This window comes from Mixophyes fleayi, chromosome 6 (assembly GCF_038048845.1).
Source record: "Mixophyes fleayi isolate aMixFle1 chromosome 6, aMixFle1.hap1, whole genome shotgun sequence".
Lineage (NCBI taxonomy): Eukaryota > Metazoa > Chordata > Amphibia > Anura > Limnodynastidae > Mixophyes > Mixophyes fleayi.
This window is the reverse complement of record NC_134407.1, coordinates 203,561,979-203,616,185: the sequence shown is the minus strand read 5'-3', so window position 1 is coordinate 203,616,185 and position 54,207 is coordinate 203,561,979. Positions and strand designations below refer to the sequence as shown.

Genomic DNA, 54,207 nt, shown 5'->3' with positions numbered 1-54,207 from the left:
AAATGTTCCAAATAGGCTGCTGAGCTGATTCTCTCTCCTCTTGGGTTAAAATTTGCCAGCCAGCCCGAACTTGTCGGCCGCTGTATATATGACCTTAGCTGCTGAGCATCATTTTCCAGATCTATCAATTGTAGTGCAGTATAACTGAGGACACGGTGACTCATTTTCTAGTCAGATCCTTTTCTGGCCATCATGCGGTCAATCACAAATCAACATTAGCTTGACATGCACCTCCCACCGCGATGTTACATTTCTAATTCAATTGCACATATATATATCTATAATATAAATGTCTAGTGGCGTGTATTAGTCTGTCTGTGTGTGTATGGAAAAAATAAAACCGAGCTGCAGCGCCACCTGCTGGGCGGAGTTATACACTGACCTACTAAATTCTTAGTGTGTGTGGGGAAAAAAATTCAGAAAGGGCTGAAATTTGGTATACTAAGATGTTTATAATTTGTTAATTTAACTTGTTAATTGTTAAAAGTGTTTATAAAGATTTAAAAAAAATATATATATATATTTCTTGAAGGAGAAGTGACAGTTGGGAGTGGTTGCCGGGGGTGACAGTGGGGAGTGGTTGGTGGTTGCCGGGGGTGACAGTGGGGAGTGGTTGGTGGTTGAGGCCTGGGCTAGGCCCAAATGCATAACAAGAACTTTTTTAACACCTTAAGTAGCTTGATTTGACTAGAATGCATGAGTATCATGCGCGGGTTAACTTGTATATATATATATTTATAAAACAGCTACATATATATCACATTTGTTATGGGTAAGAGTGCTTGTATTTTGTTATTTGGTTGTTTTTTAGATTTTTCCTGCTAGAATTTTGGACAAATGCCAGTGCTACTATTTATAGGAGAAACTGTTCCTGTAGCTTTGGGGACAAAAATTAGATGATCGTTGCAACATAATTTTTAATAGACAGTCATCTAGAGCAGTATCGGACTGCATGATATTTTCAGAATCCACACATGTGGCCCTTGGTCCCACAGGGGGCCACAGGCTATCTTTGCAGAGAAGCTTCAGGTGACTTCATGTTATCAGTACTAACCTGCTACTAACTGCACTTGCTCTATGACATCACTATTCAATCACAGACTTTAACAATACAGTTTAGAATTTTTTTCACAAATTGACATTGGTAGAAATCAGTAGAATGATGTTTCTAGCAAGTTTGGGCCTCATATAGAGTTTGATGCATTTTGCACCCCACATGTCTGCATAAAAACGATGAGGCTAACATGGCAGGCTTCTGTATGTAGAGTCGCGCGTGGCTTAAGATGCATCAAACTCAAAACATAAGTAATTCTTCGTCAGGCATACAAAGGTACACTTACGTTCACGACAACGCAGAGATGCAGTTTCACATTGATAACTGCAACTTAACCTAATAAAGCTTCACTGTTAAAAAAGTACTTATCAGCTGGAGGAGTCAATATGCAAACAGCCAATCAGAAGCAGCTAGATAGTGCCACATGAGGTCTCCGGTACCGCAAAAGATGTGGGGTTTCCCTGTTATGGTGAAATGCATCTTTTGTGATATTTTTACTAATTTCTGGATGTTGTCTCCGAACGAGGACAGTCTGCCGTTATGAACTTGATTCTGCAATGCAAAAAAGGTTTTGTTTTGCAGGATGTGATACTCTAATAGCGAGAATATGCATGTAGAAAACTGTGCTTGATGTAATGGCTGATCTTATTGGACACCAAATGTTTGCATGTCCTAAATGATCCCTAATAGACTACAACGTTTGAACCTAACCTCATTCCGATATGGGGATTACTCTTGTTTCATTGAGCTAGTGGGTTTTTGTAAAATATGTGTGATTCTCAAATGCATAGCATAATGTCCCTTTAACTTTAACTACAAGATAAAGCAATTTTTGTTAACCCTTAGGGGTATATTTACTAAACTGCGGGTTGGAAAAAGTGGAGGTGTTGCCTATAGCAACCAATCGGATTCTAGCTTTCATTTATTTAGTACTTTCTACAAAATGACAGCTAGACTCTGGTTGCTATAGGCAACATCCCCACTTTTTCAAACCCGCAGCTTAGTAAATCTAGCCCTTAGTCTAAAGTGTGACTGGGTCCCCTCTCGGAGGTGGTGGTACAACCCAGTGACAGAGTTCTGCAATTAAGATTGTACAAGCTATCTAAAGATAAGGGGTGCCAGTGTTAGCAAGGGGCACAACCCTGCCACTATAGTTAATGCAAAATGTCCCGACTGACTCTCACCGACGGATAAGTGGGTCAGTCTGGATTGGTTAAAGGGGCTGTTCTTGTGACTATGCGTGTCCATACACTGCTGTGTTCCTGTGCCCAACAGATAAATACACTTTAATCCACCCCTAGCTGTCCTGCGCTCTGCTAGCTGCTCAGCAGTCCTAATCAAGCAGCCAGGAAGGATTCTGTAAGAGGCACCGCACAGTGACATATTTCCCAAGAAGGAGCCTGGTGGTTGACGGATTGAAACCCCTCTGCAGAATTACATGGTGCCTGATGCCTTACTCTCAAAAGCTGGTGGCCACATTGAATTATCAGATCTGTTATAGGTTGTAATATTGTTTATCTTACATTAAACATGCCCACTAATATATTATTACAGATTGGGGCCTCATAGGCAAACCGAGGGGGAGGGGGGTTCTTAGTGCCTGGAAATCCCCCTCCAAGCCTGGGGCACTGTATAATTGAGGTGGCAGGACACTGCCCCCGCTTCACACCGCTCTGCTTGAAAAGGCACTTAACAGTAGTGCACGCAGTATTGCCCATGTATATTAAAGGGATCTAAAGAGTTGGAGAGCAGCCAAGCACTGTCTAATATTATAGCCATGCCCCCATGCATGCTGGTCATGCCCACTGGCAGCGTGGTGTGGAAACCCCCCTCTACAAATCCTGCGTTTGCCCCTGGCCCTATTTGCCTAATGTGCAGTTCACGTTCACTGTCAGTGGTCAAGTGACCCAAGTAATTGTAGTCAGTGACAACTAGTTGCTTTGAACCAGCAAACCCCCCAAAAAAGATTGGTGGTATGGTAAGCCCTTCCTAAACATAAACCATTTGATTTGAATAAGTAAATAATACAAAATATTATTCCAGTCAGTCGGACCCTCCTGCGTTTCACATCTAGTTCCTCCTGATAGTTTTCTTTTTTTAATGAGTCCATTTGTCTGGTACCATTCCCGTTGTCTATAGCCATTTATCAAAGGTCCATTCACGTTCACATATAGCCAGGGTGGACAGTGCCAAATTATCTGTCCATCTAGTTTGGAAATGCTTTGACCACCACAGGATGTCCATTGTTCCAAATTAGAAGAGCTTTTAATTTGCACTAATTAAATATCTTCTCAGTGACCGATTAGATGAAAATAAAAGGAAATAAACAGTTTTTACCACACACAGGCTGAATGGAATGCCAGTGAGTCTAATTAAAAATGAAAATGGAAATTGTATTTCCGCAGATTTTGATATATATTTAGCTGCTATTTACCTTAGACAAGCAGCAGGGAAGAGTTTGGAGTGTTTTTTTGGGGGGAAGAGGGGAGTTCTATTGTGGGTGAGTTTGTCTGTTCATGCTTTGTGCAGGCAACTGACATTTTGTAGGAAAATCGCCTCACAAAAGGGTCGTCTGTTACCATTAGGCTGTCCCCTAGGGTGCCCATAGTTAGGGGGTACCTAAAGCACTGATTGAGTGACATTATGTCACATTGGTGCATAGAAAAGCCTGCCTACACATTATTTAACTTGCTTTAATAACGGAAGCAGGAATCCTGTAGCATCCACGCGGCATCCCCATCCCACTATAAGGTGGGATGGGGATGCCGCGTGGGGCAGACTAGATGGCCTACTCCACTGATCTCAGATGTACCGCCGCCGGTACAAGACTTCTTGACGTTGGTCATGTGACGGAACTTGGCAGCTTAGGGCAAAGAATAAGATCAAGTTCAGTCGTATTCACTGTTTTATGACCCTCTTACTCGATAAGAGCTGGGGTGACTTCAGTGAAGCTCAGGGGGTCATAAAACTGAAAATAAGGGCTGGGGCTAATTGGGCATAAAGCAGTGAAATGGGCTTACTGGTAATAAAACAGGAAGGAGCTAGGGGACACAGGTGAAGGCTCGGACGGGTACAGTTGGCCCTAAAGCTGCATGTTGCCCACCAATGCATTAAATCAAACATATGTCCAAAAACATACTGGTAGGTTAAATTACTTTTGACAAAAATGGACCCTCGTGTGTGTGTGTGTGTGTGTGTGTTACAGAATTTAGATTGTAAGCTCGAGTGGGGCAGGGACTGATGTGAGTTATTACATATCGTCTGTACAGCGATACGTAATATTATTGGCGTTATACAAATAAATCATAATAATACCTGGACAACATAGGCCTTATGTGTTAACTTTGTTATAGTGTTACATTGAATTAAATAAAGGATCAGTCATGGAAAGATTATAAGATATATTACATGGTATATCTCATACTTGCCAACTCTCCCGAAATGTCCGGGAGACTCCCGCATTTTGCGAGAGTCTCCCGGACTCCCGGGCGAGTGTGGCAATCTCCCGAATTCTGCCCACTTCACTAGAAAGTGCCCAACTTCCTAGTGAAGTGGGCAGAATTAGATCCCAAACACCGCGATTCCCGGTGAATCGCTGCGTTTGGCCCCGCCCCCGCTGTCAAATGACGCAATTTGCGTCATGACGTCACAGGGGGCGGGGTCGAAATGACACGATTTCGGCCTCCACGCCCCCCTCCACTGGCTGGCTCCCGGAAGGGAGCTGAAGAAAGTAGATAAGTATGGTATATCTGGGGTACACAACAATTAGGGGCAGATTCAATTAGCCGTGAGGTGCCGTAGGACATTGCCTTGATGTCTGACTGCACATTGCTGGCCAATACGATACAGAAATCTCTGCTTATTTTCCCTCGTATCTTTGGGACACAAGGGAAAAGGAGCAGACATTTTAGTAAAAACTCTAACGCAATGTGTCTCCGCGGACTGTTCCTCAGACATATGGCGGCACCTATAATAATGTACAGGGATACTTTGCTGCTGACTGTCTGCAGACAAGTTTAGAACAATCATTTTGGGGGTTGTGTAATGCAAACAAATGCAGCAAATGTAATATTTTAAACAGAAAAATAAAATGCAGTAATATAGACTAGGAAAACATGATCATGGACCAGATGCAGAAGTCGGCAGCCTGGATTTCCCTTCTTGGAGGAGACAGATTCCTCTATTACATCTGATAAATTGATCTGAAGAGATAATTAATGCTCTATTGATAATATAAGCCACAGTGTTTAGTTTCTCTTGTCCTGGTGGTCCTGAGAGGGTTTTTAATTTTGTGTTACTTTGCTGAACATCACAGGAGCTTTTTTTAACATGCAATTCATTCCAATGGGTAAATACCTAGCTTACTGCATTCATAGACCAATGGCTGCAGATCATAAACCTGTTTTTTTATTATTAAAATAAATAGATCTGAAAACAACCTACAGGTGTATTAATAAAACCTAATTTTAGGCAAGAATTTTTAGAAACTATAAAATAAGATGTTACAGTAATTTTGTATTTAATGGGGCCTACAGTTCTGACTGAATCCAGCAGTCGAGTTTACTGTGAGAAACTTCTGCCATCTACTGGCAGAATAGCATAATGCAGTGTATCATAAATATAAAAAAAACTTGTTTGACCTGTAAATTTTTCACGCCTGTTAGGTTGTGATGACAGAATAATTTATTTGAAAATTGTCTGCTTTCAAAGGAATCTGAGACTTCTCCCAATAATCCGGAAGTGTCCTGAACATAGGCAACTATGGACCCAGATCGCAAATTTTTCATCAAAGGAGCAGTTTATTTGATTATTTGCTTAATTGTGAGCACAAATTTGTAGTCAATTTAATAGAGTGGACTAGAGTGGCCTACAATATGTGGGGCGTACTACAAAGAATTTAAAATAGATTTTTAGAGCATAGAGAACCATGATTAAAAAATAATACTAGGAAAGGAATGGAATGAGCATTATAACACTTTAAACCTACATTACACAGAGCTGATAGGTTTCAAATAATGTGCCTGAATAAGGCATGTGTGATTTTTTGCTTAAGAATATCAAGAAGGTCTCAGCAAAACTATAGAGTTTAAGAATTTAGTTTAAAACATTGAGTTGTAAATATAATAGAGGAAAATAGGGATATCCAGCCACACAGTACCTTACTTATTCCATTTAAGCTATACAGATACTGCTAAGGCAGCTCTATTTTAAACAATGTAGGATCTAAAATTTGAATACACAATTCTGAATAAAGTGCCGACTCAACAGAGAAATGTGGTGCACGGTTTATTTAATTAATATATGCCCAGTACAGTGGGTCAACAGGATAAATATCCACTGCTTTACCTCTGACTGCACTTGATGTAAACCGGCTCCACACATAATTTGTGACTATATGATTTAAACCGGCTCCCCACATAATTTGTGACTATATGATTTAAAACGGCTCCCCACATAATTTGTGACTATATGATTTAAAACAGCTCCCCACATAATTTGTGGCTATCATCATCATCATCATTTATTTATATAGCGCCACTAATTCCGCAGCGCTGTACAGAGGACTCATTCACATCAGTCCCTGCCCCATTGGAGCTTACAGTCTAAATTCCCTAATATAGACACACACTCAGACATAGACATACAAACAGAGAAGGAGACAGACAGAGAGTGAGAGACTAGGGTCAATTTTGATGACAGCCAATTAACCTACCAGTATGTTTTTGGAGTGTGGGAGGAAACCCATGCAAACACTGGGAGAACATACAAACTCCACACAGATAAGGCCATGGTCGGGAATCGAGCTCATGACCTCAGTGCTGTGGGGCAGAAGTGCTAACCACTAGGCCACTGTGCTGCCCGATGATTTAAATCGGCTCCCCACATAATTTGTGACTATGATTTAATTAGACTGCCCACATAATTTGTGACTATGATTTAAACCGGCTCCCCACATAATTTGTGACTATGATTTAAACCAGCTCCCCACATAATTTGTGACTATGATTTAAACCGGCTCCCCACATAATTTGTGACTATGATTTAAACCGGCTCTCCACATAATTTGTGACTATGATTTAAACCGGCTCCCCACATAGTTTGTGACTATGATTTAAACCGGCTCCCCACATAGTTTGTGACTATGATTTAAACCGGCTCTCCACATAATTTGTGACTATGATTTAAACTGTCTCCCCACATAATTTTTGACTATGATTTAATTCGGCTCCCCGCATAATTTGTGACTATGATTTAAACCGGCTCCCCACATAATTTGTGACTATGATTTAAACCGGCTCCCCACATAATTTGTGACTATGATTTAAACCAGCTCCCCACATAATTTGTGACTATGATTTAATTCGGCTCCCCACATAATTTGTGACTATGATTTAAACCGGCTCCCCACATAATTTGTGACTATGATTTAAACCAGCTCCCCACATAATTTGTGACTATGATTTAAATCGACTCCCCGCATAATTTGTGACTATATGATTTAAACCGACTCCCCACATAATTTATGACTATATGATTTAAATCGGCTCCCCACGTAATTTGTGACTATGATTTAAACCGGTTCCCCACATAATTTGTGACTATGATTTAAACCGGCTCTCCACATAATTTGTGACTATGATTTAAACCAGCTCCCCACATAATTTGTGACTATGATTTAAATCGACTCCCCGCATAATTTGTGACTATATGATTTAAACCGACTCCCCACATAATTTATGACTATATGATTTAAATCGGCTCCCCACGCAATTTGTGACTATGATTTAAACCGGTTCCCCACATAATTTGTGACTATGATTTAAACCGGCTCTCCACATAATTTGTGACTATGATTTAAACCGGCTCCCCCACATAATTTGTGACTATATGATTTAAGCCAGCTCCCTACATGTTTTGTAGTTACTCTTTAGATCAGTGATGGGCAACAGGCGGCCCCAGGACCACATGCGGCTCTCTGAGCCTTCACCTGCGGCCCCCAGCTCCTTCCTGCTTAATTGTCTAATTTGTTTGTTGGAGCCTGTAACACTTGTTTAAATGCCAACTTATATGTTATTACAGATAGGTGTTTTTGTTTCATTGTAGTGTTGTAACTTAGAGGTTAGAGGGCCGCCCATGCAGGCTATCACTGAGATACATCATCAAGACGTCTATGTAATCATCTTATAAAAGTACCTGCCATAAATACTCAGCACTATTGGATGGATTCTCATCTCAGATAAAAAGAAAAGAAAGATGGCATAGAAGCTGCCTCTGCTCCCCCTTCAATGGCTCATGTAATTCCTACAATGAGGGCTGATGACAATGTGAGTCCTCTGAACACCAGTATTCTAGCGCTAAACTTTTTTGTGCTGCGTTTGCAGACAGCTGCAGAAACGCCTGTGGGGAGGCCTAAATGTTGAAATGAATAATGGGTGGTCCAAAAACAGCTGTGGATTGGTCTTTGAAGTGATGTTCTCACTTGCACAAATAAAGAAGCTTTGTGGGTCCACATTTTTGGGGGTTTGCAAGTGAGCCTTTCAGTCATTGTACTACAGTATTTAGCGAAACTGTAAACAAATAGGAACTGCGTCAGTGCATAAAAATGCTACAGCGCAGAAAACAAGAGTCGTCTTGTGCTTTGCTGGAATATGATGAAACCAGATATCAAAAGAGGACAAACGCGTAAGGAATCACGAATACCAAGATAAGAGATATCTTAATTCTTGCTGTGGCGTTTACATTTCGAATTACATGTTGTTACATCTGTGCCCTATTCAGTGTGGATTTTATAGCAATTTTCTTGCCGACAGCCAGTTTATATATTGATTGTACTATACAGATTACCGTGAGTCATTACGGAATGTACGAGCGGTGGCTCAGTGGTTAGCACTTCTGCCTCACAGCACTGGGGTCATGAGTGCAATTCCCAACCATGGCCTTATCTGTGTAGAGTTTGTATGTTCTCCATGTGTTTGCGTGGGTTTCCTCCGGGTGCTCCGGTTTCCTCCCACACTCCAGAAACATACTATAGTCATAGGTACAGACTGGAGGCACCTAATAAGTGTATTATACTCAATACTTATACTTATTATAAGTATAAGAGAGCCTGTCCACCACAACAAGAAGTGTATCCTGCACGGACATGCAGAGACTGTGTCACAGAGTGTTACAGAGCGTACAACCTGCACCTGAGTGTATGTATGTGAACACAGTAACCTGTATATGTAGGACTGCAGAGCTTGACTTTTTCAGATAGGCTTTTGCAAGTAGCTGCTGCTTATATAATTAAATACAAACCCCCCCCCCCCCCTCTAAAAATTACCTCACATTTACACTAAATTGAGTTACTGCAGCACCGGTGAGGGCGGTAGGTATTAAAAGGTCGAAGACCCCTGGGCTTAAATGTATCAAGCTGAGAGTTTTCCGGCGGGTTTGAAAAGTGGAGATGTTGCCTATAGCAACCAATCAGATTCTAGCTTTCATTTTGTAGAATGTACTAAATAAATGGCAGCTACAATCTGATTGGTTTTTCAAACCTGCCGGAAATCTCTCAGCTTGATACATTTACCCCCTGGAGTACATGATATTAAACAATAAGTTAATGATGGAGTTATAGGTTTCCATTTGGTTGTGGTTATACTCTTGATGGCGATTTTGTATTCTTTTTATAGATTGTCGCAGGAATGCTGCAATTGGTAAGCGCTTCATGATTTGACTTGATAATAATGTGAAATACGAATTTTTGCTGTATGTTGAATATCTTACCACAGTTTATGATTATAACCGTTTCATTCACTGTGTTAAATATGAACCCTTTTAATGCTACTGGTATTCAGAAACAAAACCAGAGAAGATATAAACCAGCGCTCAGCAAATCCCATATTATCTATGGCACCAGCTGCATGGCAATATAAATGGCCTACATGTATACAAAACAGACCGTTGTTGTCCAGAGCTTATCCTTAACACTGCATATTTGTGTGTATCTAACAAAATGAAAACATGAGGTATCAGGTCATATTTTGATCCACTAATGTAAGCCCCTATACCTGGGAGGTGAGTGCATCTATTTTTTTCATTTGATGTTTGAAGTATATAGGTCAGTGTAAGACCTGCATACAATGAGGTACCTCTGGTGCTGGGATACAGGCTTAAATGCTTTGTTTAAAATATGAACCAATATCTCATGTTTTCATTTTTCTAGATACACACAGAAGTGTTAAGGACAAGCGCTGACAACAACTGTCCTTTTGACTTGTATTCACAACTGGTATTCTACTTTATGTCCTAGACGCTATGGTAAGATCAATAATCACACGATGAGCAATATTGCTACTTGGATAAATGCTAATATTGTTTCATTGCTCTAGAAAGCCTTTTAAGAAGGTTGTATGTAGTTCTATTTTGAAGTTTGCCATATTGGCATTACTTGACTTATGCTTTGCACTGATTGCCATGATTAGAATTATTTATATGCTGTATTAGATGTTGAATTGTTATTGTTCCATCCATTATGTTTTATTGGAATTTTACTCAACATTCTAAACATTACCTTTTACGTAGCTGTGTTTTATGCCTAATTATGACGGCCCGATTACAGACTGGGCCGTCTTAACGTACACAAATTTAACTGCAACTTGAGTCTTAAACATATATTTGTAAAGTATTTGGTTTGTTACTCAGCAATTCTATGTTTCGGTGCCTTAGTGGCATTATACGGCGTGCCTTTTCACATTACTTTGACCCCCGATGAAAATCTTAAGTGATTGGAAAGTATTTTTGTGCGGGAGGCCTAACAGTCTATTGCAGTGGCCAAGAGCATATCCTAGGCTTTCTAATATTTCATTAGCTTCTAGAACTGACATATGTATTAATGCCTGGTTTCTTTCGCTAATGGCAATGGGCAGCTAGCACTTCAACACCCCCATGCCTCCCAAAGCTGGCTCAGCAGCAAGACCCTCATTACTGGTTGCCGATGGAGTGGAGGGCATTGACAGGTCAGCAGAAGAGAATTGCCACCAGAAACCAGGTGAGTACAAGCAATTAAAGGGAATTATAGGGAAAACAATAAATGATTTCTAATGACAAATAATACTACTTTAGGTTTTAATTAGAACAGTTTTCGTGTATTTACAGTGCTAAAAAACATGCTTTGGCTCCCAAGGCAAAGTTTCCAAACTGCGGCCATTCTGAACAGTACCCATTCTGTACAGTACCCATTCTGTACAGTACCCGTACATATAGATTGCATCATCATACAGTCGCTGCATAGCAATGCTGTGGTACTTTAGATCTAGCCTTTGGAGTGGTTGAACAGAGAACCTGCGCCCTCAAGTATTGCTGCATCCAGCGCCCCTGCCTCTTCTATCTAACCCACTTCCTGGTCCAGAATGTTATATCTGCACGGATTTGCATGTCATTTTATGGGGAAATATCTGTTATTCAGAACTGCAGTTTAGTTGTGAAAAATGACATTCATCTGGACGGCGTTTGATCCTGTGCACAGCGTACATTCTCTCCTTGTAAGCAGACTGTCTCGTCACACCGGTATATTTCACGTGTGGATTCGTTACTAGCTTTTCCTGTAGGGTAGAGTTATGTTTGGAACAAGGCCCGTGCCTCTCAGCACCATTTTATCTTCGTAAATACACATGGTGCCGAAAGCCCGGCTGTCCGGGGGTGTCTCAATGATGCCGTTGAATGTGATGTGGTGCATCCCGCAGGAGTCCTGGCAATAACCGCCGCTGTGGTCATGTCCGGACATGTAGGCCACAACGCAGGGGTGGGCCTGGAGGACGGCCAGGATCTCCTCATAATTCCACGTCAGGCACATGGGTTCGGTGGAGTCTGGGTGGATCGGTAGATGACCTGTGAAAAGGGGCACAGTATTTATAAGTAATGCTTCTCATGTCCAAGTGTATGAATGATCAGCTCTACATGAAAACACCAGCAGAGTGAGGTCACCCTCCTACGAAGGAGGGATGTTATTATGCTAGCACTGTTACTGAAAGGGTTCGGAATAATGACCACCGTTACAGAAATACTGCACATACTTTCTTGTCATGGCTTAAAGCAGGTCTGGCCAGCCTGTGGCTCTTCGGCTGTTCTAAAACTACAAGTCCCAGCATGCCCTGCCAGCTATCAGCTGGTTATTTACTGTCAGAGCATGCTGCGGATAGTTGTTTCACAGCTATGGAGAACCACAGGTAGGCCAGGCCTAGCTTAAAGTAGTACCTTTATATAGAAATATTTCAGGATATGCACGGATTGTTTGTTAAATATATTACATATATCTGTTTAACAATATTGAAAACAGTCCATTTGAATAAATATTTATTTCCCACGCAATTAAATAGGAACTAAGGCAAGTCTAATAAAGGTTACTAAAGCAGATTTCTTGGGTTCTTGGCAGAATACATTGTCTAGGAATGTTATTAGGGAACTACCATTAATTAGGATTTAAATGAGATGAAATGTAAAGTTTAATATGACCATTCCAGACAGACCCACAATCCCACAAAGTAGGTGGAGTTTGATTTTACATGTTCAGTTCCCAAAAGCGTAATATTTTGTGCGCACTTCATTTATAGGAGGTGGACAAACAGTCACATGTACACGTAATTAAGTGACCCGTGGTTCGTACAAGACTCTGTTGTTAAAATAAGAGTTGGACAAGTGGAGATCACCAGTGTGTGCACTGTACCTGCTTCTGCTGAGTACGTACCTGCAACCATCACTTTTTCGTTACTTTTATCGGAGGTCTCCAGAACGCTGTTAATCCATTTTAATTGGGTGGTGCTAATTCCACCATTAAACTGCACAAAGTAGGGTTCAGCAAGATCTAAAACAATTCAAAACAAGGTGGTTATGAGATTTTACCGATATCAGTCGGTGACTTCTAAGCGCTTTTCTAAAGTTTGAATGACTACTGTATTAATACTTTATCTCCTGTTCTTCTATGTGCCGATCCTTCAGTTAAGGATCTTTGTCGACATTTGCTTTTACATAGACTGCAGTATTACTGGAAACCTAACATGGGGAAAGCCAGTGTTTTACGCTTAACATTCTCGTCCCAGAACTTTAACACCAGTCTATAAGTAATTCAATTCCCACTCAGTGGGCCATACAGCATATAAAGCAGTCTCATGTATGTCGTGCACATTCCCACTTCTAATCACCTATATAAATTAGGATTACAGTGATTTTAATATTTTCCTGTGATGAACTAATACCATTTGAGACTGAAGTTCTTTTCAAAGTGGAACTGTTTTTGGAGAACTTGGTTCCCGACTGTGAATACGATGTAGAGATTGAGTAAGTGTTCTGTGCGCAGACGGGCAATCCTGAGATTATTCATGAGGTTTCCACCGACTGATAAATACGTTTAAAACCATTGTCATGTATATGAAAAAAATAAAGTCTAATATTTACAAAATCTTTTAGCAATGTGAGTTATATACTTTTTGATTATTGAAATTATATGGGAATTTATGAGTATACTGCACTTCCATTTTTCTGTTTTAGTGTACTATATACAGGGGAGGGCTGTCAAATTTTAGCCCGGGGGGGCAAGACTCACCTTAGCAGCCTATTAGGAACATTTTAAAGGAAAAAATGCAGGTGGCCCAATGACCCAGGCCAACATAGCCAACTATGGGACCGGCCTGATGGGCAGATGCCTCACAGAGCCCAGTCTGGCCTTGCTCTGACTATATAATGGTATAGCCTAATGGTACAGCCTAATGACTCAGATGCTTTTAGGTGTAGTTAAAAAATGCAAAGTTATAAACTTCAGAAATAATGAAATGTATAGAATGTATGTCAGCTTAACTGTAGCTATTTGACTCGTCTTTGCAATATTCCTTAGGGTCTGTAGATACCTTCTGAACTGTTCATATCCTCATTTGGATTCTTCTGCTTCAGGAGCTTTAAGGACTTTACATACTTGTGGCTCGATGGATCCCTCCCAATGACACTCAAGTCGTAAGAGTCAATTAAGAGTAATCGAAATTTGGGGAAAGGACTGAAATGGTAAGCATAAAATGATTCCAGGTGATGAAGGTTCTCTGGAGATGTCGTCAACGTATCTTTGATTCGCATGCTGTTCAGCTTAGACTCCAATAAACGCTTCCTACTGAAGTTGTAGAATTCATGGTTTCCCCAAATATGGTGGACCGGGATTTTCAGTTTTTCAATCTCCGTCAGAACTTTCGCCAGTGAAGTTTCTGAGGATTTATTTTGAACATTATAGCCGTCTATGATATCGCCCAGCTGCAGGATGAATGTTGGTTCGATGGTTTCTGAGGCCCACCCTTCGGTTGCGTTACGAAGCTGAGACAGACTATTCCTGTAATATCTCATTTTGGTCTTCACGTAATTGTATCCATCATCTATATTGGCATACTGGATATCAGCAATGATGCCAAAAGTAAATAGTGGATTTGAAGCCTCGTCCATTCCTTCATTTACTTCATGCAAAGTCTCAGCCTCTGAAGATAAAAATAGTAGAGTTTATGACAATTGTGCAATAAACTGGCTTTTACTATTGTGTGTTTTCAGTGTTTTCATTTATTAACTAAAGAAATATGCAGATAATTATCACATCTTCAAGTATTAAAGGCTATGTTCACACTCAGTTCTAAACACAATCTCAACATTCTTTGTCCATTTATCGATTTGCATTCACTAAAGTGCAAAGGCTAAACAATGTCGTACACGTGTGTTGCCTTTTTGGTGTGTTGTGCATCTTCCTGTGATTGATGTAACAATGGACAACTCTGTGTTTGCCATAGGGACCAATACTTAAGGCGACAAATATATTCTATATGAATCTAGCAGAAACGCTGACCTGCAGCCTTCCAGAGATAAAGACATCCATATACTGAATGTGAGTAGTCCATATCACTAGATGGATTTATCTCATTGAATCAGGATAACAGTTGATCCGTAAGGATTTGGGGGTGACATCAGCTACCATACAGTTCTCCTTGTCAGAAGAAGGGTAATAAAAATACTTACACTAATCCATAGCCACGGCAGCAGTATTCACTTTGTGATGCTATATGGCTTCCAGGCAATCTTCTAGCTAAACAATACTATTGTCAGGCCGCAGGCCTTCTGAGGAGTATACGGAACAGAACACTAACCGTTATTAGCGCCACTGAACTAGCAGGTGCGGAGTCTATCGTACCCCTGGTGTTCGCCAGGGACCCCCGCAAGGAGGTTTGAACTTCGCTGCACAGGGTACGCAGGTCGCGGTCTTACTAGCCAGTTGCCGGTGTAGTGTAGAAGGGTCAGACGGTCCGGGTCGAGCCAATCAGGAATGTGCGGTACCAGGGAGAATCCGGGAGAATGGTCAGCAAGCCGAGGTCGAAGTACAATATGGGTCACACAGACAATAGGATGGTCGCCAAGCCAGGTCACAACGAAGAGCAGGAATAATGATAGAACAATGAGGGACAAGGAAGCAGGAGACCCAGGATACTAGGATTGAACCTGTTACTCTGGCACCCTAATTGCGCCAGAGCCAGGTTTAAATAGAGCAGGCTAGATGATGATTGGAGGAGCCAGGAGGCGGGGATCCAGCGGGACAGGTAGCATCCCGTGACGAGGCAGGGCGCATGCGCCCGACAAGCCTCTGAGGCGGAAGCCGCAGCGCGTCTGTTGCCTAGCAACAGAGCGCTGCGGACGGAAGGAAGGAGGGCGTCCGTTCCCTGGCTGACGAGGATCAGCGGGGATGGCGTCTGATAACTATATGCGCCATAGAATATTTGCTACATTCTGGTATCCACAACTACTGTATGTTGAAGGACTATGTCAGTGGTAGAGGATCAAGCAAAAAACATTTCCTAGCGTTATTTTCTTGGAAGATAAAAACATGAAATACAATACACCGTCAAAATAACAAATAATGGTAGATACACCGATGAAGTAGGCAAGTGCAGGGGTAATCACCGGAGCCCTGAACCTCGCTACAGCCCAGATTTAATTATCAAAATATAAAACCTAACAATACTCGCAATACAATACAATAACAATACAATGACTATCCCAAGAGAAGTATGTGTAAGATGATAAGATCAACTCCCATCCTTAGAGAGAGGCCACTCAGAGCCTCAGTGTTGTCAGGTTGGAAGAGCACCAGGTGTACACAGCATATACAATTTTATGCAGCACCGTGCAGAGGAATTGTTAGATGCAGCCCAATAAGATTTCTGCTGCTTGGGATACAGAGATAAAGCGACGTATCCAACAAATCAAGGTACTGTAAGCTAGGATCTCCAGCAAGTGCCTCAGTACTACTGTTTTACAGTCAATAAGGGGCAGGTGCAGAATACAAAGAAGGTGTTACCCGTAGCAACCAATCTAACCTTGCACTTTTTATTGATTAATGTAGGTCTAACATAAAGTATAATTGACCTCAAATTAGCATTGATATTTTTATTTCTTAGCTGCACTGTATATTGTGCAGTATTTGGTCATTTCCAAAAGTAAAAAATTGCAAGTGTCTATTTTTGCGAGAATCTGCCCATTTATATGTGATCCTATTTTTATAATTTTTTTTTTTTTTTAAGAATGATCTGATTTCTGATATGTTTCTTTGAATGTAGAATATATTCCACTTGTTGCACCATAAAATCCATTTCTCGGAGTCCACTGGGGGACACTGCACCAATGGGGGTATAGTAGGTGGAATTGGAGCTAGGGCACTTTAAATCTTAAACTGTTGAAAGATAGTTCCTCTCCTACTAAGCCCCTCTCATGGGAGCAATCTTCAGTTTTATAACAAAGCCCATGGGATAAATGTATTAAGTAGGGATTCTAGCAAATCGCTGATATTCGGCAACTTTGCCAGCATAATTTAAAACAACTAAGGGTTTAAAGGCAAGTTTTGCCTTTAAAAAGGGTAGTAAGTGCTGACAAACCAAAGCTGTTCTGTCCACAGAGTTTCCGAGAGTCCGGACCACAACCAGAAGGTACAAAGAAGATCATAAAGCGGAGACCAAGACTAAACATTGAAAGAACAATCTCGAGGTTGAAGGGGAAACCGAGAGACCCCCTTCGGCACACAAGAGAACTTTGTATGAGGCACCGCTCCAACAGATAAAAAAAACAGAAAAGTTGAACAAGCCAAGAGATGAAATGGCAAAGTGCGAAAACTGTGACCTTCACATCACTGAATACCAGCATTCCATACATGGTGTCACGGTTGACAAGGCTGGACTTAGGATCCCTAGGCTCTGCTGGGCATGGCTAGGCCCACTCACAGGCACGTAGTCTAACAGGAAGGTGGTTTTCACCAGGAATCCCCCCAAGGGAGTATGGTCTTAGCGGCACCAAACCCGCAGGTCGCGGTCCCGCAATTGAGTGGACAGCAGAGTAGTGTGGAGGAGCCAGGAGATGCTAGGAGGCAAGCACTGATACCAGAAGGTAAGTAGTAGAGACACTGGAACAGAGGTGAGAGCAAGCAGGTGCAGCAGTGGTAATTCGGGACAACAGCTGAGAAGTCACAGGAACAGTAGTAGCTCTGAGAGGCAGTAGAGAGAGAACCTAAGCTGGCACAATGTAGTATTCAGGAGATGGTAATAGAGATACTTGGAACAGCGGTAGTTCAACACAGGCCACGAGCTGAGAGCAGACTGTCAGGAACAAATGCAGACCACAAGGAGAACAGGAACCAGAACCACAGGCTGCATGAAGTGAACTTGAAGAACAGGCATCAGACAGGTGAACAAAGGAGGTTTAAATAGTGCTCCAATAATCCCATAGCTAATGAGGGAAGAGAGGAAGTCTTAAAGGGGAACAGACTGCACCTGCGCAGATCTAGCTGCAGGGTGATGTATGGTGTGAGCCTGATGCCAGGGTATGCCGGTTTCATGGTCTGAGAGGCAGGTAACGAGACAGGTGCCCGTATGCGGGTCTGGAGTGTGACACATGGTAAAACCAAGCATACTCTCCAGGACAGTAAACATGCCATCACCTCACGGCCATGTCACTGTGGAGTTAGATTGACACTTATCAACCCACACACTAGTGACGAAGGTGAGGCGGTGGACAAATTAAGGGTCTGTCTGTCCAGCTGAAAGGTGGAATTGGACAATACCCTGAAAACCTCTCGCTGAGCAGTCTGGAATGAAAGTGTGCTAAATGTACCTGCTCCCACTCTGGTTCCTAACAACGTCCTGCACGGGAAGAAGAGACACGTCCCATCTGGCCAATAAAGACTTGGCCTCGTCCAGACCGGAGAGGACCTAGTCTTCTGGCAGGAACAACCCTGGGACACACTGTATTTCAGATTTAGTGCAGCCTTAGGGCTGGGATCAAGGAAGACTGGGGAAGATTGAGAATCCAGCCAAGTCTCTCCAGAATCAGGGTAGCCAGTTGAATTCGCAGATAAGGAGCTATGTCTGCGAAAATATAAAAAATAGTATAAATCAACCATGAGTTACAAACACTGTAAGCGTGTCAGGCGCCGTCCCCTCGTCGCTATCAGAAAGTGGGGACGACCACCTGTCATTTCCGGCCGAGGGAGCTCTGTCGCTAGGCAACAGAGAAACAGTCTCCCCCGGCCGTCAGAAGGGCCACCTGAGCAGGTGCGATAGCGCACCCCATTTCTAGGCAACAGGACGCTATTTTCTAGCTTCGGTCAGCAGTCTATGACGCCTGACCGCCGATCAATCATGCCCTGGGCCCCTCTATTTAAAACTGACTCTGGCACCATTAGGGTGCCAGAGCATCAGGTCTATTTCCTGCCTCCAGCGTTTCGTGTATTTGTGCTTCAGTTCTCCTATTTTGACCCGGCTTGTCTGGCTACCCTCCTGGACCCTGTTTTGGCTTGTGTACTCTCCTGGTTTGACCTTGGCTTTCCTGACCATTCTCGTGAATCCCCCTCGGCACCACATTGTCTTCTTGATTTGACCCAGCTAGTCCTGACTACCCTCTACGCTATTACACTGGTAACTGTCTGGACTAACTGGTATTAGCTCTACTGTACAGGGAGGAGCGGAGTCTAACGCAACCCCGGGTTTTGCCAGGGACCCCCAGCAAGGAGGTTTGGACTTCGCTGCTAGAGTCGCACAGGTCGCAGATCTCCAAGACAGTTACCAGTGCAATAGCGCAGGGGGTAGTCAGGACTTGTCGGGTCAAACCAAAAGGACAACGCGGTGCATGATTGGTCAGCTAGAAAATAGCTTCCCGTTGCCGCGCTTTTGACGGACGGGGGAGACTGTTTCTCTGCTGCCTAGTAACAGAGCTCCCTCGGCCGGAAACGACAGGCGGCAGTTCTCGCTTCCTGATCGCGATGTGGGGGCGTTTAGAGATTTTGCTTTGAGCTTGTGTGTGCGTAATGTGCTCATTTTGTTTTCAGGTTAAAGTCAATAAAGATATTCTACTATTTTAGTCAATCTACTGTAACCAGAACTTTTTGTACTCTTACTAGGCGCATATCAAAGCATGCAATGTTTTCATGCATGTTTATTAACACTGTCATTCCCAGTACCTTTAAATTTTCTTTAGGTGGGACAATCTCAATTTGAAAGGACTATCCGGCCAGTGACTGCGTTTGTCCCGACTTACAGGAAGTATGTCCCTGCTCACCAGGCATGTCACAGAGGCGGCAAGCGAAATCTGTCCCTATTATCTCTGGTATAATGCAATCCGTAGATGACCCTAACCAACTACCTTAAATCATGAAAATCTGTCTACTTCAGTAATGTCCACTTTTTTTCTTGAGACCTTAACACTAAAACAGATAATCCTGTAAAAATAATTTTTAGCATATAATCCATGAGTGCTTTTGGATTTTCCCTTATGCTTGGGAAGTGCCAAGTTACTGTTTTTTTTTAATCGCAAAAAATATGGAAAAGCACAATGGAACAAGCAGTGTCCAATGCAATGCAACAAAAGACGCAAATGGTTATGTACGCCGCGTACATTATCTCAATTGAAAAGTTTCAATGCTGTCAGCTCTGCTCCGAAGAGCAGACCTGGACAGCGCATGTGTGGAGGGATCACATGATCCCCCCCTGTCACTCAGCGCTCACTCTCTCTCTGCCACTGTATAGAGCAGAGATGTCTGTGCGCATGCCCAAGGTTTTCAGACGGCGCATGCGCACCGGAGTGAGAAGAGGACCCCCGTGCATCGCATACTTCTTCGGAAGTGAAGAGGCAGTGGTCAGTATGTTTTCCACTTCACAGGAACAGCAGTTTTTTTCGGAACTGCTGTTCCTGTGTTGCTTTTTTTCATAAATATGAGAATTAGTTCAATCCCTATCAATGCGATAAGAATTGAAAACTATTTTTCATTTTATTCGGTGGTTGCTAAATGTGCCCCTATGTGCATTAGAAACACATGTAAAATGTATAATTCAAACAACATATGTGCTGTAACTGATGACCCCAAATATACCCAACACTTAATCCTGTCTGTGTGCTCAGTTCCCTTTAATTAGGACATGACATTTAACCTACTGGTGAGTACTAGTAAAGGATTGCAAACAGGAACTGAGTTATAGCAGTTAACTATTGTCATGTACACAAACATGATTTAGACAAGGAGACACTGGACAGAAACACAAATGTTAATCCTTACTAAAGAGAAGCTAAAGGGGTTAAACCCCCCTACAGAAAGACGTGTAAGAGGTGCAGGGTCTGTCTTACCGGCATGCTGTCTGATGTCAGGGCTATTACTGTGTACAACACAGGGCTGCAGTGGTGACACACAGAGCCTATAGTCTGTGATAGGAGCAGCCTCAGACCTCCCAGTACATGACTCATAGGCCCTTCCTCCGGTTACACTGCATTCAGCAGGCTGGGAGCTGGGCTGCAATGTGTCTGCAGTAAGCTGCTTCTAAATCCCACTGTCATGTAGCTGCACCTACCCCAAGGACAGGCACTCCTTTATTGTAAGATTTGCCTCTGAAAATGTATTATTGTTCCTGCACAGTGCAATAGTTTTTTTTTTAAGCTGATTGCAAGCTCACTGTCTGCTAAACATGTTGGCAGGGCCACCTTAACTACATTATGGGCCCCCGGGCAATGCAGTGCACCGGGGCCCTTAAATATAAATATATATATATATATATATATATTGTGTGTGTGTAACAAAATAATATATATGTATGTAAAAAAAAATTGATTTTATATATATATATATATATAAAATCTCTTTATTTACATATATATATATATATATATATATATACATATATATATAATCACTATATATATATATATATATATATATATAGGGACCCCCTTAACTTACCTTAAGTCCTATCTCCTTCTCTTCTTTTTTCCCGCGCTGAGTGTCTCTGTTCTCACGCTCCTCCGTGCTGTGCTTGCAGTGAATGTTGGGCGTGACATCACGGCCAACATTCACTGTGAGCACAGCACGAAAGAGGGGACCAGGGAGGGAAACGGATCGCCAGCTGACCGCAAGGTAAGTATTCTCTTTTTTTTTTTTGCAGGATTTTTTTTTTCAGCACTGTCTCGGATGAGCCCCCTTGCCCGCAGGGCCCCCAGGCACCTGCCTGTTGTGCCGAATGGAAGAGATGGCCCTGCATGTTGGAACAGTCCATGATGCCTGGTGCTTGTACATTGTTGGGGGTTGTAGTCATTTGTATGGGTCATTAACAAACACAACACACTATATGCGGCAGTAAGACTGCAGCTACAGATAGGTAAGTGTTTGATTAGGAATCAATGGAGCTCATTAAGTAAGTGTTCCCCCCTAAGCCAGTGTTGGCTAACCTGTGACACTCCAGGTGTTTGTGAAACTACAAGTCCCAGCATGCTTTGCCAATATGTAGCAGCTTATTGCTGGAAGGGTGTGCTGGGATTTGTAGTTTCACTACACCTGGAGTGTCACAGGTTAGCCAACACTGACCTAAGAGGATTGACTGAGTAGAGTTCTATATAAGAATGGTCTTTTTTCCATCAACACAATTACACAGTGTTTAACTCCTATTTTTGGTTTATACATTAATGATACTATAATGTGATCTATGTTTATATAGGATTAATGCTGCTGGGTACAGAGGTATAATTGGGTATATGGAAGGCCCCTGTGAATATGCCAATGGGTGTTTTTAACTTTTTATCTAATAAATGTGTGTGGTCTTCTGTATTTCCAGAGAGCGACCAATTCGTTTTTATAAACTCTTTTACGAATGTAATTTGTTGTTAAAATGATTTTCTTATTGTATATATGCTTTGTTGTCCACAAGGAGGGACTATATTTACTATCAAAGTATGTATTATTTATTAGCATCATCCTCTATTTATATAGCACCACTAAGTCTGCTGTTAGCTACTCCACAGCGCTGTTGGTGTATGCAGTTTGTTTTTTGTTAAGGGATAGCAATGTTTCCTTTTAACAGCTGCAGTGGTTAAGCTTTTTTCCTATACTTCAATTAATTGAGTTGGGTTTCAAGATTCTTATATAATAAAAAATACCTCTCCAGCAGCCTAAATGCTCAATATCCCACATCTCTCATGTGATGTCTGTTTTTATGCATTTCCACCCGTTTTTGTCTATTCACGCATGTGGTGGGCAACAGACGGCCGAGCGTTCACCAGTCGGCTGCGTGATGGAAGAGGGAAAGGAGGGAGGCAGTGTGCTCGTTCCTCTGTGTGGCCCCTTGAAGGTTGGAGGGCCACACTTGAAGAACAAAGAGATCGGCCATCACTGGATCAGTGTGCCAAGATGTCTGTTCTAGGGGAGCAAATTTTTGCGCTGGGGGATTGGGGGTGTTTTATGCTAAGTGGCCTATTAATATGTAGCAATAATACTATTATTGTTTATTGCTGCAATAACTTTATCAACAAAATATCACCTGGGCAGCTGGGCTATACTCGATTTTCTCATTGATACTGGCCCGGAGTGGTTAAGGCTTAACTTTCGTTTTATCAGTCTCTGGTTCGCACAATTGCAGTGGAACTGAAAGAAAAATGAACAAAATAAACTGGAAAAAAATGAAATTGTGGAAAAATAGATAAAAAAATGAAAATAAATATTTTTTAAGCTATTGACGATTGAAAAAAATTCTCTATTTTTCCTTGGTAAATAGGCTACACGTGGAGAAGCTTTCGCCAATGTGACCCGGTGAATATTTCCGTCTCTCGCCAGGGGCTACATTCAGTGTTAACCCCTTGATGTACAGGCAGGGCCGGATTAAGGGAATGGAGGCCCCTGGGCTAGGGGGGCCTCCATTCCCCCGTGAGGGCCCCAACCCCCGTGATCCAAGCTGCCCGTGCCCCCCTGGCACTTACCTCCTTCTCCGGCACGCTGTACGCTCTTTACTGAGGAGATCTCGTGAGAGTGAGACTCACGAGATCTCCTCAGTAAGGAGACTACAGCGCGCCGGAGAAGGACCGCAGTGAAAGTGCTCAGCAGCACTGATCACGCCGGGGGTGCCCCCGACCGATCAATACTGCTGCTGAGCACTTTCAAGGGCCCCCTGGATGCCATAGGCCCCTGGGCTGTAGCCCAGTTAGCCCTATGGTTAATCCGGCCATGTGTACAGGGGAAAGCCCTGTCATAAACAAAGCCTTAGATGTAGGTTTGATCCTGTGTCTTTTAGACCTCTAAACCACGACACCTCTGACGATGTGAAAAAAAAAGACGATTACTTTAAATGGGAGATTTTTATGTACAATGTAAGTGCATTTGAGATCCCAGGAAATCTGCACTCAAAATTCTATATAATAAAATATATTAGCGTAAACCAATTAAGGAAGTGGCCTTTAAAGTGTTTTGCTTTTGACTTTGACAGAAATGCACTTTCATATCACGGACTGCAATAGCGTAATTTGCATTGATGTCCCCCAGCGTGGCTTATTTTACAACGTGGAGTAAGGTGCCGTAACCAATCAGATTCTGTCGTCCTTGTGCAGTTTAGACAATGAAAAAAAAAGTCTGCCTCGTTGCTGTCGGTAACATTTATGTACATACAGTAGTATTACGTCAAGACGACACCATTTAAATTATGAATGTCTACTTTTCCATTTGGTCAGAGTGAATGTTACCCCCACAGCCTAAGCCTAACTTTTACTGAAAAGCATCGGAGGAGACAGAAGGGAACTTGGTGCAGGACCTATGTTCTTTCTGCAGGCAATTAGCCCGCACGCAAGTGTACCCAGCTACTGTACATTTGCCAGTATTTATCCACATACTGGAAAGTACTATTTGATAGAATATTATAGTAGTATAATAAGGTTTGAAAAGCCAGCTATGGCAGAATTTAAAGATCCAGTAGAATAGGTGTGGTGGGTATAGATGTCAGTGTAAGGTGAGTGATACTTTCATGTGGGATATTACAATTGTTTTTTTTTTTAGATATGTTTAAACCACACTCAGTGTGTCCTACCTTTAGGGGTGTGGACTTGACTGAAATGGGCTCAAAACTTTGAGGGGTTTACGGATTCTCCTACAACTTGTTCAAAAATCAAGTGCAAGAGTTGCATGGGGTCTTGTATAGAAACTGTCGTTATGGGTTTTTATAAATGGGAAGCATCAATTATACAGACGCCACTTGAAACGCAGACTCTGCCCACCTGTCATTGTGGTTATTAAGTACAGAAACATGACCCACCTGTGAACTGCTGGGACTTGCAGTTCTACACAACAGCTGGGAAAGGTCATATCATGTTGACTAAGCAACATTACAAATAGGCATTGACTGAGCTCTCAGTCGGAAGCTGGTTACACGGGTGTAGGTGGGAAGGAGAATTAATAATTAGTAGAGGCCCTCCCATGTTGTACAGGCGGTTACTCTCCCCTTCTGTCACTTTGTTTATCTTGATCTCCCCACTTACAATCAAGAGATCGAAACTCTCCCTGGAATGACAGGTGGGTGCAGTCAAGTGGCGCCCGTATAATTAACAAGTACCATATATTTCACATTTAGTACAGTTTCTATAGACCTTCTCAATTTTTTTCTAACTTATGTTTGTAAGACCACAATAGACAATAATAAAGTATATGAAACAAACTGGGAGGAGGGTTAAGAACACTGGCAATTAAGAATAACAGTTTTTTGATCATTAACATTTTAGCACGGTATCTCTTTAAATATCATTGCATTAACCCATTGCAGTGCAAATGTTCTGCATTAAAATGATTGTGTGGCCACCTGCTCAACATCAGAAAAACATTTATGTGTCTTTAAACTTTTGAGAAGTAGGAGGAGATATCACTGGATATCAGTGGAAGTTCCTGTGAGGAGGGGGGAGTATTGCAGCCAGAACAGGAAGAGTCAGGGACAGGATCTGCATGCTGGCTGGTCTGTGTCCTCCCACTGTACACCCAGCTGCAGGATCTGTGGAGACATGGAGAGAGTGGAGGGGAAGTTGAGCTGTGACTCTCGATGCAGCTTAAAGCTCCACTCTTTCCTGGGGGCTGAGTATCTGCAAAGGCTGTGGAGGTTCTGTAATTTTCTAATGTCCCTGTTTTTTGGTCTGGCTGCTTACGTGCAAGTAAGTTTACTGGCTGCAGAAACGTGGGTCAAAAGTGAAACACCAATGCACGTTTACCTGTGTGTGTTCCTGGGCTGTATTATAATTGCAGGGCCTGATTCATTAAGGAGAGCAAAAAAAACAAAACAATAAGGGCAAATTTGCACCTTGGCAAAACCATTGCTTTGGAGGGGGAGGTACATTTAAAATGTGGGGACAGATTTATAGTTGGGGTAGGGCATGTCCTAGATTTCAGTGAAACAATAAAGCTATCTGTATTTGAGTGCTACATGAAAAAACAGCCAGTATTTTCCTTACGTGCAAAATAATAAACTAATTTGCACCCCTTGTATTGTAACATGGTTTGTCCAGGAGCAAACTTACTCCCCTTTTTTTTTTGCTTTGCTTGGCTTAATAAATCAAGTCCACGATCTTTTGCTCTCTATTTTTAAAGCATTTAGCAGGCTTTTCCCCCCTCCCTTTTTGTACCAAGAATCATTTGTTTTATGCTGTGCTTTGTTTCTCTCATTTAAATATTAACATGCTTACTGGTGCAAATAACACAAAATGCTGGACCCCTTTGCATTGTGTTGGGAGGACTTAAAGAGAGCTGTATCTTGAGAATGCGTACAAAAAATTTATAAATAGCGGAAAATGTAGCATAAATGAATGTTGCTTTGACATAAAGGTTTGTTTAACACAAATTTTCTGCTGTGTCTGTTAACTTCTGAGTTGTCAAGTGGCAGTGATGTGCTGCCAGATATCACCGAGATGTTGGACTAAGCACATTGCCGGCTATTGCGATAAGAAATACATTCATTCCTTCCTCAACATCGGCACAATGTGTCTCTATGGACTGTTCCGGAGATATGACACACTGAATTGAATCTTCCCCCTTAATCCTCTTGCTACAGGTTATGTCTAGCTCTGGGAATGTTCTAATGTTCTGATTGGCTACAGGTTGGTCTGATCCTGGGAGTGTTCTGATTGGCTACAGGTTGGTCTGATCCTGGGAGTGTTCTGATTGGCTACAGGTTGGTCTGATCCTGGGAGTGTTCTGATTGGCTACAGGTTGGTCTGATCCTGGGAGTGTTCTGATTGGCTACAGGTTGGTCTGATCCTGGGAGTGTTCTGATTGGCTACAGGTTGGTCTGATCCTGGGAGTGTTCTGATTGGCTACAGGTTGGTCTGATCCTGGGAGTGTTCTGATTGGCTACAGGTTGGTCTGATCCTGGGAGTGTTCTGATTGGCTACAGGTTGGTCTGATCCTGGGAGTGTTCTGATTGGCTACAGGTTGGTCTGATCCTGGGAGTGTTCTGATTGGCTACAGGTTGGTCTGATCCTGGGAGTGTTCTGATTGGCTACAGGTTGGTCTGATCCCGGGAGTGTTCTAATGCTCTGATTGGATATGGATGGAGCTAGCCCTGCCCATTTGAACCTTATTGCTGGAGGGTATTATATCTCTTTTCTATCATTTCACTACAATCCACAGTGCTGCAAAGATGGTTTCATCAGGTTCTTTTTCTATATTGACATGTGCCCATTTATTCTGCTTTGCCTATTACATCTTTTGATCATAAATCATCATCATCATCATCACCATTTATTTATATAGCGCCACTGATCCCGCAGCGCTGTACAGAGAACTCATACACATCAATCCCTGCCCCATCGGAGCTTACCCTCTAAATTCCCTAACACACACACAGACAGAGTGAGAGACAGACTAGGGTCAATTTTGATAGCAGCCAATTAACCTACTAGTATATTTTGGGAGTGTGGGAGGAAACCGGAGCACCTGGAGGAAACCCACGCAAACATGGGGGAGAACAGCAATATAATCTACATGTTGCGTCTCATCTGTGCACTGTTTGTAGGACAACACCGGAATGTAATGTCAAACTAAATAACAACACTTTTTTTTTCCATTGACAGGTTAATGATCCAGATGCTGAAGTGTGGATAGTAAGTAGAGATGTTCGTTTTGTGTTTTTTTTTTTTTGTATTTAACTATTAAAACTGTGTACTAACAATAACCGTAACAAAAATATTCCAACTGCCCAAAATAAATAATTGTAAAGATGTTTTTGGTAGCTGTAGAGCCGTGCAGACCAAATGTAAGATGCCAAGAAAACTTTATGGAATGCAGCCAGATAATGCTTTGCATGCGCTTCTCACAGCTTCCAGTCCATTGGAACATCGTGAGGACATGTGTGACACCCAAGGGGAGGTCTGGACCTATCTCTGCACTTGCACAGAAATTCGGGCCGGCCACATAGTGGGCTACCTGCGTTTTTTTTCCTTCAAATGTACCCAATAGGCTGCTGAGCTCTGTCTCGCCCTCCTGGGCTAAAATTTGCCAGCCAATCCCTGTCTGCGCTCCACCTCAGTGGCCTCTCCTGATTGATACCCAGATCATCTTTTACATTCTATTATGCAGTTCATTTGGTTGTTCTCACATTGGTGGCTAGTCTGAAACAACGGAAATTACTGTGTTTTTTTTATTTATGATTTAATAATCTATTATTAATGATTTATTTATTAAGTGATCGACCAATTAGATCTGTTTACTTGAAGCCTTTTTTTTAAATTAGTTTTAGGTTTTCCCAACAGAATTTACCGACAAAATGGCACCAACAACACATCAGTGTCTTAAGTAGATTAACAAAGACAATTCTACGTTATGATGAAGATTGATAGGAAAGACTATAGCTGGTATATTAGGGTAGGGGGAGTGAGCCTTGTTTCTGGGGGAGTTTGGGGAGATTTTCTAAGCTCAAGTGAGCGTAGTTTTTTTCCTGCTGTAGGCAAATTAGTTTTGTATGTTCTCCAACATCTGGGTGGTACAGGGGAGGAAGGGGATAGGAGGGGTATTGCTGCGTAGTATACTGAAATATATGTTGTTAATGGTGATAATTGTATCTCCCTTTGCATTCCCTGCAGGTGATCTACTTGGTTCCGGCCATTCTTATTCTTCTGCTTAGTATAAAACCAGACATAACAGGTAAGGCAATGGTTTTCACTCTGGTGCTTCTATTTGGCTCACACAACACACTTTAAGGTGCACACGTCTTCTTTGTTTCCCAGAGACACCTCCACAAATTACAAGGGCGCCCAGATGTGCGGAGAGGTGAAAGAGTATGAATAAGCGCAAAAGTGAAAATGTCAAATTAAAGTCCAACCCCCTCTACCCAATTTATTACCACCCCTTTCATTAACTAAAACTTCATTTTTTTTAGCCATATATGGCTTAAATGAACCACAAGGGGTAAATTCATCAATCTGCGGGTTTGACAAAGTGGAGATGTTGCCTATATCAACCAATCAGACTCTAGCTGTCATTGTGTAGAATGTACTAAACAGATGATTACTAGAATCTGATTGGATGCGATAGGCAACATCTCCACTTTGTCAAACCCACAGCTTGATAAATTTATCCCCAGAACCCACGCACTTTGGTGTAAACTTTGGTGCAAACTTTGGTGCAAATTGTTTCGTTATGGATTTTGCACCCCACCTGAGCCATTTTAATGAGATGTCCCCTTCCTATCGCACTCTACTAGCGTGCTTCCTATCTTGTTTCTTGATCATTGTAGGTAAACTTAGGTTCTAAAATAATTGCTTTAATTGCCCCCCCCCCAAGGTCACGTCATTTGGAGAACCATGGCAGATCTCCATTTTGCTGCCTGTTTCGTTGGATCTACTTATCTGGGTGCTTCGCTGTATGTTTACAGCAGGAAAAGCATGCTGCATGAAGAGGAAGGCAGGTGAGCGCAATAAGTAGAATATAGAACACCTTTATATTGTACGTCACAGCCGCAGCCCTTAGTGGTTTAGGCGTTGGCCACCCACAGGTGACGCACTGACTGCAGAGGTGAAACAATGAGTTATTTAATAGTAACAATGACACGGTCTGTATATAGAACAATGAACAAGATATTTAATTTAAAAAAATTTACTGGAAAAAATCACAATACACGTGGACAATAATACAAGAATAATAAACCCTAAACCATAGACTGATCCTATGCTATGGAAGAGTTTTCTTTATGCTATGAAAAAGTAACTTTTCCCCCCAAGTTCCCTGTCCTAGGGTGTGTGTATTTATCCCAGGTGTCTATCTCGCCTCCACTACTTTCATGTGTACATAGGAAGCTGCAATGGTGATTTTCCTCTTGTTGCTTTAAAGCTCTCTTGAGTCTTCTGTCTTCTAGGGAGCTCTCGGGACTAGTGATCATTGCATTGTGGCTATTACTTTGTCGGAATACTGGAAAGTAAGTTTTACGTATGTATTGTCATAAGATCGGGTTAGGGGTACCGTCTCCTGGGGTAGACGGCTGCACTTCACACGCAATCGGCCAATTATGTCACACCAGTCCAGTGCTTTGGTTTTAAATAGACTCCGCTAGTTTTATTTACTAGCATCAAAGATTAACAAGACATAAATAAAATCCTTGCCTCTCTGGCATCTAATACACAGGAACACCTCTCTAAAGTGAGGGACCCAATGATAAAATTACTGTTTCTCAAGGGCAATCATCTAACCTCCTCCCCAGGTATTGAGAGACTGATTGAGCTGCCTTGCAGCCTTTTTCGAGCACCACGCAACAGCACTGATACTTGTAATTTGGAAGGCCAGAAATGGATCTTATGAGTGGAGCCCACCCATCTCTCTCCATTCATACCCCAGGGACCCATACCAGCTTTTCCTAACGCTGAAAACAAACTTTGATAAAGTCTTCCCAAACACAGCAATATCCCTAAAACGTACAAGACAGAAGCCTGTAAGATATACAGTATATCTGCATTTAATAACTTTCCCATTTTACTTTTTTGCAGAGATTCAGTCGGTGTATTCAGACTATTTGTAGCTGTGTCCATCGTCCTTTTCCCATTTATAACATGGCTATATATCTACATCAACAAGGAAATGAGAACATCGTGGCCGCAACACTGCAAAACGGTCATCTGAGCTCACAGTAACTCCTGAGGTGTTTTATTTTTCTCTAATACCTAAAACAAAATTTGTGATTGGTTGCATGCCTTCCAATCAGATAAGATCATCTTGAGCTGTGCCTGAACCGTGTGAGAGAGTTTGTTGTCGGACAATATGCAACCAATCAGACGTGAGAATCCATGAAGCCTATGCATATAAAGGCATTTATGTACAGTCCATGATGCAATGGGGAACATATATAAAAACTTGAGTGAAAAAGAAAAAAAAAAAAGATTACTTTCTATAAAAAAAAATTTAAAGTACGGCCTAAAATAATTAAAGGGAACGCCAGATCAGTTGCTATGATTACAGCACTCTTAAGGACAGGTCACTAAATTCCACATTTTTTTATATCATTATAGCCTAGTGCCTTGGGTAAAGAACAAAAAAGAGGGTTGCTCATCCCAATTTCCAACTTTGGCATCCACATATACTCTCTCTCCCGGGTTGTTGTCTTCTCTTCCTCAAGGTTGGCCTGCTATAAGTTGGACTGGGAAAAAGGTTGTAAGGCACTGGGTTAAATGCTCTTTTCCCAGGTGAACGGAGTCAAAGTTAATATCTCTTTCGAGGTACATACCCACCCATCCACTCCACTCTGCCTCAAATCACCTCTCATTACCTCCTCCCATGCTCACCTCCAAGACTTCTCTTGTGCTGCTCCAATCTTTGGAACTCCCTACCCTGCTTCACTCAACTCTCCCCCAACCTTCAGTCCTTCACTCAGGACTCACATTTTCAAGTTCACCTAATCTACCACCTCCTGGCCATCTTACCCATCACTTCCTCCTCCTTCGCCTGCCATCTCCATTTTCTCCCAGTTGGTCCTACTGTCTCTCACCACCCCTCCCTCTAGAATGTAAGCTCTCACGGGCATGGTCCACTCTGCCAATTGTCTCATGTCTGTCTACTGTCCGACTCACTCGTTCATCCTGTCATGTCTTTTGCTGAGTCCCCATAGCATTACTCACACTCAACAGTGTTGCTTATGTGAATTACCGCCTCAATTTGTTCTTACTTCTGTATCTGGCACTATGGAATCTGTTGCATCTTATAAATAATAATTAATAATAATAAAGTTAGAGCACAAAGTCCTTTATGGCACTAAAACAAGGGACATGTAGAAAGTGGTGATTTTCTTTAAATGTTCACAGTGCAGTAACCACTTAACTGATATGTTTTATCTGTCTCCTGAGCGGTATAAGATCTGATTGGCTGCAATTGTTTACTATACTGTTATAAGTTTTCATCCATGTTAGTAAATTATTTTCTTCTTATATTGCTGTAGATATTACAGTATATTTTAGTTTTCTTTTAAACAATTTGTGAGCTGTATAATACAAAGTGGTACAATCAATATTCATATTTTTTTTTTTTTATAGGAACAAAAAAGTCAAATAAAGACTGGAAAGGATTCTGATTGCAGAATCCAGAAGACTTTACATTCCACCCGTGTAATGAAGCAGATGAGCCGTACCATTCCACAAAGACTTTCAGAAATATATATCATGTGCACTATTTTATACTTATTATCTAAGTCCTCACCACTAAAACATCTGATCACATAGTTATCACTGCTCATACGAGGCCGCAACTTTCTGGGCATAACGGGACAATCTCCAAGTTCCGAGCCTACAATCTTTGTACATTTCAGAATCCACCAGAGATCTCTGTTGCGGAAGTAGGGGCTGGTGAGGCGCACTCATCAGTTTCTCTGCTGCTACATACTTGGTCTGCACCACTTTCAGCGGAGCAAAAGGGGAGGACAGGGGCTCAGCTTACTGATTCGACTGACTTTTCAGCCCCTTTAACTGTTGCAAAGACAGGTCGGTAATATTCAATCCTCCCCTGAAGGTGTTTATTGAACTTTGGACAACTCTGACTGAATTTGTGAGGTTTCCTCCTGTTGAGATTTAACTTCATTTTCTTTTTCATCTACAGACTTTTGTTGGCTTTCCAGTGCTGGTGTCTTTGCTCCGTCCTGGGCACGAGACTTTCTTAACTCTTGAACTTTTTGTGGAGCTCGCTCCTCTGACTGCTGCTTGGCCTGAGGAGGTGTCAGCTTATCATATAGAGTCTTTAGCTCTCCATACAGAGTCTTGTATTGCCCTCCAATATTTTAAGCTGCGTTATGGTTTTAATTTTCTCTTGTGTATCTGCGACTTTGGCATAAAGTTCTTTCTGGAGATTTTCCTTTTCATCCTTCAGTTTTGCTGCTTCTTCTTTTGCACGTTGACATTGACCTGCATTCTGGGCTACATTTACACTTGCAATACAAGTTTTTAATTTTCCAGTCTCTTCAGTGAGCTGCTGTGATCGGGGCCCCCAAAGTCTCACATCTTCCTGAAGCAACTTCTGTCCACCAGAACCATCACACTTTTCTCCCTGAACTCAGGGTTAGATTCTTGCAATAGTAATAATGGCTTCAAGTTTCCGTATCTTAGCTTGAAGTTGCAGTAGGTCATGATCCAGTTTATCGCTATGTTGAGTTATTTTTTTCACGCTCTGTTTTTAAACTGTTTTGTAGCTTGTTGGTTTCTCACCCCATGTGCCCTGTATACGCTGCTGGTATCTTAAACATTACACTTATATAACTTCAAATCCTTGTTTGAGCAACTTCTCATCTCACAATCTGTCTTCTTGCTCCTAAGGCTTTCCTTCCTTACTGAAAGAGACATTGAGACCTCCCTCAGAAGACAGAGGTTTAAGTAGGACTGATGGAGCATAAACGTCAAGGCTGTGTCAGGTTTGCACTAATTGACAGTGAAGAGGATAAGGGGGAAGGGGTTCGGTAGATCAGGTGTGAAATAGAAGGGGAGCTGGTTAGGATGAGTGAATGGAACAAGGAAGGGAGTACTAGTAGGGATGGCCAGAGGTGATTAGAGAGGTTTAAAATAAGGGAATCCAGGAGTGTAGAGTAGAAATGTTTTTCAAAATTACCGTTGATGGGATCTAAAGATGTGGATAAGTATTTTTTGCCATATATCTCTATTTTGTTTATATCTCTTTATTGACCTTTTATCTGTATTTCACTATATTCTATATGATAATTTTCTTCTAGCCTGTTTGGTGTTGCTTTTTGTGTTTTTTTTAATTTTTTTTTATTTTCTTCTGTTCATTTGTTTCACATTTTTTTAAGCCTTTCCATTTTCCTTTGACAATTTATTGTGACTTTTGTTAGCCTCTTTCTCTACAGGAACATTGCCAGATCCATGGCTGACTTTTTAATTATTGTTGAGTGTTGCATTTGTGAAACATTGTCACACGGCTTCCCTCCCCACTGATTATTTCCCCACATTATATTTTGTTTGAATTCCCAAATGGCTATTTCAATTTTGTCCTGTAATGTAATCTTGGGGCTAGATTTACTAAGCTGCGGGTTTGAAAAAGTGGGGATGTTGCCTATAGCAACCAATCAGATTCTAGCTGTCATTTTGTAGAAGGTACTAAATAAATGACATCTAGAATCTGATTGGTTACTATAGGCAACATCCCCACTTTTTCAAACCCTGTAGCTTAGTAAATGTAGCCCCTGGTCTGTATCCATTTTCATGTAGCATGTAGTCTTTCTGTTTAATTGTTATTTAATTGCTTTGTTGTGCTTATTGTTTTAAATTATAGTAAAAGGGGCTGTTATTTTAAGGTCTGTAAACAATATACTATACATCCAAGAAGATTTTAAATTAACAGGAGAAGACCAGGATGATCTAGGGCATCAACCTAAGGCTAGTAAATATATTAAATATAATCAGTGTTCCTCAATCACATGTATTTTTATTTTCAGTCAAGATGAATGTAAAATATATCTATGTTGCACAAGTTAATTTATTATGTGGATAATAAATACATTATATAATTAGCAGCATTGATGTCATCAATTATAAGCTGGACTCCAGCTATCATCATCATCACCATTTATGTATATAGCGCCACTAATTCCGCAGCGCTGTACAGAGAACTCACATCAGTCCCTGCCCCTTTGGAGCTTACAGTCTAAATTGACAGACAGACAGACAGTCCAATTTGTTAGCAACCAATTAACCTGCCAGTATGTGTTTGGAGTGTGGGAGGAAACCGGAGCACCTGGAGGAAACTCACGCAAACACGGGGAGAACATACAAACTCCACACAGATAAGGCCATGGTTGGTAATCGAACTCATGACCCCAGTGCTGTGAGGCAGAAGTGCTAACCATTTAGCCACATGCAGCTATCATTATAAACATTAATAAGAATACATAGCTATATACATTAGGATGGTGGGTTAATTATTGCAGGCATATATATGTGTACTTTGTAAAATACTGATTTTGGACGGTAACTAAAGAGTAGGTATCTCGGTGAAGATTGTAAATTAAGGTGTTGAAATACAAAATTAACATAATAACACAGCTAAACTGCCTTTATATTGCTCTGCTTTTACGAAGGATTTAAACCAAATTTACACTATGTAGCCGAAGGTATGCAAAATATAATCATTGACGAGCCTGGTTTTGAATAGATTGGCTAGCACAGACTTAGTAGAGAGGTGGTCACATCACGCCTATATGCATGAGATACAAGCTAAACCAATTCTTTTATACGATTGGTCAGCTGGGGTTCTATGGCCATATAAGGTCATAGTTCCGGAATGTGTCTTATTACATCCTAAATAATCACAAGCGTTATTGTTTCTGATAATACACATTCATTTCTAAAAGACTGCATGCAGGGCCGGATTAACCATAGGGCTAACTGGGCTACAGCCCAGGGGCCTATGGCATCCAGGGGGCCCTTGAAAGTGCTCAGCAGCAGTATTGATCGGAGCGCCCCCGGCGCAATCAGTGCTGCTGAGCACTTTCACTGCAGTCCTTCTCCGGCGCGCTGTAGTCTCCTTACTGAGGAGATCTCGTGAGCCTCACTCTCACGAGATCTCCTCAGTAAAGAGCGTACAGCGCGCCGGAGAAGGAGGTAAGGCGGTGGGCGCGGGCAGCTCGGATCACGGGGGGCGCAGGCAGCTCGGATCGCGCGGGGGGGGCCCTGACGGGGGAGTGGAGGCCCCCTTAGCCCAGGGACCTCCATTCCCTTAATCCGGCCCTGACTGCATGTCACTAATGAGATATTATATAAAGACCCTGTGATCGGCATATGGAGAAAGAAGCAGAGACCATGGATGCCTTCTCGGTAAAATGGCAATTCAGTCTGGGCTGTGTGTTTCCAACAAGTGCTAAAGAAAATAAGGAGAGACAGGGTAACAGTAATAGCAATACTACTCTCTTGACCCCGCAGGTCTTGGTTCCCTCAGGTATTGCAGCTAGCAGTGGAGAAACGATTCCTGCCATTACAACCAGATCTGATCCACCACGGTCTGATGAACCATCCAAACCCAGGATTCTGGAGACTAGCGGCATGGCCACGAAGAGGAAACATTTGAAGTCCCAAGGCTGTTCTAGTAGGGTAATCACTACGCTTTGAAGTGCAAGGAAAACTCAACATCCAAGACATATTATAGAATCTGGGACATTTTTGTGTAACTGGTGCTGTGTTAAACTTTTTTTTTTACCACGGGTCCATCCATCAGTGCTGTACTTGAATACCTGCAAGATGGTCTTGACAAAGGACTAGCGGTTTATACACTAAAGGTCCAAAAATCTGCTCTTGGAGCATTGTTGCACAGAAGGTTGGACAAAAAAAAGTATATAATAAAGTTTATGCAGGTGGCATGGTGAATAAGACCCATTATCCCTCTCCTTTGGCTCCATGGGACTTGAACATGGTATTGGAAACTTCGACAGAATCACCTTTTGGCGAGCTCCTATGACCGCCAGCCTACCGGGAAAAGTCCCAGTAGGTTTTTAGGCCAATCCGTCCCTGCCTGTGGCCAAGGAAAAGCCAGAGTTGCCAACTAAGAAATTGTCATATCTAGAGATTAAAACGGATAATGAGGAAAAGTTGTGTAGATTGCCAGAGTGAAGAGGCTTGAGGAGGAGCTCAATAGATGGGGGAGGCAGAGAAGGCAACTTTGGAACAGTTGAGATCATCTTTTTTGCAGAAAATTAGAAAGTGCTACAGTGGAAGCTAAGAGACCACATCATTATATAAGATTGTGTAATGAGATGACAGAGGATATAAAGAGATTGAGTATTTTTGTGAAACCGTTTAATGGTAGAAAGATTTGGTCAATTCCACTAGCAGCTAGCAGAGAATTTATAGTTGGTACTGATACAGCAAAGTCGAAGGGTTTTTGTGCTTATTTGCAAGATGAATGGTGTGCAGCCCATGACCTCAAGACTAGGTAAAAGAAAAGTTCACCAAGAATTTGATGCTGATAGAGTTGTTATCAATAGCGTTATGGGGAGAAGAGTTAAGGAACAGGGATATTATGTTTTGGGGCAGGCGTAAACAAACATTGTGCCTCTTTAATACCAGCGCTCAGGCTAACTGGGCATTTGGTTATAAAATGCCTAAAAGTGAACATGCAGTATAAAGCTAAACATGTACAAGGCGCAGAAAGAATTGCTGATGCATTGTAAAGATTTAATTGGAAGACATTTAAGGAAGTGGCACCTGGGACACACGCAGTTAACAGCGATAGGCCGGCTTTTGTTAGTTGACAATTATGGAGGTTGTGGGCAATGGTTAAGAATTATACATTTGGGGTTTTGTTTTACAGGTGTGTACATGAAGTCTACCCTAAAGCCATGGCCGGCAGGGTATGCTGGCCCTTGGGGAACCATATAGATATGCATATCAATATTGAGGCCCTGAAGAAATGTGCAGATCTGATCTGCAGACCTTTAAATGAAAGACCGTTGCTGGTGGCTACACGTTAAATGCAATATGCAAATAAATATTTGCCAGAGCCACACAAATAAAAGGTAAATGTGTTTGTGTCTCTCTCTCTCTTAATTTCCTCAGTTTAGTTCCTGCTTAGTAATATAACTAAAGGCTGTAAGAGATATTACTGCAGTGATGGTTCTCAGCTGTTTGCTGAGCAGTAAATCCCTGCTCCCTTTTTCTCCAGCTCTGTTTGTTACAGCCCAAACCTAATCAGTGTGACGTCAGCACAGGGAGGCTCCCTGCATGAAGCAACAAATCTGCACATTGCCCAATGTTGATAACAGCACCAGGGACGTATAGTGTTAACAGCTAGGAAGACGGAGTATAATTGACAACATCTCCACTCCCGTTACCATCCTTTGAAGGAATAGCACGAATCCCAGATTATTGTAAAGAACAGACAATACTATTTTACAGTCTTCGTCCCGAGTTCAGCAATGGCGTCTGCTGATTGTACGCTCCAGCTGACATGCTCTGCTTGTCTGAACATTTTTACAGATCCTGTAACACTGAGATGTGGACATAACATCTGCAAGGTCTGTATTGAACGTGTGCTGGAGACACATGAGGGGTCTGGAGTTTATACCTGTCCTGATTGCAGAGAAGAGTTTCAGGAGTGTCCTGTAATGTACAGAAACAAATCTCTATCTAACAAACCTGATAATTTCCTGTCTACTCAACCACAGCAGCAGGAGACTGGGATGTTCTGTACCTACTGTATTCACTCTCCTGTACCTGCTGTTAAATCCTGTCTGATATGTGAAGCTTTTCTATGTGATGATCACTTGAGAGTACACAGCAAGTCAGAAGAACACGTCTTATCTGATCCCAACACTTCCCTGGAGAACAGAAAATGTTCCATCCACAAGAAGGTCCTTGAGTTTTATTGTTTTGAAGATGCTTCCTATGTCTGTGTTTACTGCACAGCCACACAGCATAGTGGACACCAGGTGGAGTTGCTAAATGAGGCTTCACGGAAAAAGAAGGAGGAACTGAGACATGTTCTGGAGGAACTGATCTCGAAGAAATCAGAGGATGAAGAAAGAGTCCGGAGTCTGCAGAAGCAAGGGGTAGTACTTCAACAAAAAGCTGGTGGTCTTACAGAGAGGGTTAATAAGTTGTTTACGGACGTTAGGAAACAGGCGGATGTTCTCGAGGAGAAAGTCCTGAGTGAGATCTCTAGGCAGGTAGACCAAGCATCTCGTCCATTGCATGATCTAATTCAGCAGTTGGATATAAGGAAGGACAAGTTGTCCGGTAAGATATGTGACATTGAGGAGTTGTGTAACGTGACAGATCCACTACCCGTCTTGCAAGAACAAGAATCAGAGATGGGTGACTTGTTTGACAGTAAAGACCAAGAGATCGACAGTAAATGTTCAGCAGCTTTGTGTACTCTGGATGAGGATCTGATATCGCACACTCTACAAACAGGTTTAGCTGAAATTGTCATTGCCGCTTACAAAGGAATCTTCATGAGGGAAGGATCAGAAATATTGTTGGATGAAAACACGGCTGGGAATAATTTAGTGGTGTTAACTGATTTAAAATCGGTCTATTGGACGGAAATACACCAACACCGCCCAAAAACACCACAAAGATTTAAAGACCATCAAGTCTTAAGCAGCACTAGTTTTTCCACAGGACGACATTTCTGGGCAGTGGAGACCAGTAAATCAGGAAACTGGAGAATCGGGATGTCGTATCCCAGCATAGCCAGGAAAGGATTTCGGTCATACATTGGATGTAATAGGAGATCCTGGGGTTTGTGCAAATGGAACAATCAATACTCAGTGATGCACGGATGTAAAGAAACCAAGTTGTCTCACAAGATTTCCTGTCATCGGTTTGGAGTATTTCTAGACTTTGAGGCCGGTCAGATGTCCTTTTATGAGCTGTGTGACCCGATCAGACACTTACACACCTTCACTGCCACCTTCACTGAGCCCCTTCATGCTGTCATTAGAGTCTGGCTGGATTCATATGGTGGAGCGTGGATCATATTAAGGAACAATGATTACTGATTACTTTGCCACAATTAGAGAAAATGTTTTGCTATTTCCAAGTTCTGCTATGTGCATTTAGAGAAAAAAAAAATGTTTGTAGGTCAAGCAGAGATGGGCATATTACAGCGCTTACGTAGAATACCAAACAGCCAGATATTACTGCAAAGGTATTTGAATGCAACTTGCTCTTTTCCAGATAACATTTTGTCTTTTCACTGCTCTGGACACAAAAAATAACATATATAGTGAGATCAATTTGACTTCAAATTATTATATGTCCAGGAGATGTTTGGCAGTGCATACCTACTAATTGGAACATAATGAAACACAAGAATGATCACCCAACTTCACCATGTCCTTAAATAGTAGATGAGATCTTCTGTTTGTTTATAACTATTTAATGCATAACTTACTGATTATATTGGTATGTCTGTCTAAATCAGTGAGGGACAACATGATGTAGCTTGAGAGCCACAGAAGTGGCCCTACAGCCTTCAAAAGGGCCGCACAGAGGAAGAAGGGAGTGCATAGTGCACTGCCTCCGCCAGGTGTGTCATGTGACCTCCCTGCACAGTGCACTCCCTCCTCCGCCAGGTATGTCATGTGACCTCCCTGCACAGTGCACTCCCTCCTCCTCCAGGTATACCATGTGACCTCCCTGCACAGTGCACTCCCTCCTCCTCCAGGTATGTCATGTGACCTCCCTGCACTGTGCACTCCCTCCTCCTCCAGGTATACCATGTGACCTCCCTGCACTGTGCACTCCCTCCTCCTCCAGGTATACCATGTGACCTCCCTGCACAGTGCACTCCCTCCTCCTCCAGGTATACCATGTGACCTCCCTGCACAGTGCACTCCCTCCTCCTCCGGGTATGCCGTGTGACCTCCCTGCTCTGTGCACTCCCTCCTCCTCCAGGTATACCATGTGACCTCCCTGCACTGTGCACTCCCTCCTCCTCCAGGTATACCATGTGACCTCCCTGCACTGTGCACTCCCTCCTCCTCCAGGTATACCATGTGACCTCCCTGCACAGTGCACTCCCTCCTCCTCCGGGTATGCCGTGTGACCTCCCTGCTCTGTGCACTCCCTCCTCCTCCAGGTATACCATGTGACCTCCCTGCTTTGCACTCCCTGCTCTCCAGGTATACCATGTGACCTCCCTGCTCTGTGCACTGCCTCCTCCTCCAGGTATACCATGTGACCTCCCTGCACTGTGCACTCCCTGCTCCTCCAGGTATACCATGTGACCTCCCTGCACTGTGCACTGCCTCCTCCTCCTGGTATACCATGTGACCTCCCTGCACTGTGCATTCCCTCCTCCTCCAGGTATACCATGTGACCTCCCTGCACTGTGCACTCCCTCCTCCTCCAGGTATACCATGTGACCTCCCTGCTCTGTGCACTCCCTGCTCTCCAGGTATACCATGTGACCTCCCTGCACAGTGCACTCCCTCCTCCTCCTGGTATACCATGTGACCTCCCTGCACAGTGCACTCCCTCCTCCTCCTGGTATACCATGTGACCTCCCTGCACTGTGCACTCCCTGCTCTCCAGGTATACCATGTGACCTCCCTGCACAGTGCACTCCCTGCTCTCCAGATATACCATGTGACCTCCCTGCACAGTGCACTGCCTCCTCCTCCAGGTATGTCATGTGACCTCCCTGCACTGTGCAGAAGAGGTCATGTGACGCAGAAGTCTAATCAGATTGGGAGCAGCCCGCTGGAGGGCAGGAAGCGAAGGCTTGGCAGGCCGCCTGTTGCCCATTGCTGCTCTTAATACACATGTAGAGTGTGGTTTTGTCATGAGATCTTGTGATGTCCTGCTTGGTAAACTGCACTATGTTGTATACCTGCATTGTGTGTATGCAATCTGGGACTGCTGGAAGTCATTATGTGATGTGTTATAAGAAGCTCTTTGATGACGATAGTGTTTTGTTTTAATTCCGTTGTATTTTATTATAGATTTTAGATTAAGATTTATTCTAGCTTGCAGGGGCACTAGAATTCATCAAGGAGTGATGTGAAGGTGGTCATTACCATTCTTGTCTCTGCTACTCGCTTATCCTCAGGCGTCTGATCAAGGATGACTCATTGGGCCTGAGTCATTAAGGAGAGCACAGCATAAAAAAGGAGTAACTTTGCAACTGGGCAAAACCATGTTGCATTGGAGGGGGGGTAAATTTAAAATGTGATGGCAGATTTATAATTGGGTAGGGCATGTCCTAGATCATCTTTTAATGTCAGTGTAAAAATAAAGCTATCAAGTATTTGCGTCCTGCATGAAAAAACAGCCAGTATTTTCCATATGTGCAAAATAATAAACTAATTTGCACCCCTTGCATTGCAACACTGCCAAGGTTCGAAGTTTAAGTCTTAGCCATGGGAATACGTCAAGATTTAAACCTTACTACATTTTTTTTCATGTTTTCTTTTTACTTTGGAGAACAACTATTCTCTTATATTTTAGAATGAATTTCATTTCATCTCTACCTGCCACAACTTTGCACCATCAAAAATGTTGCATTTTCCCCCCAAAATGCCTCGCTCCCTAGGCTGCAGCCTAGTCAGCCTTTTGGATAATCAGGCCCTGGTGACAGCATCGCTCACTGTCCATTCATGGCGAGCCATGTGGATTAGGTCCAGCCATTTGATCCACCTATGAGTCTGTTGGTGCAGTCAGAAAATGATAATAATGATGAGTTTTCTAATGTGCATGAAATGATGTGACTCGTTACAGATTGCATATTGACAATATTGCAACCTGTGTCGTTAGCATAAGGTATGTGGGGATCTGTATATTGGGAAAAATGTACCTCCTACTGTAAGTAAAAGTATATTATAAGTCATCAAAGAGTTCTGTAAATAGACCTCAGACCAAATGCTTTTATAAAGGTCATAGATCTCCAAGGTGACTTATATCATACGTAATAATTTTTAGTAGGGGACGAATTATTCTATATAATACACAAGGTTTCCTATAAAACAATAACGTGAGGATTTTAGAACTCACGAGCTATACAGATATATTTACAGGACTTTATATATTTGTAAGCAACACGTATGTTATATATTGATTATATTCAATGTACTTTGATTTATAGTCTTACTGTATACAATTAATAATTATTCAGTACAGTAGAAATCATAATTGTGTCTACAAATATATATTAATATGTTACGAATACTAAGCTTATGTATGATTAAAAAAAATAGAGTTCATATTATACTCAGCACCCCTAAACAAAATAATATATAGGATCTTTAATTATTTAATGTATATACGAGTTCTATACTAAATATACTACTAGTCAGTGGTGGGTGGTGGAGAAGGGAACAACACCCCCATTAAAAGGTGGAAGACACCTTGAAAGTTTGTATGTTTGGAGTTTGTATGTTCTCCCTGTGTTTGCGTTGGTTTCCTCTGGGTGCTCCGGTTTCCTCCCACACTCCAAAAACATACTGGTAGGTTAATTGGCTGCTATCAAAAATTGACCCTAGTCTTTCTCTCTCTGTCTATCTCCCTGTCTGTGTGTGTCTATATTAGGGAATTTAGACTGTAAGCTCCAATGGGGCAAGGACTGATGTGAGTGAGTTCTCTGTACAGCGCTGCGGAATTAGTGGCGCTATATACATAAATGATGATAAATGATGATGAAAGTTATGTGTGTATTATATATTGATTATATTCAGCTTGACGTTATCCTTCACATAGTTGTACTGAGATCCGATCATTTACAATACATCCGCAAGGGGAGCGTAATTAAAAGTAATTTAGAAGACCAGCGGTAATGATTGAATGTTAAATAATGCTTAATTCAAAACATTTTGCTTGTACATGCTAGTAAAAACACATATCAATTCTGATTTGCATTCCAATATACATTGCTACCACCATTTATATTAGCGTTAGAAAATGAAAGCATAACGCCGGCGTGGTCTTAGAGACATTAGAGTGTCACTTGTATTTTGTATCTCTTACATTTTGGTTAGTAATACATAAATAGAGTAGAAATAGTAAGTTTGATGCTTTCTCTGTTACTATGTTATTATATAAACAATGAATGAAATGTATCATTATGTGACAGAAAGTTCATAGAATTGTCAGTGCATATAAACAGGGAAATATATATTTTATCATGGAATGTGGATGTGAGTCTGTAACCACATATAACAGCCTTGGAAACTTACAGTGTGTATCAGTTGATATCAATAAAATTAATGTTTTACCTTCCCTGTAACCTCTATAAAGTATGTTGCATTTTACAGAGTGCTTTATTGTCTGTCTTGTATCATGGAGTCTGTTTTCTGCACTTACTTGTGAATTTCAGGTCAGTCACATACATCATTACGTTATAACCAAATCATTACTGTAAACCTCTTGTTCTGCTAGACTGTGATTACGACATCCTCTGTTCTCTAAACGTGTTTTTCTGGTATTGTGCAATGGACTATTAAATCTAGTGGCGCCATCCTTTTACCATCATTCAAAGACATGACATCAATTTGTTATTTAATACTTGTACTTTTATCGCAATTTAATATTATTCAATAACTATAAGTGAAGAACACATATTCTTTATGCACTGTAGTAGATTATCAGCTGTCAGGATCGCTCTGTTTACCGTTCACAAAAATCCTTTCCACAAACCAGGTAATTGGGGTGGGATGAAGGTGGCCCACAAGATCATCTCAAGACATTCCATTCATCCACCCACATGGATGACCCTAATGGATAAGTCTGGTTGTGTGTCTAAGGGTGAGTCTTTAGCTCTCACGGGGTCCAGTCAGTGTGCGTCCAATGTCTACACACAGATCACTGACATCATCAGATTTCATGTTCACCAGTTAATGGTCCTTTGTCCACCATTGAGGTATTTTCATAGTAGACCAATTCCAACCAGATGTCGTAACAACAAGCAGGACCCCTACAATCTAGGAAAATACCCTCCCGGCAGCTATTTGAAACTGCTCTTCTGACCATAGGCAAACTGGGGGGGGGGGGTTTCCTAGTGCCTGGAAACCCCCCTCCAAGCCTGGAGCACTGTATAATTGAGGTGGCTGGACTCGACTCTGCCCCCGATTCACATGGCTCTGCTTGAAAAGGGAGATCTGCGTGCACCTAACAGTAGTGCACACATCATTGCCCATGTATATTATGGGGATAGGAAGAGTTGGAGAGCAGCCAAGCACTGTCTAATATTATAGCCACGCCCCCAATGCTTGCTGGTCACGCCTACTGGTGGTGTGGTGTGGAAACCCCCCTCTACAAGTCCGCGTTTGCCCCTGCTGACATGTCATGGAGAGTACTGTGTCCAGAAAACGTATTGGCTCATTCATAGGTGGATCGTCCGTTAGTCAACCTATGCTGCTGGATAGGGCCCAGGGGGCACCGAGGGGCCTAGAATACCCTTGCCCACTTTTATGTTTTGTTTTGACCAATGGAAGGGGAGCCAATCCAGTATTTTGCCTAGGGCCCCATGGAGACTTAATCCGGCTGACAGCAATGTGTAGTAAAAGTGTAATTTAAATATTCTGCTGCTAGAACAACCAATGATCATTCATTCTGTCAGTGGCGGAATTACCATTGGTGCGGCAGGTGCAGTGCACTGGGGCCCATGGAGATAATGGGGCCCACTGCCTGGGGGCCCCGGTTCCCTTCCCCCAAGTAGCACAGCAGGGCGGAGGAGGATAAAGCACTTCCCTGTCGGCTCCCATGTCATGTGACTGGCCATATGCGCGGCACCACGCCCCCGAGTAGTTAGATTTTTCAGAAGCTGACTAATAAACAAGGAAAGGGACACTAATACTTCCCAGACATAGTTACCAATTCTGCTTATAACAAGTGGAATTGGGCTTGTTTTATTTTTAAGTTGTGGTTTTTTACTGCTTGCTGCAGGTTGCGGGTTTTTGGGCTTTTTTTCATCTTCTTTTTTTTTTTTTTTTTTTTTATAAAAAGCTTTATTGCTTTGTTTAGTGTTGGACGCTGCTGGTCTATTTTTAAGTGGACGTGACCTCAGCTGTTGGCACGTGTGTGTTAGCAGCCAGGAGCTCTCATCAAGGAAGCAGCAGAACAAGGAAGAGGTGAGAGAAGCCCGGGGATTTAAGAACATGTGAAATTCAGATCTCCATGTGTGGTCTAGTGGGGAACCTGTGCAGGAATGCATGGGGTGGGTATAGCTGAGGGCCCCAGTGACCAGGGGGGTGTAAAATGAAGAACAGTACATCTGTCTATAGTATGTATCTTGTACCGAATATTCTCTATGTATACTGTATATTATATTTATATGTGCTCTGTCTGTATGTAGAATATTAGTATTAGTATCACTGAGCCTGGCAGGTGTAGGGCACAGTCTGGATCATTCCAGGATTTAAGATGTGACACTGTTTAAGGGTTAACATATTAATTGCCTAGTGTGAAACTTCATGTCCTCTGACTGCATGAAAACCGAGTATTATTCTATTTACATTCACTTTTAATCTTGTATTTGTCCCTGACTGGTCACCATTCATAGTAGATGAATAAAGTATTGGAATTATTAACTCTCATTCAATGCATTTTAATAGCAGTGAGAACACAATTGGTCAATGTTTTACTGTACCAGACGCTGTATGAAACATGGTATAGTATTTTATTTGTATTTTATCCAATGTCCTATTGAGGAAACATTGAAGATAGATTGTAGAATTCTTTATATGTATTTATTTAATAATGAACAATAAACGTTGTGGTTTTCAGTACATTAACACCCCCGTCCCCTGTAAGTTGGGCTTTTTAAGATTGGTTTGGGCTTGTTTTTCACTTAGCGGTTGCTTGTTTTTGATTTCAGGGTTGGCAACCCTGTTCCCAGAGCAGGGAAGAACACCAACGTGATGTATGTTCCATAGTAAATAGCACATTTTTTGATGGCAGCCCCAATATATTTTTTAGGGAACCAAAATAGAATCCCCTGAACATTAAATAATACGAATGACACTTCCATCTTAAACATTTATATATGTTTACACTCCAAAAAATGGAAACAGAGATGACGCTACTAATCACAATCATTCACTTACTCTAATATGTTAGCAAACACAGATTAAAAAATAAAAAATGTGTGGGGGTGTGTATGATAATATTCATCACAAAGCATCTTCGTGATGACTATTATAGCTCTCTGGCCCTGCTTTGGAGATCTATTCACCGGATCAGCATCCCGGCCAAACATGGACATAGGGCTAGATTTACTAAGCTGCGGGTTTGAAAAAGTGGGGATGTTTCCTATAGCAACCAATCAGATTCTAGCTTTTATTTATTTAGTACCTTCTACAAAATGAAAGCTAGAATCTGATTGGTTGCTAGAGGCAACATCCCCACTTTTTCAAACCCGCAGCTTAGTAAATCTAGCCCATAGACTCCAGGCTGTCTGCCATACCATCTGAGACCTGGTATACATTTGTAAAAAATACCTAAATCAGTCTATCTGTTCTAAATAAGTAAATTTCCATTTGCATGGATACGGAGGATGTGGGCTGTACAGCCGACCACTTCATCTGACCTTCTGCGGCTGCCAGGCGCGGGCTGGCAAGATGCAGCCCGGGGGGCGCACAGGCAGCCGCGTCACATGACACGTGATGTGGCCGCATCATCATTGACGCGGCCGCATCGCGTGACATGTGACGCGCCTGCCTGTGCACTGAGGCGGGCGCGTCATGTGATGCGGCCGCCGGTAATAATTAGGTTATAGTGCAGACGGGGGTGGGGAGGGGGAGCTGGGAGGCCGGCCCTAACAATGGATAAACTGAGCGGCCCGGGGGGCCGATGCCCCCCTGCCCCCCGGGCCAGCCCGCCCCTGGCGGCTGCTCGGCGGGGCCCTATCCGACACCGACCGCAAGGGCTTGTCCCCATAGAAAATCTATCCTGGAGCAGATGTTTGTGGCAACTGACCACGGCATATATTAATAATTTCTCCAATCCAAGTGCTGGCTTGTCCCCGGGTTACCTCCACAGGACCCCCAGAGGCACTACCCCCCCTCAACCGGCAACTCACCTGATCTTGCCCGCGGTAAGAGACTTTTGCACTCCGCAGTCGGCGACGGGGTCCGGGGCTCCCTTCATGCCTTGGCGGTGTGGATCCCTGCTTCTGCTGCACTGAAGGTGGCTGATCCTACTGAAGAAGGCACGTGGAGAGGGTGCCTCTGTCTGCCCCCGGCATCCATCTGCCTGCAGGAGCCCCGGAAACTCGCTGCGCCCCCCTCCAGAACAACACACACCCGGCTTGAGAATGGAGTATCCCTAAACTCATACCGCCCCAGTGATTTGGCTGGGACATCTGTACATCACCTGACTTCACAGTGGTACCAGTAGATAGGGAGTACCCCTTTTTAGTTGGCTATTCCAGGTCTCTGCCAGATTTAACAATTTGATTGGGGAGTACGGTGGCTAAGTTAGCACTTCTGCCTCACAGCACTGGGGTCATTAGCAGGGCTGCCAAGAGGAATTCAGGGCCCCGGTACAACAAACTCATGGGGCCCCCCTTATAGTCGAGTATGCTAAAAAAAGAAATCGTAAGTGTTGTCATGCATTTGGGGGCGTGGCAAATGCGCAATTGGGGCGTGGCTAACACATCAAAATCTCAATTCGCTGGAGCGTCACATATGTCCAAGCACTCCTGACTTTCAGGACATCTAGCACCACAGTGTAGTATACAAAGAATGCAGTGTGTACACAAAGAGTTCAGTCTTGGCCTGCACCTTACATTGGGCACAACACTCACCAAAAATTGCCATTGTCCCTAATAGAATCACAACATTCTCACTTTCACCACCTGTGGCATCATGTTTCTTTAGTTGCGGCTTGTCTGGATCCTGGAATGCTGGGGACCCTATTTGGAAAAAAATGGCTACATTTAGGTAATTCCAAACAACCCTGGCGTTAAATCAATACCACCCACGATTAATAATTAGGCCTTCCTCCAGCTCCAATATTACAATAATGTGCCCCTTCATCATCGCCATGCCTTATGATCCCACTGCGCCCTCCATGCTGCTTTTGCCCCCTTCACCTGGCTCCCCTTCATCACACTATACTATGCTGCTCCCCCCCCCTTTTGAACCCCACTGTGCCATGCTGACCCCTGTTTTTTACCCCACTGTGCCATGCTGACCCGTTTTTTAACCCCTCTATGCCATGCTGACCCATTTCTTAACCCCTCCGTGCCATGCTGACCCCTGTTTTTTATCCCCTCTGTACCCCCCCCCCCTCCCCCGTTTTCCTCCCTTCACTTACCTTTTCTTCTCTCTTCTCTCTTGGGGGCATATTCAATTAGCTTTCCGCACATTACCGCGAATCCTGCACACTATTGCCGTATTAACGCGGATTTTCGTACGCAACCCTATCGGCTGCGAAGGAAAATCCACGTTAATGCGGTACCGTTATTGACTATGCGGCCCGTTCCGGCGTGATCCCGCGGACCGGAAAGCTAATTGAATATCCCCCTTGGTCCTCTCTGCTGCTCTGTGCTCCATTGCTACAGACCGACTGAATGCTGGGCGTGACATGATGATGTCACACCCGGCATTCAGACAGTCTGAATGGAGCACAGAGCAGCCGCGATCAGGTGAGTATGTTTTTTTTTTTTTAAACTAGCCTGTTTCCCCCACCAACAACCGACTGCTAACAAATTGGCTCTAGCCTGGGTGTGTGTGTGTGTGTTTGTTAGGGAATTTAGACTGTAAGCTCCAATGGGGCAGGGACTGATGTGAGTGAGTTCTCTGTACAGCGCTGCGGAATTAGTGGCGCTATATAAATAAATGGTGATGGTGGTGATAATGATAGACCAGATTGCTCAGATCATTCCCTGTGTGGGACTCTACTGCCACCCTGTGGCCATTTACTATAACGGATATCACTACTTTTGCTGATTAATTATTCTTTGTGGCCCACGGATGTGTTGAATCACATCATAAGTGGACAAACTGCTGTAAACCCCAAGTGAGCCCTGGAAGCTTAAGGGTCAAGATGACCTGATTGGAGTACTTTAACAATCTGTACTTTTGTGACCAGTCCCCCTTCTCTACTTTCCCCCTCCCACTAAATTATTCCACCACTCTGACAGAGGAAACTCAGGAAGGATAAATTATCCACAAAAGCTAGTGAAAGGCTATCACAAATTCTCAATTCTCACGGGAAAAAAAATGCAATCATGTGAAATGGAAAAAAGACACTTTTCACTCAGATTTCGTCAGTCTCCTCCCAAGAATCATATATGCAAAATCAAACAGCCAAAGTATATCATAGTGCAATTCCGTATGACTGAAAAACCTATCTACTGGATATGTTCCAAATCCCAATAGATATGGTGAATATATTGAACGATAACTATCTATATGCACCACTTGAATCACTCCACACCCTCTCGTGAATTCACTTACAAGATGTCAATTATACATCAGTGCTGTATATATGGATCATATTTCCTCCTCACGGAACATGGAATCTGGATTCCCCAGTTATATAGTTATATTTATTCAAAAGAGGTCAATTACAAGTCAGCGTTGTAAAACATTTATGTTCTCTCCTCAGAAAGATATAGGTTCATTCCACGTTTGGGTCTGCTTCACTCTATATATAAGAAAAATGACACCGATAGTGCATTATCCTTTTAACATTTATTTCAATAACAAATACACAATACACTTTTAAAACAAACTTAATCCCCAGATGGAGGTTTAGCCACACATGTGATTGTGTACGCTTACCCTAATATAGATGTATATTCGCATATAGAAATATAATCCCCTCTATGGTATCAGGTAAGCCGGCTTCTTTCTTTGTCAGTATGATGGATAAGTGTACAGTCCGCTTTTGTGTGTGGTCTCCAAATGAACAATAAACCTGCCTGAATTACTCTTATACCCAGTTCACACTGCCTCAAAGTCCCGGGTTTTTACCGGGGGAAACCGTGACGACCCAGGTTGAGGCTGAGTTTGAACGGCTCCCCTGCATCTACCCAGATCGGATGACCTGGGAAATGAGTCTGGGACTTTTGCAGAGTTATTCCTGGGTCCGACCCGGGAAGCCTTCAGTCGGAAGGGTGAGACCCGGAACCTATTGAAAAGTTAAAAAATGTTGCCTGGGAGGCCCGGGTAGACCCAGGTTCAGTGTGAACCTGGTCGACCCGGGAAGTTGTCGGGGGTGAGAGGAGCGGTCACACGGCAATATCCCAGCTGCAATGTGAGAGTGGTATTAGCAACCATTTGTCTGTGGTAATCTGTTGGCACACCTGTAGAGTATTTTGAGAGTAAAATGTTGCCCAAGAAAAGGGGAAATATTTATCGTAATTAGATTTCAGACACCGGATCCAGTACCTCTGGAATTTAATTGAATTAGATAGGCGATCCCACCTCTCTGGACCAAAATTACTGTGCGCATATCTAGAATCGGCTCATACACCACAGAACAGCAGCTTCCAATTCATCTTCGAGCACAAAGGACCCTTACTACAGCTTATGATTACAGGAAGGGGAAGGGGCATTTGGCCATAGTCAAAGTACAGTAAGGGTGTGCCAATCATGATAGCAAGTAGCTATGTCCAATCCAAGCTCTGGGCATATCCAAAGTACGTGTTTTTCATCCGGATCTCTTGCTCCAGCTACAGGTCTAGTCTAAGTCCCGATTACCAGTGATTATGGCTGTGTATGCGTGTTATAACAGGTCAATGCAATCAGTAGCAACTTTAAAAATATATTTTATGTACAGCAGACATTAATAACATCCTAATATATGTATTTCATGGGGAATAAAAATGTTGATAAACTTTTTTATTTTAAAATTTTTAATGTTTTATTAACAGGTGACATTAATTAAATATTTTTTTTCCCAGTACATTCTTTTTGCAAATGTATATTTCACGTAGTAGATCAGAGCGGTCCTAGACCCGTATTCAAAGCGCACGTATCTTCAGATCCGCTCCGCGTGCGCAGACCCCAATTACGTGCGTTCTGAAACAAACGCACATTGCGCTCAGTACGCCTGCCTCGATGAATCAGGCCCATGGACTATTTCTCTAGAAAGTGTTTTGGTTGAAGTATTGCGCAGTGGGACAGCTTCTAGTTGCCTGGTAGCGTAATTCATTATAACCAAAATATTTTGGTGACCCCGGGCAAAAGTTATTAGTGACTCAACAAGATCCATGGGTCTTCTGTCAAATGGGATCTCTATAATAGGTAATGAGACTAACAAACTCTTAAAATGTGGTCTCGGGGCATCATACAACAAAACAAAACTGCTGTAAAATTCTTTCGGTGGTTTTCTCAGCCCCTAAATAGTTATGAGCCACATCCACTTTCTGAGATATTCATGACACATTCATGGAAATGCACACAAGACACACAAGAAAGAAGAAGAAAGAACTAAAGATTAGTCACAAAAATAATCAGTCTAGAAGGACTAATTGTTATTTTATGTTCAATTTGTTTATTTTAATTGTAATTATTTTCATTACTTTTTATGTTCATAGCAGGTCATTAAAACATGTATTTCACATTGTTCACTATAAATATTATATGTTCACACACAATCAGGAAACAAAAGTGCCTAAAAGCAGGTTATCCACTCCACATACCTGTCATATGTGAGGACTTTCCTTGTTAGGAAGTAAACTTTCGGTTTCATTTCCTGTTCTTAGGGTCAGCGATGGCGTCTGCTGATCTGAGAGAGGAGCTGATCTGCTCCATCTGTCTGAGTATTTACACAGATCCTGTGACACTGAGCTGTGGACACAACTTCTGTCGGGTCTGTATTGATTGTGTGCTGGATACACAGGAGGGGTCTGGAGTTTATAGCTGTGCTGAATGCAGAGAAGAGTTCAAGCATCGTCCCGCACTCAGGAAGAACACAGTTCTGTGTAACATAGCAGAGCGTGTTCTCTCTACTCAGCCAGAGCAGGATGAGACTGGGATCTTCTGTACGTACTGTATTCACTCTCCTGTACCTGCTGTCAAATCCTGTCTGTTGTGTGAAGCCTCCATGTGTGAGAATCACCTTAGAGTACACAGCAAGTCAGAAGAACACGTCTTATCTGATCCCACCACTGCCCTGCACAACAGAAAATGCCCCATACACAAGAAGATCCTGGAGTATTACTGCACTGAGGATTCTGCGCTTATCTGTGTGTCCTGCAGACTTGACCAAGAACACTGGAGGCACCAGGTAGATTCACTGGATGAGGCCTCTAAGAAGAAAAAGGAGAAACTAAGAAAAGTTCTGGAGGACCTGACCTCCAAGAGAGAGGAGGCCGAGAAAAGATTCCAGAGTCTACAGGAACGCAGGAGGGAAGTACAGGAAAATGCAGCTGGTGAGCGAGAAAGGGTTACTGCCCTGTTTAGAGACATCAGGAGACAGCTGGAAGACCTAGAGGCGAGAGTCATGAGTGAGATCTCCAGGCAGGAACAGGAGGCTTCATTCTCAGTCTCTGATCTGATCAAGCAACTGGAAGTAAAGAAGGACGAGCTGTCCATGAAGATGCGTCACATTGAGGAGCTGTGTAACGTGACTGATCCCGTGACTGTCTTACAGGAACCAGACAGAGGTGACTTGTGTGATACTGAAGAGGGTGATAACGGGGATAGAGAGAGACACGATAAACAGATCCATGATGTAGGAGATCTGGATGTGGGTTTGATGTCAGAAACATTACATAAGTTATCTGATATAATAGCAGGTGTAAATATATGCTTTTATATGCAGAAACCTACAGACATATTGTTGGATGTAAACACAGCTGCTAATGATGTAAATATACCCAGTGACTTGAAAACTGCATCCTGGTCACATAAAAACCAGAATCGTCCAGAAACCTCAGAGAGGTTTCAGGAGAATCAGGTTTTAAGCACCAGAAGTTTTTCCTCAGGGCGACATTACTGGGAAATGGATACAAAAGATTCCAAAAGCTGGAGGATAGGTATGTGCTATCCCAGTATAGAGAGGAGAGGGAAGCAGTTACACATTGGGAATAATACAAAGTCCTGGGGCTTTCGAAAGTATCACAATCATTACTCAGTGAGGCATGATTGTAAAGATATAAAATTAGTTCACAATATTTCCTGTGACAGGGTGAGAATATATCTGGATTACGAGGCCGGGCAGTTGTCCTTTTATGAGCTGTGTGACCCCATCAGACACTTACACACCTTCACTGGGGTCTTCACTGAGCCCCTTCATGCTGTCATTAGTGTTTGGCAAGGTTCTGTTAAAATTGCACAGTAGTAATATTAACCGTTTAATTTCTAATCTGTCTAGTTCCGTGTTCAGAAAATGGGAGCTAGCATTGGGCAGGATTGTGTTCACCACTCGAGGCTTCACGTGTATTGTAATAGGCACATGCATGTAGAGGGTCATTATGACTGTTATTTATAAGCCGCAGGAAATGTGGAGGTGTAGCAGCATTTTTATGTATACATGAGCACCATGAACATATTAGACTTGTTGCACAGGAAGGAAATATATTTACCCGCTTTTGTAACGGCTAGTTACAAACATGCTAAAGTTTAGCATGTAAGCTCTCATGAGCAGGGTCCTCTGAACACTCATGGTTATGTCATATGGTGAATCCGTGTCAGGGGCGCATGCGCAGCAGCTCTTTCCATTTCGGCGTCACTGTACTGTACAGCAGCCGCGGCGCTGTCAAAGAAGCGTCCGCGGCAGTGCTGTATTGTACTACAATACAGCACCGCCATGGACGCTTCTTTGACAGCGCCGCGGCTGCTGTACAGTACAGTGCCGCTATGTAGAGGCACTGTTTAGCCTCCGTTCTTTGCGGAGGGGAGGGGTTTCTGGAGAACCAGAAACCCCCCCCTCCGTGCACCCCTGCGTGTGCTATGATATTTGTTTACTCA

General features: G+C 42.6%; 4 protein-coding genes and 1 long non-coding RNA gene across 7 annotated transcripts; 4 read left to right on the top strand and 1 right to left on the bottom strand.

Annotated features, from left to right (window-relative positions):
• The first annotated feature begins 5,814 nt into the window (after positions 1–5,814).
• On the top strand, positions 5,815–11,078 carry LOC142095236 (uncharacterized). The gene is made up of 3 exons (XR_012677763.1): positions 5,815–5,875; positions 9,727–9,750; positions 10,963–11,078. It is a non-coding gene; the product is annotated as an uncharacterized LOC142095236 (long non-coding RNA).
• Positions 11,079–11,147: 69 nt separating this feature from the next.
• Positions 11,148–20,815, bottom strand: ADPRM (ADP-ribose/CDP-alcohol diphosphatase, manganese dependent). Of its 2 annotated transcripts, none has more exons than XM_075178133.1 (4): positions 20,714–20,815; positions 13,936–14,544; positions 12,780–12,896; positions 11,148–11,923 (listed from the first exon to the last, which is right to left on the bottom strand). In XM_075178133.1, the coding sequence occupies exons 2-4, from the start codon at positions 14,510–14,512 to the stop codon at positions 11,628–11,630; spliced, it is 990 nt and encodes a 329-aa protein (XP_075034234.1). In that variant the 5' UTR covers positions 14,513–14,544; positions 20,714–20,815; the 3' UTR covers positions 11,148–11,627. The 2 variants fall into 2 exon arrangements, with proteins under 2 accessions (XP_075034234.1, XP_075034235.1); XM_075178134.1 differs by lacking the exon at positions 20,714–20,815 and adding an exon at positions 15,202–15,336.
• Positions 20,816–25,297: 4,482 nt separating this feature from the next.
• Positions 25,298–34,365, top strand: TMEM220 (transmembrane protein 220). 2 transcript variants are annotated; one of them, XR_012677762.1, is made up of 8 exons: positions 25,298–25,531; positions 27,446–27,475; positions 28,454–28,514; positions 29,154–29,277; positions 29,725–29,784; positions 30,350–30,501; positions 31,886–32,329; positions 32,445–34,365. XR_012677762.1 is itself a non-coding variant. In XM_075178132.1 (7 exons), the coding sequence occupies exons 1-6, from the start codon at positions 25,385–25,387 to the stop codon at positions 30,480–30,482; spliced, it is 555 nt and encodes a 184-aa protein (XP_075034233.1). In that variant the 5' UTR covers positions 25,298–25,384; the 3' UTR covers positions 30,483–30,501; positions 31,886–34,365. The 2 variants fall into 2 exon arrangements, 1 of the variants encoding a protein (XP_075034233.1); XM_075178132.1 differs by having other exon boundaries at positions 31,886–34,365.
• A 3,044-nt stretch (positions 34,366–37,409) lies between these two features.
• Positions 37,410–43,593, top strand: LOC142095233 (E3 ubiquitin-protein ligase TRIM39-like). Its single transcript, XM_075178130.1, has one exon. The coding sequence runs from the start codon at positions 37,759–37,761 to the stop codon at positions 39,343–39,345; it is 1,587 nt and encodes a 528-aa protein (XP_075034231.1). The 5' UTR covers positions 37,410–37,758; the 3' UTR covers positions 39,346–43,593.
• A 1,727-nt stretch (positions 43,594–45,320) lies between these two features.
• LOC142160557 (E3 ubiquitin/ISG15 ligase TRIM25-like) lies at positions 45,321–53,962 on the top strand. Its single transcript, XM_075215422.1, has 2 exons — positions 45,321–45,411; positions 51,999–53,962. Exon 2 carries the CDS (start codon positions 52,007–52,009, stop codon positions 53,576–53,578), a length of 1,572 nt encoding a protein of 523 aa, XP_075071523.1. The 5' UTR covers positions 45,321–45,411; positions 51,999–52,006; the 3' UTR covers positions 53,579–53,962.
• Positions 53,963–54,207: the final 245 nt, after the last annotated feature.

Coding starts and splice junctions, on each gene's coding strand:
- LOC142160557 (XM_075215422.1), top strand. CDS start 52,007: ATGGCGTCTGCTGATCTGAGAGAGGAGCTGATCTGCTCCATCTGTCTG.
- ADPRM (XM_075178133.1), bottom strand. CDS start 14,512: ATGGACGAGGCTTCAAATCCACTATTTACTTTTGGCATCATTGCTGAT. Junction 12,897..13,935: donor GGATATGAACAGTTCAGAAG/GTATCTACAGAC, acceptor GAATTGTTTTAG/ATCTTGCTGAACCCTACTTT. Junction 11,924..12,779: donor CGAAAAAGTGATGGTTGCAG/GTACGTACTCAG, acceptor CCCTTTTCACAG/GTCATCTACCGATCCACCCA.
- TMEM220 (XM_075178132.1), top strand. CDS start 25,385: ATGGAGAGAGTGGAGGGGAAGTTGAGCTGTGACTCTCGATGCAGCTTA. Junction 27,476..28,453: donor CAGATGCTGAAGTGTGGATA/GTAAGTAGAGAT, acceptor CATTCCCTGCAG/GTGATCTACTTGGTTCCGGC. Junction 29,278..29,724: donor CTGCATGAAGAGGAAGGCAG/GTGAGCGCAATA, acceptor TCTGTCTTCTAG/GGAGCTCTCGGGACTAGTGA.
- LOC142095233 (XM_075178130.1), top strand. CDS start 37,759: ATGGCGTCTGCTGATTGTACGCTCCAGCTGACATGCTCTGCTTGTCTG.